This window comes from Cryptomeria japonica, chromosome 3, assembly GCF_030272615.1.
Source record: "Cryptomeria japonica chromosome 3, Sugi_1.0, whole genome shotgun sequence".
Taxonomy (NCBI): Eukaryota; Viridiplantae; Streptophyta; class Pinopsida; order Cupressales; family Cupressaceae; genus Cryptomeria; species Cryptomeria japonica.
In genome coordinates, this window is record NC_081407.1 from 625566366 (window position 1) to 625638454 (window position 72089).

The 72089-nt window shown below is 35.1% G+C and overlaps 1 protein-coding gene across 3 annotated transcripts; it reads right to left on the reverse strand.

The window, feature by feature from the left end:
* Positions 1–19489: 19489 nt before the first annotated feature.
* On the reverse strand, positions 19490–57192 carry LOC131044256 (dihydrofolate reductase). 3 transcript variants are annotated; one of them, XM_057977553.2, is made up of 8 exons: positions 57072–57192; positions 42974–43029; positions 20890–21052; positions 20710–20802; positions 20539–20637; positions 20377–20418; positions 19903–20134; positions 19490–19705 (listed from the first exon to the last, which is right to left on the reverse strand). In XM_057977553.2, the coding sequence occupies exons 3-8, from the start codon at positions 21007–21009 to the stop codon at positions 19557–19559; spliced, it is 735 nt and encodes a 244-aa protein (XP_057833536.2). In that variant the 5' UTR covers positions 21010–21052; positions 42974–43029; positions 57072–57192; the 3' UTR covers positions 19490–19556. The 3 variants fall into 3 exon arrangements, with proteins under 3 accessions (XP_057833536.2, XP_057833537.2, XP_057833535.2); XM_057977554.2 differs by lacking the exon at positions 42974–43029 and having other exon boundaries at positions 57072–57178; XM_057977552.2 differs by lacking the exon at positions 57072–57192 and having other exon boundaries at positions 42974–43071.
* Between the last annotated feature and the right edge of the window lie 14897 nt (positions 57193–72089).

Sequence of the window (72089 nt, forward strand, 5' to 3'; positions counted from 1 at the left end):
TTCCACAAAAGATAATATCATCAACAAATATGGCTGAGATCAGTATTCCATTTTCATCATTCTTCATGTACATATTGTTGTTTTCACTTGTCCTTATAAAACCAATCTTGATTAAATAAGAGTGCAATCTCTCATACCATGCTCTAGGTGCTTGTTTCAGACCATATAAAGCTTTGTTCAATTTACATACCCGATCTTTATTCTCTCCCTCAACAATTCCTTCAGGTTGTTCAATAAAAACTTCTTCTTCTAATATACCATTCAGAAATGCAGATTTGACATCCATTTGATATACCTTGAAATTTTTGAAAGCAACATATGCCAACAATGTTCTTACTCCTTCAAGTCTTGCCACAGGTGCAAAATTCTCACCATAATCAATTCCCTCTTCTTGAGCATAACCTTTGCAAACTAGTCTTGCTTTATTTTGAATGACCTCACCTTTTTCATTCATCTTGTTTCTGAAAATCCACTTTGTACCAATTACATTTTTGTCCTTTGGTCTTGGGACTACTGTCCATGTGTCATTCTTCTTGATTTGATCAATCTCTTCTGTCATAGCATTTATCCAATCTTCACTGTTAAATGACTCTTTCACCATTCTTGATTCAAATTCAAATATCAGACATGTGTTCTGTCTCAGTTTATTCCTTGTCATCACTGGATCATCCTTATCTCCTATAATCTGGCTTGATGCATGATTCCTTCTGACATACTTGGCTAATACAAGCTCAGCAGGTTCTGTATGGTCTTCTTCATCACTCAGTAACTGGACATTATCTTCATTTTCTTCAGCAGCTTTCTCAGTAGGACTTCTCGGTTGAACATATAAACAATCCTTCATAATCTTCTAGTTCTTTGGAGTTTCCTTCATCATTTCTTTCTGCAAATTCATCAATTTTCACATTTGCACTTTCTACTATTTTGTTAGATGATTTGATCAGACATTTAAATGCTTTACTTTTAGAAGAATAACCAAGAAATGTTCCTTCTTCACTTTTCTGATCAAACTTTTCATTTCTATCATCTTTGTGTACATAGCATCTACTTCCAAAGATTTTGAAGTAACTTACATTAGGTTTCTTGTCATACCAGATTTCATATGGTGTCTTCAAAGTTCCTTTCTTCAGTTGTACTCGATTCAGGGTGTAAACTGTTGTTCTTATTGCTTCTCTCCAAAATGTTTGTGGCACTTTCTTTTCAATCATCAGGGTTCTGGCACAATCCACAATATATCTGTTTCTTCTCTCAGCTATCCCATTTTGCTGTGGAGTTCTCGGTGCAGAGACTTGTCTTTTTATACCATGATCATTGCAAAATAAGTTAAATTCATCAGAAGTGAATTCTCCTCCTCTGTTAGATCTAAGACATTTCAGTTGTCTTCCTGTTTCATTTTCAACTCTTTCCTTGTACCATTTAAACATTTGAAAAGCTTCTAATTTTTCTTTTAAAAACATTACTGACATCATCCTTGAGTAATCATCCACAAATAATATAAAATATTTATCACCATAATAACTTTGAACTTTCGTAGGACCACAAAGATCAGTGTGCACAAGATCTAAAATTCCCTTAGAAGTGTAGGACTTACTTGTAAAGCTTGATCTTGTCATCTTACCCATCTGGCATCCTCGGCACATAGCATTCTCAGGTTTTTCCAAACTCGACAGACCTCTTACTCGGTGCTTCTTACTTATTTTGATCAGATTATCAAAATTTACATGACAAAACTTTTTATGCCATAACCAAGTATCATCTATCTTTGCATACAGACACTTGTTCCTAGTTGAGTCAAGATGAAATGTGTTACCTTTTGTTTGAGTCCCGGTAGCAAATAACTTTCCATGCTTGTCATGAACTTTGACAATTCCTTTCTAAAATTCTATTCGGTAACCTGTGTTGTTTAACTGTGCTACACTCAACAAATTATATTTCAAACCTTCAACCCAATAAACATCATTACATTTAGCATTGTCAAGAAGTGTTATGGATCATTTACCTTTTACTGGACATGGTGCATCATTACCAAATCTTACATAACCTCCATCATAATCTTCTAATTTAACAAACTTGATTTTATCACCTATCATGTGATGTGAGCATCCACTATCTATGATCCAAGAATCATTAGTATTTATGTGAGATATTAGGGCTTTTTCTTCATACCTTTCTTCATCTGATCCATCTTTGATAGCCACATAAACTACTTCCTCTGTATCAGTTTCATCTGATTTATCATCATTTGATTCCTCATCGACTATTAGGCATGACTTTCTATCTCTTCTTCTGAAGTCTCGGTATCCTCTGTAATTATTATTTTTCTGTTTGTCATCTCGGTAATCTCTCTTTTCAGTAGAATCTTTGTCAGGACAGTTAGAAGCCATATGTCCTATCTTATCACAATTGAAACATTTCAAAGGTAGTTTTCCTTTATACTTACCTTTGCCTCTCGGTAACCTTCTGGCTAATAGTGCTTCAAACTCTTCTTGCTTTTTGATTTCACTTGCTCCACTGTGATTCCCTTCAGAATACTTACTCATTCTATCATTGTAATCATTAAATTCACCAAGATGAAAAGAACTGAATGTAGATTCAACTTTATTTACCGAAGGCCCACTGTTATCAAAATTACTTAATTCAAATGCATGTAGCTTACCAATATTAGCATCCAAAGAAACTAGCATATTGGGTACAAACCTCAATTCATTGATTACAAAGACTCGAATTGCATAAGCAGGTAGAAGGGTTCTCAATAACTTACTTGTGACATCCTTTTCTTCAATGGTTCCTCCTGCTCCTTTAATTTGATTGACAATCTCCTTTAGTCTTGTACTGTATTGGGTTATGTTCTCACCTTCATTCATCCTCATAGATTCAAGTTGTCCTCTTAGACTATCCACTTTTGCTCTTTGAACATGTTCATCACCTCCATACACAGATATGAGCTTGTCCCACATTGCCTTGGCATCATTGCAGCCTTCTAGATCATTAAACTCTGAGTTGGTCAATGCAGATGTTATTTCAATCATTGCTTGAATATATTCTTGCTTTGCCTTTATCTCTTCCATTGTCAATGGATAGGTGCTAGGTGTAATGAAATCATTCTCCAAATAATATACAACATATTCTCCAACTCCTGATAGGTGCAGCTTCATCCTTTTCTGCCATGTAGGGAAACTAGACTTGTTCAGCTTCGGTGCATCCCTCTTATACATCTTTGGATCTTTTCCTCAAGTACCTTTAAACTTTTTCTTCTGGAGTCCAAAGTTCTGATACCAATTGATAGTTCTGATACTAATTGTTAAATACAGATGCCAAGCTAACAAGATGAGAGGGGGGGGGTGAATCATACAAACTTAATCTTCCATAAAAACAATAGATTCAACCTCGGTAACATATACTTCAGCAATATAACCAAAACTGCTAAACATGCAAACTCATAATCATATAAACATCATAACACTCATAACACTAGATTTAACGTGGAAACCCAAATAGGGAAAAACCACTGTGGGATTTTGGACCCACTAAGAAATATACTCTTCTAGAGTATGCTTGGTTAAAAGAAAATCCTGTTAAAGATTACAAACACATTGCTAGATGTGACCTGGTTAAGGGATTTCCCTCAGATCTGTTAGGATCTTCACCTTGTTAGAGGTGACCTTGTTAAAAGGTTTCAAACACTCAATCAGAATGTCATCTTGCTAGAGGGTTTTACAAATAAGACTATTAAGTCCACTCGGTTAAGAAATTTTTTGTCACTTTACAAAATAACAGTAATAAAATATATCTGCAACTTCACATAAAAAATGCTAAAGCAGATTCTTATTTGCTCAATACAATCTAGTCATAAGACTTATCTTGTCCCTCTGCTGGGCTCTATACTCTATTAATCAAACAGGTCTTCAAGCTTCTATGCTCGGTAATCACTATGTAGCATCCCTGTGCTTACACTTTCCCGCATGCATTGTTTATCAACAGTTCCTTATTTATAAACAATTTGCTAACCGCTTAATCTCCTTGATCACATATCCTATGATCAATCACAGCCATCAGATCTTTAAACTTGACCAGGTTCAATGTATCCTTTGATCTGAAAATGTTTTAGTTCACCTTGGAACTTGCATACATTTCTTGGAACTTGTGCTAAGGTATTGCGGTTCAATCTGAGCTGTAGATCTTCCTACTGATCTTCCTTTACCATAGATCCTTAACAAACTTCATGCACGACATACCAATCATTTAATCAATTCCATCTCATCAGCTTCCTTCATTAAATAATGCTTTTAATCATTTAATGCATTCTATTACAACTCGGTAAATACTAAACTTCACTCGGTAGACATTCTGCCTTCATTAACCGATAGCGATAACCTTAGGGTTTACCGACTAGGTTCCTTAGGGTTTACCGACTAGGTTCTTTGCTCGGTAACATAGTATAGTATTAACCTTGCAATCAACAACATATGTAGGATATCAAAACAATCTAAACATCATGATCTCATCATTGTCTAACTCGGTAATAGTTTCCCATTGAATAACTTATTTCTCCCCTTATTCATCACAATCTTTCTTTGTCTTTTACCGACATCTTTATACTCATCAAATCATACTTCTTAAGATATGGCAACATCATACTGAATTAGAAAATCAATTTCGTGACATCAATGACAAAATAATAATATTAAGACAGTAAACATCCTTAATTAGTTATATCCATAATCATCAACAACCTTCTCAATATTCTTATTGAAATGCCAACAATCTCTTATTGTCTGTTATAATGCCAACATCTACTCCATAATAAAGTCCCCTTCAGATGGGAAGATCAATGTGCGAAATCATTCCACCAACTCAAGAAATATCTTATGAATCCACCTATCTTGGTGCCACCAATAGTAGGCAGACCTCTTATTTTTACATATCATCTATAGAGGAATCACTAGGAGCATTTTTAGCACAAGAAGATTCAGCAGGCAAGGAAAGGGTAATATACTACATCAATAAGACATTGAATGGATACGAGCTCAACTACACATTCATTAAAAAATCTTGTTTGGCAATGGTGTTCGCTTCTCAAAAGTTTTTCCACTACATGCTAGCTCACATAATCAAGTTGGTAGCAAAGATCGATCCATTAAAATATCTACTTAGCAAAGCGGCCCTCACAGGAAGGTTAGCTAAATGGGTCATGCTTCTAAGTGAGTTTGATATTCACTACACAGATGGAAAGGCTATCAAACGTCAAGCTATTGTTGATCAACTAGTAAAGGCACCATTACAAGATAGTCATCCAATCCATGTGGAATTTTTAGATACAAATATTCTCACAATATCAACAAAACCATGGATCTTGTACTTTGACGGATCATACACACAACATGGATCATGTGTTAGTGTCCTATTTATCACTCTATAAGGAAACACTATCCCTAAATCTTACAGATTAATATTTCCTTGCACAAATTACATTGTTGAGTATGAAGCTTTAGTCACAGGCATCAAGATGGTCATAGAGTGGAAGATCATAGAATTGAAAGTCTTTGGAGACTCCCAATTGGTCATTAATCAAGTTAATGATAACTATCAAATGAAGGATGACAAGTTGATGCCCTATAAATGCATGGTGGATGACTTCAAGAAATATTTCAAATGTGGACATCAAATTTGAGCAGATTCCAAGGGTGAACAACAAAGCTACGAATGCCATGGAAACCATTGCCTCACTCCTGTAAATACTAGACAAACAAAATCATTATGAGTTCTTGGTGGAACAATTGTTTTCCCCTACCTACGACAATTTTGAATCCCAAGTCATATGCCACAGAGTTGGTTCTGACTCACCCCTCTATGGAAAGATCTACACCTACCTAAAAGACAATATCCTTCCACTAGACCTATCTCGAAATTAGAAATGCAGCTTTATTTGTCAAGCAACCCATTATATCCTAACCACTGACACACTTTACCGCCAAGGTCTTGATGGTACTCTTCTTCGGTGTATTGATCATAACAAATCTGAAATCGCCTTGTAGGAACTTCACGAAGGTATTTGTGGCACAAATTCAAGTGGTCCTACTCTCACCAAGAAACTTCTAAGGATGGGCTATTATTGGCCAACCATGGAAAACTAATCATATCAGTTTGCCAGAAAATGTCCAAAATGCCAAATTCAAGGCAATCTTATACATGCACCAGCCTAGGAGCTACAACCATTCACCACATCATGGCCTTTCTGCCAATGGGGACTTGAACTCGTAGGAAATATTCATCCTTCCTCATCAAATGGTCACAAATTTATCATCACAACCACTGAGTACTTCACAAAGTGGATTGAGGTAGTTTTGTTGACCATAGTTATCGACAAGCAAATATCTTCCTTTATTTTGAACTACCTCATATGTCGGTATGGCATTTGCTAGTTCTATTATCACAGATAATGGATACCTTTCAAGAATCAAGATGTACAAGAACTTTGTGAGTGATTCCATATCCAACATCACTTTTCAACACCATATTATCCACAAGGGAATGGCCAAGCAGAGGCCTCAAACAAAACGATCCTCAAGAACACAATGAATGATGTGGTAAAGATTGGCATGTCCATCTTAATCTTGCACTTTGGGCATACAAAACAAGTATATGCACACCCAAAGGAGCTACACCATACTCATTGGTGTATGGATCAGAGGGTATCCTACCTATTGAGGTAGAAATTCCATCACTCGGGGTATCATTGAAAGGCCTCATTCTAGATGAAGAGTATCAAGTCAATAGACTGCAAGAGCTAGAGTTGTTAGACGAACGACAACAATGTGCCTTTGATCATCTCAAGGCATATCAACAATGAATGTGTTGAAGCTAAAATCACAAGGTCATACCAAGGGCATTCAAAATTAGTGATTTGGTCCTAAAAGAAAATCCCTGAAATCAACAAGATCGGGAAAAGAAGGGAAATTTTAAACCTAATTGGTTGGGACCCTTTGTCATCATATCAGCTTATGGATCAGGGGCATATTAGTTATCAACTTCATAAGGGGACGTGCTTGATGAGCCAACAAACAACATCCATCTGAAGAAATTCTACACTTGAATTGTTCAATGCATGGATCAAGTGAAAAAGCAACAAAAAAAAATCAAAAAATTATCAAAAAATCATCACTAGGGTGAAAACCTGGTGAACAGGCGCCTTGTGGCATAAAAAAAAATCAAGAAAAATACAACAACAACAAAATGGAAAAACAAATCAAAAGTGCAATAAAAACAAGTGGTGAAACCTTGGCAACAGGCACTATTTGTGATAGAGCAACTCCTCTATCTATTAATACCTGTATCATATCTTTTTCTCCATCTAATCTAAGCCAATAGCCATCGTAGAACACTTATACACACAGAGTTATCCCGAGCATACTTAGCATAGTCACTGTCCTTGATTATCTGAATAAGTTATCTGGATCATATCCCACCATGGCTTGGTGATCAGTGTACATATCCATATCAAAGTAGTATCAACAGCAAGGGGAAAAATCTTGACCTTGCTGGGGGCATTTCGCCTTGTGGGTTTAGACACCAAACCAAACACGTAGTAAAACAACAAGGACCAGAATAACCAATAGCGAACATAGAAACATGAGAGCACAACCATCAAGGATAGACATCAAAGACTTGAACTGATTTCAATTGAACAAAAGATCTATTTGCAAGAAGTTTTATTTGACAAGAATACACTTTAGATAGCATACATACTTACTTATGGTTGTTGATTTTTGCTTATCATATCTCCTAAGCAACTCAAGGATGTCTCAAAGACTAGAGAAGCAAGGAAGGAATGTGATGTTTTTTTCTGTCTGTTGTTTGGGAGTGAAGCCTTCTACTATGCAAATTTGTCTTACGATGTGATCAAGCAACATATCACTAAGGACATTTTGGATTTGCATTGGACTAAGATTAACTCTTGTCTTTTTACGCAAGCAACACTCAAGTTGTCTTGGTTCAATTATACCTCAACACTTGTGTCATCTTGCAATTTCAACATCCATGTAAGTTATACTTAGGTCATTATGGTTCAATTATACCATGATGCTTGTATCAACTTTTAACAAATCAAGGCTCAATAATGAAATAAAAAAAGGGGGGAAGCACTAGCAATTTGATCAAAACAGATGGCAACATTAGTAACGAGAGTGCATTTCATGTAGTGGTTATATTAAGCTTTGCATTAGATTGCATTGTCATTGTCATTATCATTTCATGTTAAAGTTGCATTAGATTGCATTTTAATTGCATTATCATGGATCATTAGATTGCATTACCATAGCTCATTTCATATCATGTTCCAATCACATTTACATACATGTACATTTTTATATCATTTTATGAGTGCATTAGTTGCATTACCATATTAAGCATTGCATTAGTTGCATTTTCACATCATTATTATTTTCAAGATACATCTCACATAGTCTCATATCATTATCATTCTCATTTTACATCTCATTTTCAAGATACATTTCACATCATTATCATATCCTAATCAAATTGCATTAGATGCATCATCATTATCATCTCATATCAAAGTACATTCACATATATGAACATTACCATATCAAATCAAAAGCATACAAAAATAACAAAAACATGTTAAATGCATTCACATATTCATCCATGTACATTCATGCATTGCATTTAGTAGCACAATAAAAGGCATACATTCATCACATTTATAAATCATAAAACACATTCATTTTCATAATCATCAAAAAATCTTAAGCATATCACTTACAAAACATAAAGTTAAGCATAATCATCATCAAAACATCTTAAGCATATCACCTTCAAAACATATAGATCATAGCGTCATAAAATCACACCATCATACACATCACATAGGCAATCATCTGCATTATCAAAGCAAAATTCATATAGATCATGCATATCATATAGCTCATCAAAATAAAGGCATCCACAACATGTAAAAGCATATCTAGTATCATATCATCATGCACATGTGTGACCCATTCTGATCGAAAGGAAAATCAAAGATATAAGTCAGAGCGAATCATCAGTGAAACAATAAATGTCCAAAGTCCCTGGATATCACATCAATAACAAGGTACATGAATCAAGAGACATCAACATCAATAAATCGATCAATGTGTATCATATCAAATCAATCAAAATGCAACAATGTACATATCGAAGGAACTATCAAAAACAAGAATGTGTGTATATAATCAACATAGTGCATCAAGGGTACATCATCATCATCAAGGAGGAGGCTAAGAGTGGTTGCCTCCTGAATCTAACTCCCTGGCCCCAAAGACACCTGCACCTGCACCGCCACTAGAAGAATCTCTCCTAGGACCCATAACACCCTCACTACCTCCTCACCTCTAGGAACCACCATGTTGAGAGCTAGAAGCATAACTAGGAGCTCATTGCTCTGGGGGTACCACCTGGAAGTAAAAAGTCCTATAGTATGCAGACCGATCTGTATGATAGACGAGACTCCTAATAGACTCCCCTATGACACCCTATGTGGTCGCCTGTTGTAGTGTCTGCACCATCTCTTCTGCGCGGCCTCACTGCTCTATCTATGTATCTCTCTCGATTGTCAACTGTGCCACCTATGTTGCAGCCATGTGATCTGAGCCTGAGCCTGTGTGAGATGGGTCTGAACACCCTATAATTGGGCAATCCTACCCTGAGCCTATACTAGGTGGGTCTAAAGTATCTGAACCAAGGACTGTAACCCTACTATATGTGCCTATTCCTGGTGTGGTGGCACTAAAATGTGAACCTGTGTCAGCCTCGAAGGATGTGGATCCTATGGTACTCCGATTGGTGCACCACTAGTCTGTCCTAAGGAAGGAGGAGGCATCTCTGTCTTGTGTCATCTAGCGAGAGGCTGGGGGTCCTCCTCCTCCTCCTCAAATGCTATCTCTCTCAATCCAACCATCTCACCACCTACCTCCCCAGACTCAGTCTCCTCATCTGTGGACTCATCGGTCCCCTCCTCAGATCCCTCATCATTTGAGCCCTCCTCCTCCTCACCACCTCCAACTATTTCTACGGCCTCTGGCTATAAAGGTCCTCCTCAACCTAGCTATTGTCTCCATACCCCTTCTTGGCCTCTCATTCCCTGTCCACCTACTCCTCTCCCATCTCCTTCGTCGTCTCCCCCATCATTCCCTCCACCACCCTCACCTCTCACTCTTCTATCTCTACCACCCCTCCTGCCTCAGCCTCTCCCTCGACCCCATCTACCACCTTGTCAACCTCCTCCTTCACCCTAGTTGTCATCATCATCAACCTCATCAATAGAAGGGATCGACTCTCCCGACCTTGTCAATCATGGAAATATCTGAGTGGTAAAGTAGCGGGCGTACTCATCGACCTTGTCTGCATCTATCACGACCCCCATCATGTCCCATACCACATAAGGAAGAGAGAGGAACTCTACCCTAGTGGTTGCATAATCCAGTGTCGGCCCCCACTCTGCTCTCTCCTTGTACACTCTCGCGTACAAGGCCATACCCTGCGGCATCGGTTGTGGCCGACCAAACTGACGGTAAACCCTCAGAAGAATGAATCTCTCGATAACATAGGGTCTCCTCCCAAGTAAGAATCTTCTCTTAAATAAAAATAGAATCTTTATCCCATCCTCTTGCCATGGCTCACAATCTAAGTATGGTTGCCAAACCATTGAGTCCATATCATTTATCATGCACCTCCAATAATCCAACTTCCCAAGCATGGGTTGGGAAGCTACCTCTCTGTACATTAAAAGGTAGGGTGTCCCAACAGGTCGAGATCTATGTACTACTGGGAGAGAGATGGCTATGTGCTCCCAAGCCTAAATATGAAGTAATGTGCACCCTGCTGCTAGACTGGCCCCTCGATCATACACCACCTGATATAACTCGTGATATAGGTGGGCAAGTAGACAGATGCCCCATGCATATCGGATCCTCTATCAAACCATCCATCATAACACACAACCCCATCCAACTGATAACCCATGTGATCTCTTATCTGACAAAAAGAAACCACCTACCAATCCAACTACAACTGAGGGGAGTGGGACATATCTGTCCACCATATCCTGCCAAGGCACTGAATATCCTGCAATGTGGGGATCACCAAAAATCTCTCACAGCGCGTTGGTCCCGCCAACCTCCTCAACATCATATACTACTAGCTCTTCGGTGATTGGAATTCAAAGAATCTAATAAACATCCTCAAGAGTGATTGTGATCTCTCTTGTCAGCAAGTGAAAGGTGTTATGATCATTATGCCATCGCTCAACCAAATCCATCAAAAGTTCTCTATTCTTTCGGTAGGAAGGCATATGTAGCAGGTGTATCAATCTGCAAGCCTCGAACACCATTCAATCATCATCAGTCAATCGTCCTTGCATGGAGAGTGTCTCTGGGTATCTCTCCCAAAGTTGAAGAACACGTAAGGGTTCCTATTTCAACACATCACAACCATATCAGTTTACCTATCCTAAGGAATTACACATCTAGACTCAATCAAAGGGGCATCTATTAACTGATGACAGTCACGATATCACACAAAGGGTTTCCAAACATAAACTCTCAACAACTAGGTGGGTTTGCTTTAACCTATCATGTCGACATTACACATCATATAGAAATCAAAGAATCACATCGACATCAAAGAATCATATCGAAATCAAAGTCTCATATCAAAATCAAAGTATCATATCGAACTCATAGTATCATATCGCATCAAGTCTCATATCGAAATCAAACAACATATCGACATCAAGCATCATATCAAATCAAGTATCATATCACAATCAATTGAATCAATCAATCTAGGATGCATATCAAGCATCCTATCAACAATAAGTTTGACCCCTATCGACAAAGTTTGACTAGGTTGACCCATATCGAATCAATTTGACCCATATCGACACTTGACTCATATCAACAATTAGGATCCATACCAACTTGACCTATATCGAATTTGAACCATATTGAAACTTGACTCATATCGACAATCAGGATCCATACCAACGTGACCCATATCGAATTTGAATATTATCGATATTTGACTCATATCGAACAATGACTCATATCGACCCTAGACTGACTTTTTGACATCTCACATCTCAACAGATGCAATCAACACAGCGACAAGGTGCAAAACATCACAATGAACCCAAAAATCTAATTTGTACATGTTAAAATTTTTAGCATTTTTAAAAAATTCAACATTATTTCGTATGTGCTAATGCGAATGCGCTATCACAATAAACAAATGCGCTAAAATATCGAACATATGCGTTGTGCAACTTAACGTATGCGCTAACACAGTTAACATATGCGCTACAAAACTTAACATATGCGCTAGGGGAAAATTCATATACGCTAAAAGAAAATCAACAAAAAAACAAAAACCTAGCCGTACGACCACGAAAAACTAGGAAAATTCATCGAAAAACATTAAATAAATTGCGAAAAATCACATGAGAGTGTTAGAAATTCGAACTTACTAGTGGGCCATACTCTGTTGGTCGATTGTAGCACTGACCTTCTCGAATCAATGTTTGTGATAGGGGGGGGGGCATTTCTTCTCTCTTCTCCAAGCTCCACTCTCCAAATGCCAAGTGCACAAATGAGGTGGAAATGGGCCCTTGAGGGTTTATATAGCCCGTGCTGATGTAAGCGACTATGGTGCCTCGATAGACATGTGGGGCATGTACACGCTATGCCCACCTAGTCTCTTCATCATTTTAAGCTATTCTTTTTAATAACATTTATTGGCAGATAAATATCGAAAAATTCCTAAAAAAAAAAGAAATTCAAAAATTTAAAATCGTCCAAAAATTTCAAAAATCATTGTGCATCACAACACTACAGCAAAAATCATATTTTTTCTCAATTTATCTCTCGAGGGGGCATATCGACATAAATTTCATATCGACATCTATTCTATCATCGAATCTCATATCAAATCAATTATTCATATCCATGGGTTCATATCGACAATTTTGACAACATCACTATATCAAGAATTTTGGTGACATATGAGCATTTTTCTTTGAATCAACATGTGGTCACACGTCGCTTCAAAGAGGGGCAAAATGTAGACACCTAAAACTTTCACAACTAATTAAATGAATTTTATTCATTTAATCATCATTTATCTGCCTATTAATTAGATTAAGGTTTAATTAATATCCTTATTCTTCCAATTAGCCTATTAATCAAATTAAAGATTTGATTAAAATCATTTTCTTCTAGCCTAACCTAATAATTAAACTAAGTTTTGATTAAGTACCCTTTAGTCATTTAACTGAATAAATTTTATTTAATTAAAACCCCTTTTTTCCCTTTTAATTGAATTTACATTTGATTAAAAAAATCCCTTTGCATTTAAATAAATCATTATTTATTTGTGAATAGTCCCCCCACTTGCAAAATCCTACAAATGCAAGTTTCACTCATTTTGGCTAAAATAAATATTTTATTTTATCTAAAAATGCCTATTTCCCTCCACTTGCATTCTCATACATTTTCCATCAGCATGCTAATATTCTTCTAAATGCATTTAAGTCTTTATTTTCTTCAACAAGTTAACTTGTTGAGTCTTCCAAAGTTTGTAAGGCTCTTACATGAGACTTAAAGGTTATCTAACTTTCAACAAGTTAACCTCCAAAGTCTTCAAATGGCATTTAATGCCTCTTACAAGACATCATCCTAGCCCATGATGGTTGTCCCTTTGACCATCCTTCAACTTTGCACAAGAGTTTACCTCTTGGACAATAGCATGCTCCCTTGGATAATAACATTATCCAATGATGTCATCCCTTGAGGTTATCCATAATGCTTACTTCGCATCTAATGCTTGCTTAGCATCCTCTCAAGCCATATCAAGGTGACATTTGTCAACTTGGGATTGGATTGAATTCCCCTCATGGATTGATAACTTTCCATCCTAGCCCTTGTTGAGATTGCTCAATCTCAACTGGATCCATTTCTCTAATTTTCTTATAAATAGAGCCCATTCCTTCACTCTTGGGGATCCATCATCTTGTGCATCAAACTTATATTCTTTTTGCAGGTTATCAAGGAGCTCAATTTGTCATCTTCAAGCACTTAGATCATCTTAGTTAATTCATAGCCATTGTATATCAATTTCATAGCAATCTCCATGTTAGTTTAATTAGCACACCTAAGCTTTCAATTTGGAATCAATCTTAGTCTTATATCTTGTATTCCATCTTGCATTTCATATTTTCATATCATTTGATCATCTAGCTAAGATCTTAGTTGCATTCATTTTGATCTTGGCATATCCTTCAATCTCATTCTTTAGGTTGACATCTAAAAGATCAAGTGTTCTTCCAAGTGAGAGTCACCTTGAATCTTGAAGATCCTTGGAGATAGAGGAACATGAGGCGTGCTTGGGGTTCTTGATTTTGAAGCTAAATTAGTTTACTTTCTATTTCTATTTCTAGCTCTAACATAATGTTTCATGTGCATGTTTGATGTTGTTTGATTCTCTTTTGCAGTTTCCACACTTTTCAGCATACAGTATCTATAAACTTATATTCTACCTCGTGTATCATAGATTTAATTTTTTAATATAATGATGAAAGTGATATCAAATATATTCTTGTTGATAATTTATAGTTCAATTAATATGCATTCATATTTGTACTTTAATGGTAACGTGGGAAGTTAATGTAACATTTTATGTGATATGCATTTTAACAAAAAGGAATCATAGATCATATCAAGTGAAAGTTCTTATAAATAGGTATTAGACAATGTTGCAACAAAGTCTCTAATAATAGTTTACTATTGTGTAGAGATGTTAACAAGGTGAGTCATTTCTTTTTAAAGTTTTTATTTGGAATTATCTTATTTCTCTAGTTTGTTTATATGTATATGTATATGTATGTACTACATATTATTAATATATTTACTAATATATATTAATAATGTAATCAATATATATTATTAAGGTAAGTGCACAAATATGGTGAATAAAAAAGTGGTCACTCACCCAAAAAAATCAGAAACATAGGTAATGTGTTTAGGTTATTTGATTTTTTAATTAACCCAAATACATTACAATTTGGAAAATCAAAGCCTTAAAAAGTGTGCGGGGGAAAAAGTGACACTAAGCAAACATGCCCTAATCTCACTTTCAATCACACACTTGTGGAATACGAAAGAGCCTAGAGGTATCACACAATTGGCTACTTCTTTTTGTGGAAGAGAGAGCCACGGGCTACCTATTAGGATTTCTATTCCTTTGTTGCAAATGATAGATAAAATGATGCAAGTTCAACTACTAGCCCTAGAGTGTAAGTATGAACTAGTAACAAGATTGCAAGATTGAGATTAAGTGATGAAAAGCTGTAAACACAAGGATAAAAGGAGAATGTAGATGTGTACCTGGGGTTAAAATCTGAGTGGAAATGTTCGGGACGGGGGTGCGGGCGCCACTGTCTTGATTCTGCACCTGAAACTGTTGTTTTGCAACCTGAAAAGCTGTCAGAAAAATGCTGAAACTACTGTCGAATAGAAGGACCAGGGTGCCCAGCACCCCTGTCCCAGGGACCAGGGCGCCCAGCGCCCCTGTCCTGGTAGGACCAGGGCGCCCCACGCCCCTATCCTGGTCTTTTGCTCTGCAATTTGGTGTGAAGTTTAGTCTCCGTCTGCTTCCGTCGGATCTGCAACTTGTGGCGTCCTTCAAATTCAGAAATTTGCACTTATATCTGAAAAGGGTTGTAGGTGGCTATATAGGGTTTTGCCTTAGTCAAACCCCCGCTTTGGTGATTTCCACCTCCACGAATAGCCAAGTTGTATTGTAAAAGTAGTGTGTGTGCAGACCTTGTGTGTGTGCAAGATCCTAAAATGCAAGTAAGCAAACTAGAGCAACCTAGAAAGTAAACCCTAATTGCTTGCAAATGATACTGTAAATGCTCTAAATCAAGATGTAAAGAGATCTAAAGCATTAATACAAGTGATATAATGAGGCTTATGCAAAGACATGAAAACAACATGAAATCATACCCAACCCCAAGGGAGGGGTACAAGCCAATCATCAGTCGGTGATCCCCTATTGCTCTTCAATGTCTTCAAAGCCCTAAATGGATGAATGAAATTGATGAATGCTTGATGGATGGATGTTGAATGTTGTTGAAGTCTTCAAAGATTTGCTCTTTTGCTGTGTAGAAGGTCCCTGAAGACCAAAAATTCGGATCCTTTCAAATGAAGAAAGAGAGCTCTTATATATGAAACCCTAGGTCTTAATTTCAACTTTTGGCCGACCTAGAGATTGAATCTCCCGCCAATATCTTGGGGTTAAGCTTTATTTCATGATTGGATCATGCTCCTAAAATTTCAGGAAAAATGTTCGGGACCATGTGCACGCCGGGCGCTATGGTCCCGACAACTTTTCACCAAATTTTCAGGGTTGTCGGATATGATGATTTTAGAGAGAATCCCAAAGTGTGATTTCGAGATGTTTTGACCCCCGAAATCAAGCCCCTAAGTTCAAAATAGGACCTAATTAGGGTTTTAGATTAAATGATGTATTGGAAGAATAAAATGAAAGGGGCACACTTTAATGAAAAGGGCCCAACTTTATGATATGGAAGATGATGAAATAGAACCTTAGACCTAATTAATTTAATTAATTAAGTGCTAAAGGGGAAATGCAATGCAAAATGCAAAATGCGCCAAGGTGGGTGCTAAACTAGGTGTGAAATTGTACCACCCTAGCAAGTGCGTACAATTTACGACGCTACAAAAAGATATGTGATTTGTACAATCAATTATATAGTTACAATTATATCAATTATATTTCTCTTATATAAATATATTTACAATTCATCTAAATGTTAAAACTATATTTGACTACATCTCATTTATACCACATTGGATGCATATTTACACACCTTTCTCTTTTTATCACAAATAAAAACCATCCAATTTTATTGCAACCCATCTTTTAATATTTTATTGATCCTTTTTGTGCTTTTATTTAGGCCTTCTTGATCTCGAGATGACTATCTCCACAATTAAATCTTTTATTCTCGTTTAGGAGGTATTATTCATATAGGTGTAGTGATCTATAGGATAAATCAAGGACCTATTTTTATAGGGGTAGTTGTGTTCTTGGTACATTTTTTTAGGTATACCTTGGTCAAATCCCAAAACTAATTGAAAAAATTAAGGCATGCAACTCTAAGATGTGATTTATAGGTTTATGAGGGAGATAATGATTAGTTAGCCAATAAAGTTTTGAAATAGCTATAACAATAGAATTATAGGTTTAGTGTGGTCATGAAATCTCAACTGGTATGTGTAATTTCTAGTACAAGTGCTCATTTTCTGATTCCTTTATACTTCTTCATTTTCTTTTATTCATTCTCCTTCAAATATGTTTTCTATATTTTTTACTCATAAAAGCTAAAGTTGGGGTTTGGGTTCCATATGAAGTAGATTGTTTAAGTAACAAACATCAAATTTGAATATGAGGGATGTAACAAACTTCAAATCTAAATATGAGGGATACTATTGTAAGAATTTTCTAATAACATAATGTCACACATAGGGTAACCTTGATAATAAAATAGCATGGGAAGGTGTAGAAATTGTTTAAGTTTAGATTTAGTCTGATGGTATGAACAAAAAGCTTAATTAAAATCTTCAATAGTCAAAACAATCAAGATATTGTTTAAATGAACATGTCGAATCAAGTGCAAGATTATGTGCTTTTCATCTCTAGATAAAGTGTATCTTTTGTCTACTATAAGGCAACCTATTTTGTCCATGTCCATGCCAAGCAAAATAATCTTGCCACTTGAGTAAATTTTAATAGAATATTTTAAAATAGTACAAATTTCTTATATTATATGTGACATGTACATAGACTTGGCTTTCTAATTAATTTGCACCTTGCATGATTTGAGATTCATAACACTTTGCTAAATGTCAAATCTATTTATATATATATTGTAGTCACACAAATCTGTCCATTTTAATTAAATAAATATTTTGTATTTATTTGATTAAAAATCCACTAGCCGCTAGTTAATTAAATTAATATTTAATTAATTCATCCCCAAACATTCTTCTATTAATTAAATAAATTATTCAATTTATTTTAATTAATTTATTAAATCAAATTCCAATCAATTAAATAAATAAAATCTATTTATTTAATTAAAATCCCCTTTTCCTCTTTTAAATAAATTAAAATTAAACATTTATTTAAATCATTATCCCCACCCCACTTGCATTTTCCTACAAATGCAACTTGCACACATTTATTGGAATAAATGAATTTTTATTTTAATAAAATCCTATTTTCCCTCACCCACCAAATCCACTTGCAAAATTTAAATCCCCTTCTAGATTCTTCTAACCCCTTCCTAATTAGCCTAATCCATCCCCTAATTATTGTCACATTCCTAAGCAAAATGGAGTCACTTCTCAAAGACTCCAAAGTCTTTGAAAAGCATTTAATGCTTTGTGTGTTCAACAAATTAACCCCCAAAGTCTTCCAAGACCACTAATGGTTCTTACATGACCATTTATGGCTCTTACATAACCATTTATGGTTATTTCAAACTTGTCCCCCCAAACATTTATTGTTTTGACCATATTCATCCATTTCACATTTGCACAAGAGTTTATCCACTGGATAAAAGCTTTATTCTTTGAATAAAGAGTTTATTCATTCAACCAACTTTGACTCTAAATCCCAAGGTCATATCAAGCATTTAATGCTTATTCCCTCTCCTCTCAACCTATCTCACATTGACACTTGTCATCCTGGGATTGGGTTGAAAGCCCTCACATGGATTTGAAATCATTCAATCCTGACCCTTGTTGAGATTACTCAATCTCAACCATCCATTGCTCCATTTTTCCTATAAATAGAGCCCATTTCTTCATAATCCAGATCCTGAAAACTTGTATGCATTTGAGCTATAGGCATTTTAAAAGAGCATTTTAGTATAATTAACTAATATCTTATCTTTTTGGATAAAATTAATTATTTTAGCATCAATAGCATAATATTAGCTTTTCATTTCACATTTGGAGCACAATACTACAATCTCAATCCTCCATAAGCATCCATAGTGCAAAAAGCTGCTGAGAGCTACACTATTTTGGAACTTGGAGAGGAGAGGAACAAGGGAGAAGAAGCCAAGAGCATGTTAGGAGGCATTTGGAGATGCCTCATCCTATTTACCTTCTTAGTTAGACATTCTATCATGCTTTTGGTATCTCTTTTGATATGCTTGTGTAGGAAAGTATTTTGTTTATGATTTCTAACACTAACAACTTGGCTTTTCTTTTTGTTTGTGTTTTGTTATCATTGACTAACCTTCCCTTTTTGCAGAGCATCATATATATTTGTAAACATAAGCAGTTACATGTGAAAGTAAACCTAATATTTATAATTGTATTACAATAATGAGTGACATTTTGTGGTCCTATTACATCTAATAAATCAATTGTTCCTCGTATACATATTAATTTTTATTCAATGCACAACTAAAGTTTAGAATGCAATAGTCCATCTCCTTTTGACATTTTATTTGTTCTACCATATGCACCATGAAAAGAACCAATGTTGTGTTTCTTTTGATCTTGTTTCAATATAATGTCAATGAAATGTTGTAGTAGCTTGATTGCTTGGGTATCTGTCCATCACAAACCAATCATAAAATGGATTTTTGCAAGGAATAAAATCACAATAAAACTTTAATTGCTATAATTCTTAAAAGATTGGTTCTTGGCAGCAATCATATGAATGTGCTCATATTAAGAATAAATGGATTATAAAAAAAAATGATAATGATAGTAAAACATTAAAAAAAAAAAAAAATCACATTTATACCTAATTTTGGAACTATATGACCTTGCGGGTGTGTAATAACCAATGGGTTCTCAAAGGCCTGGATAAGATCTTTGCTGAATTCCTTGACATAATCTTTTGCACCTGTGATATGAACTGAAGGGCACTTGATGGGTGGAGAATATAAAAAAGAAGACATCTCTGGATCTCTAAACTTTATTCCAGAAATAGATATTATAAATCTTATAGGAGGATGATTTTGTAGCATTAGTCCCTGCAAATATTTTATTTATAATATAAGTATAGTTTGGAGAAAATATAGTTTTAAATTATAATAATTAAAAAAAAAAAGGTTAATTGTTAACATTGGTATGTTGTGATGGTTAAATTGTGTTATTGTTTTCATCATTGGAATTCAAATTCTCTTGGAATTATATTATTGAATGTTTAAATGGAAATAAGGTCTTCAATTTGTGACTTCAAAAAAACTGTGAATTGACATGAACATTTTCTTACCTGCGGCTGGTAACAAACAAGAACTGCGCATAACATGGCACCCTAAATTTTAAGAACAACCAAAGTGAATATAATAGATGAAAAAATATTTGAATTAGTTTTTTTTAAAGAAAAATTCCTTTTGTTATTCATTCTAGTCTTAAGGCTCATATATACACACACCTGAGAAAATCCAAGCAAGCCATCAAAAGGGCCATTCTGCTCCATGTAATCAACGATTAAAGGAAATGCCTTGTCCAGGTTCTTAAATTTGGTGAAATCCTACGTACAACATGTTAAATACCAGTTTGATACTGATTAAAGAGAAACAACAAACATATTTAATATACTAACTTCGTTGTACTGGAACCACTCATAATAGGGAGGAGGAAATATTCCCTCAACTTCAGACTTCCCTGTAGCAGGAAGTGGTCCATCCAAGAAGCACTGCACCCACCATAATAATGGATTCTTTGTATAAGTCACTAATGATTCTCAAAATATTCTTTGTCAAAACTCAAAAGAGATACCAACCATATCAAGTTTTTCAGTGATTGAAGAATCCCATCTACTTATTTGCTTCTGTAAAACGCTTCCACTTGTTCTGAATCCATGTATACACAATACTCTCAGTTTCTGTCTGGTGGCAGCCATGCTAACTAATCTTTCTTGCTTGCTCTTTCTGTGAGGAAGAACTCTGAACACAAATTCAGATCTCTTAACATCCAATTTTCATGATATTCTTAAATCTAGAGGAATCAGCCAAATATTTCTTTGTAAAATTAAACTAGATCACACTATGACTCTAAACACGAATGATTCATAACATATATAACTCTGAATCATAACTCTTAAATTTTAAACATATATAAGAAGGGTCTGGGTCTAATTATAGAACAGTCAGTAGATTTCTACAATCTATGAGACTTTATATTATTAATTTTGAATTTGATTGTCATCAGACTATTAGGCAGAAAAAAAAAACCAGTAGAATTTTTATTTTATTTTTTTCATTTATAAATAATTGTGAACGACTAACGTCATAGATATCAAAATTCGTTGTTACGATAATTGAACAGAAAGAGCGAGCTGCCCACAAACCAACCAGTCTATTTGTTGGAAGAGTCTTCCAGTAATACTAAATGGAATTCTTTACATAAAAGCACTATCTATATATATGAAAGCTCCCTGAATACTTTAATGGTCGATGAAGATCAGATTCAGGCCTGGAATTTGACAGGCAAAATGCCGTTGACATGCTATTTTTTTCTAAAACGGCATAGATGACACTTCAAATTATAAATAAACTGTAAAAAAATATAATAGGTAATATATATAGTAGTTTAGAATGTTTATTATAAAAATACAAATTTATTTAGAATATTTTGAAATGGAAGGATGTAGTTGTTTCTAATTTTATAATATTTTAATATGATTTTTTAGAATAGTTCTATTTTTTCATATGAATTTAGAAACTTGCCATAATTGAAATGATAGAATATAATTGATAAAATATTTTAATATGAATTTTTACAATATATTCTATTTTTTTATATATTAATTTAGAAACTTAGTCAATTTAATTTTTTAAATATATTTAATAAGATTGTTATAGAAACTTGTCATAATATATATAATTTTAAAATTTAAATGTTTATTATTACTAAATTAGTAATTATTAATTGATTATCAATTAATGTTAATATATAATATATATTAGTGTATTAATTTAGAAACTTATTTAGTAAATTTAAGATTTTTGCATATATTACTAATTTATCATTATTTTTTCATTAAGATAATGATTTTCATTTCTTCCCAAGAAAGATGTGCATTGATTTTCATATTTTTTGACAGTTAATATTTTTCTTAAAATGTCAAATGAAAGACATTGAAATGACTAAACCGTCATCCAAAATTCATATGAGTCAAATTCCAGGCCTGATCAGAATCCCATCCCGTTCTTTTTCAGAAGAGACGTATTTGATCTGCAATTATCTGGAAAACTACAAAAGGTGGTTTGTCATACAACATGTGAAATTAATTTTATTGCCAATCTTATAAAAAAATGGGTTTCATGAGATTCTAACCAAAACTCTTCCGAAAACTAAAAAATGCAAGTCACATGAGAATTTTTTATGACGGTTTAATAATTTAAATGCCTTTCGTTTTACGTTTTTTAAAAAATGTTAAGTGTCAATTTTTTTTTTAATTCATGAAGAATTGAAGTTCCAATAAAATTCAATTGAGGTGAAAAGAAATAATTCCATCAAATAAATGTAAAAATTTAAAAAACAATGACAAATTAGTAATGCACTAAAAAAATCTTAAATTTACTTGTAAGTTTCTAAATTCAACCCAAAAATCTTGTTTATTATAAAAATAGAAACCATTTTAGATTATTTTATTACAATATTTTAAAAAATTAGAAATGATTATATCTTATCATTTCAATTGTTAGAAGTTTCTATATTGATATTTAAGACAATCTTTAAAAAATATTAAAAAATAAATTGACAAAGTTTCTAAATTTATATAAGAAAAAATATACTAAACATTCATATAAAAATAATATAAAATTAGAAACAATTATATCTTAATCCTACCATTTTAAAATATTCTAAATAAATTCATATATTTATAATAAACATTGTAAAATAATATATATATCAATATATATTACCTATTATAATATTTTACGGCTTATTAATAATTTTAAGTGTCATATATACGGTTTGTGGAAAAAATAGCCCGTCGATACATACAGTCCACTAATTTTATTAGTTGTAAAATACGGTCTAAAAGTACAAAAATGACCATATAGCCTGTCAAATTCCAGGCTTGATTGTAAGCCGCTACATCCGATGTGGACATCCCATTGAAAAAGGATACCAGTGATTTAAAGCTTCTGAATCCGTATGAGATAATAGCATGGCCGAATTTTTCACAATTTAGAGCATGTGAAATGCGTGAATGAAAGGAAAAGATTAAAAACACTGGAACTTTAGATTCATTTTGGGATTGTTTTTTATTTAAAATTTTCCACATCTTAAAAGAATTTATGCATATGGAGTCAAAATCTTTCGAAGGGAGGTTTGTAGAATTTTCTTTTATAAAATTTGACTAGATAACAATGTAATTCTTAAATTAATATAGATATCTTAAATTCGTCTATTTAAAAGTTGTTGAAAGATATCATTTTCTAGATGTTGATTTATTTCAATAATAATTTTAATTTCTTGATATATTTAATATGCAAACCAATTCTTTAAACATAATATATAACTACTAGAGATCGACTCTGCAGTGCAACAATAGTTGCAAACCCATTGTTGATAATGGGTCATTGGTTCGAGTCTCCGCTTGGGCTATTGCATGTCGATGCATGTAGCACAATCATTGGCAAGAAAATGCACTACGCTAGCCCCATAGCAATTGTCCCTTGCACTGACGAGGGTGGAATATCAATGGCAGGAGGTGGCCAGAGGTAGGAGGGCGGCAGTGGATAAAAGGTGGAAGGAAGGTTGGAGGGTGGCAACAGATCGAGGTGAAAGGAGATAAGAGGGTAGTGGAAGGAGGTAGATGGAGGTCAAAGGTGATAGGAGGGCGGTGGATGGAGGAGGGAGGGTGGCAAGTGGAGGCAAATGGAGGGTGGAGGGAGGAGGAAGAGAGGGTAATGAAGAGAGGGAGAAAGTGTATAGAAAAAGAAGGATGAAGAGGTGTTAATACTTTGAAAAAGGATGAGATGTACTCGAGGATGGGGTCCCCCCACTTCCTCTCATACTAGCCAGATAGTATGGGAGCTTTAGTTGCCTTCTTTATAAATTAAAACTCTCCCCAACTTCATTGGTCCATATAAATTCCCTTCCCTTGGTACAATTTGTTATGGAGGCTACAATGTTGCTAAAATTTTGAATAAACTTTTTGATAAAATGTAGTGAGCCTATGAAAACTTCTTACCTATGTCATTCTTTTTGGACTTGGCCATTCTAATATTGCCTTGATCTTGTATGCATCCATCTTGACAACCTCTACAAAGATTACAAAACCCCAAAAAACTAAAATTTCTTGCATAAACATGCATTTCCTCAAGTTTGCGTAAAGTTTCTCTTCTCTTCACACTCGTAATATGACCCTTAAGTGTTGCAGGTGCTCTTTCTTACTTTTTCTAAAAACCAAAATTTCATCAAGATAAACTACTACGAGCTTACCAATGTAAGGTCATAGCACAATATTCATTGGTCTTATGAAGGTACTAGGTACATTGGATAATTTGAATGCCATCATCATCCACTCATATAATCAATCTCTAGTCTTGAAGGTTGCTTTCCATTTGTCTCCTTCTTAAATGCAAATTTGGTGGTAGCCACTTCGCAAATCAATTTGCTAAAATATTTAGCTCCTACAAGCATATCCATCATGTCATCCAAGCAAGGTATATATAACTTTTATTTGATGGTGATTTTATTGATGGTTTTGTTATCTATGCATATCATCTATGTGCCATCTTTTATTGGAGTTAACAATGCTAGTACAACACACAGAATCGTGCTTTCCCTTACGACACCTTTCTTTATAAGTTTTGTCACTTATTGAGCTTTGTATGTTGTATAGGACTCATCCTATAGGTTGTCAGGTTAGGTAGTGATTCCCTTAAAATTAGATCAATATGATGTTGAATATCTATTTTTGGTGGTAGACCATTAGGTAACTCATATGGCATAACATCAACAAACTCTTCTAGTACTTATGTTGCTTCTGTAGGTATTGATACTTCTTCATCTTCTCTTCTTTGGTCCATTAGTGCATAATAGAACCCTATTACCTTCATTTCTTTGATAATCTCTTTTACCGTCAACATACTCTTAGCCTTCCCTTCATCCTTGAGGGGTAGTAATATTACTTCAAAGTCATCCTTCCATAAAGTATATGTATTATTCTTCTTGGTCATGTATAACGTTTCTATCATATTGTCATGGTCTTCCCAGTAACACATGGCATGCATCCATTCAGATGTCATCACACCATATTTCATATTTATAAGCATTCCCTATTGAAAACTTGATTAAGAATCACTTATTGACAATGACTTCATGTCTCTTTTTCAACCATGCAATACAATAGGGATGGGGATGTTTTTCATAGTGTTAGTTCAACTTTTCTGCCATTTTCATAGAAATCATATTTTCACAATTGCCACAATCAACAATGACTTGGCACAAATTTCCTCGTAAGGTGCATCTGATTCAAAATATATTTGTTTGAAGTCATGAACCTTCACTATCACTTGTTTGAATTTGATCTCTTTCAAGAATCGCCATTGCTCTTCTCATCGTAAGATTCTCTTCAACATCTAGGGGAACTTGAGATTTAGCCCCTTCTTCTTCCTCAGCTTAGGCGAGGTTCACTATGGGTTGCTCTCCTCATCTCTACTCTTGCATGTTATATTTTGAGCATTCAAATGCTCTATGACCCTCTTCTCTACATCCAAAGCAAACAAAGGCCATTCGTTGCGTTTCTCATCCTCTATCACCATTGTATCATCTACCCCTCTAGAATTCTCTTCCTTTTTGTTGATTTGATTGATTTTGGTGGGTATCTTCTTGTCTCTTTGTTCCTTGGGATGATTCTCCTCGACTATAATTAGAACCATCACATGATGGGGATAATGTACCCTATCTCGCTCCTCTATTACTCTGAAAATACTATCGACTTTATTTTTCTTCTTCCTTTAAGGAAATTTTATATGCCTCTTCCATACTAATAAGCCTATGCATGCTCAATTAATCGTGGATAGAAGACTTTAGGCCATTAATGTTAGGGTTTCAAGCAGATCCAAAGCAAATATGAACTAACAATTATATGCAGATTTAAATACAAAAGATAAAGAAATAAAACAAGACACAAATAACACAGAGATTTAACGTGGTTCACCCAGAATGGGTTACGTCCACCATACACAGCCGTCCAATCTTTCTTATTATCCAGCAAAAACAATACATCAACCTTACAATGCCTTAAGCATCCCAGCCGCTTATAACATGCATTTTTAGGGCAACAAACAAAGTCGGCCTTTTTAGGGTTTTATTACAATGTCGGTTTTCATCAACGAAAAACGAGAAAAAAAATTTCTCAGGGGCTGCCGCCCCCAAACCCCTGCCCGGGGCCCAGCCCGGCCCCGGACCCCGACAAGGATACGTGTTGAGTGTACAGTACTTTGCTGATCAGTCGCCACATTTCAACAATCTCCCACTTGGAGACTGATCAGGCTCCACACCGAACAATCTCCCACTTGGAGACTGATACTACACGACACCACTGTACATGCAACATCCGCTGGATAAAACACTAGGACTTGACTGGTATAAATTCCACAATTATCAATCAAGAAGACCAACAGAAACTGATGAAGGAATCAGCTTCTTCTGTGGAACTGCCTTTGTGAACATATCGGCAGGATTCTCACTTGTGTGAATTTTCTCAGGCCGTAACTGACCCTCCTCCAAAATAGTCCGGATGAAGTGGTACCTGAGCTGAATGTGCTTTGTCCTTGAATGAAAAGCAGAGTTCTTTGCAAGATGAATGGCACTCTAGCTATCAGTATACAATGGGCTATCCTCTTGTGTTTGACCCAATTCCTTCAGAAAACATTGCAACCAAATCATCTCCTTGCTGGCTTCTGTAGCAGCAACATACTCAGCTTCAGTGGTTGAAAGTGCAACAACCTTTTGCAGCCTAGAAATCCAACTGACTGCAGTTCCCCCTATAGTAAAAACATACCCTGTAGTACTCCTCCATGAATCAATATCACCTGCTAGATCAGAGTCAACAAATCCACTCAGAGCAGCATTAGATCCTTTGAAACATAATGACTTCGTAGTAGTTCCTTTCAAATACCGAAGAATCCATTTCACAACATTCCAATGTTCCATACCCGGATTACTCATAAACCTGCTCACAACTACCACTGCATGTGCAATATCTGGCCTTGTGCATACCATTGCATACATCAGACTGTCAACAGCTGATGAATATGGGATGTTAGACATTTTATTAACCTCTTCTTGTGCCTTTGGGCACATCTCCTTAGTCAATTTGAAATGACTAGCCAAAGGTGTACTAACTGCTTTTGCATCCTGCATGTTAAATCTTTTCAACACCTTCTTTATATACTCACTTTGGGACAAATTCAAGGTTCTATTTTTCTTGTCCCGTGTAATCCTCATACCAAGAATTTGCTTAGCTGCACCCAAATCCTTCATAGCAAATGACCTGGCTAATTTTTGTTTAAGATCATTTATATGTTGCAGGTTAGACCCAGCAACAAGCATGTCATCAACATAAAGCAATAGGATAATATAACTGCCATTATCAAATCTCTTAAAATATACACAATGATCAGAATGACATCTATGATAACCGTGTTCAGCCATGAAACTATCAAATTTTAAATACCATTGTCGGGGTGCTTGCTTTAGGCCATACAGACTTTTCTTCAACCTGCACACCAAGTTCTCCTTACCTTTGACCTCATATCCCTGTGGTTGCAACATGTAAATTTCCTCCTCTAGATCTCCATGGAGAAATGCTATTTTGACATCTAATTGTTCAAGATGTAAATCATCTCCAGCCACAAGACTATGTATAGTTCTAATTGAAGTCATTTTTACAACTAGAGAAAATATTTCATCATAATCTATACCCTTTTTCTGTGCAAAACCTTTTACCACAAGTCTGGCCTTATATTTTTTCTGACCTCCTTCCTCCTCCTTCAGCCGATAAACCCATTTGTTAGGCAAGGCTTGTTTTTCTGCAAGTAAAGGGACTAAGTCCCAAGTCTTATTTTTCATCAAGGAATCCATCTCCTCTTTCATGCCTAGTTCCCACTGTTGTTTGGCATCTACCTGCATTGCTTCTTCATATTCTTCTGGTTCACCAGAATCCATTAATAAAATAGAATACAAAGAAGGAGAAAATCTTTCAGGGGGTCTACTTGTCCTCATAGAATGTATAACACTTGCAGGAGTTTGTGGGACAATCTGTTGTTGCTGAGCATCAGGTATCTGTGGCATTTCATTTTCAGGAATCTCATCCAACACCACATATTCTTGTTTGTCCTGTTCATGCTTCTTTTCTTGCATCTATTCTTTATACATAACCTTCTCATTGAATATGACATCTCTACTTCTAATTATTTTCTTATTTTCAAAATCCCATAACCAATAGCCATATTCATCTATCCCATATCCAATGAAGGTACATTTCTGAGATTTAGCATCAAGCTTGGTTCTGTTTTCTTTATCAACATGGACAAAAGCTTCGCAACCAAAAGTTTTTAGAAAAGAATAATTTACCTTTTTACCAATCTATGCCTCCTCTGGAATACCACCATCCAAAGGGGTTGAAGGTCCTCTATTTATCAAATAGACAGCAGTATGCACAACATCTGCCCAAAAATGTAAGGGCAATCCAGCATGCAATATCATGCTCCTCGCACATTCCATGATAGTCCTATTCATTCTCTCTGACACACCATTTTCCTGTGGAGTTCCTGGAACTGTCTTCTGCTTTCGAATCCCATTTAAGGAGCAGTAATCTTCAAATACTTTGCTGCAATACTCACCTCCATTATCTGATCTAAGACACTTCAACCTTTTTTTCTGTCTCATTCTCAACCAAAGCTTTCCATTTCTTAAAAGTTTCAAAAACATCTGATTTTTGCTTTAGGAAATATGCCCATGTTTTTCTGGTTGAGTCATCAATAAAAATAACATAATAACAAGAGCCACCAAGAGATGATACCTGAGCCAGTCCCCATACATCTAAATGTACAAGCTCTAACTTCTCACTCTTCTTCTCTTTCCCAACCTTGAGAAATCTGACTCTTTTCTGTTTACCATAAACACAGTTTTCACAGAACTCTAAATCAATCTTCTTTAGTCTTGGCAATAGATTTTTGGAGTGAAGGATTTTCATCCCTTTCTCACTCATGTGCCTAAGCCTATGGTGCCACATTATCGAATTTGTTCTTGCAACATTTATTGTTGTTGTCCCTGCAGTAACTTTATCTATAGCAGCTAAGGTAGAGTAAGTGTTACCAGTACACAGATATAATGTGCCTACCTTCGCACCTTTAGCTACTACTAATGATTCTTTAGTGACCTTCCACATACTATCTGAGAAGGTAACTATACAACCTTCACTACCTAGTTGCCCTGCAGAAATTAAATTTCTTCTTAAATTAGGAACATGTCTTACCTCCTGCAAAAACCAGTCATTACCATTCTGCAACTTGATCTTTATCTTTCCTTTTCCAACAATTCGACAGGGCTCATCATCACCCAAATATACCTGTCCAAAATCACCTTGAACATAATCTAGAAAATATTTTCTATGGGGTGTAGCATGAAATGAAGCCCCAAAATCTATTACCCAAGAATCATTAACATTATCCAAACATAAGATTAAAGCATCTTGTAAAGTATTACTTGCAATATTAGCTTCCTTACTGTCATTTTCATTTTTGTCTTCTTCTTTTTTTTTCCGAGACCAAGAGTCTTTCTTTAGATGACCAGGCTTTCCGCAGTACTAGCAATCTTTCTTTCCTCTAGATTGAGAGCGTCCTTTCTTTGACTTCCCTCGTGACTTCTCATTCCCAGGGCCTTTTCCTCTTTCCTTTGATCTTCCTCTGTTCTCCACATTCAAAACACTACCCGATGATGTTGAAGTCTCACCTATACTTTTCCTTCGCATTTCCTCGCTTAGGATAACACCAACAATATCATCAAATACCAAAGTATTTTTACCAGAGACAGAGTTACTTACAGCCATAACCAAGCTATTCCAGCTTTCTGGCAAAGAACATAAAATCAAGAGAGCCCTAACCTCTTCTGCAAAGGTAATTTTTACCAAAGACAATTGACTGGTAATTGTATTAAATTCATTTAAGTGCTTTGCTATAGATCCTCCCTCACTCATTTTCAAATTAAACAAACGCTTCATAAGAAATACCTTATTCGAAGCCGAGGGTTTCTCATACAACTTAGCCAATGTTGCCATCAAATCTACAGTTGTTTTTGCTTCTGTTATATTAAATCCACATGAATTGACTATTTCTAGAAATAACTTGTATAATCTTGTACAATAGACAAATTTTGCTTTAGGTTTTGAAATCTATAGGAAAAAACTTCTCTTTCAGTGTCTTCTCCATCTTGTCTCAAGTTCTTATCTTCTCCTTTCCTTTTCAGGTTCTTTCTTTCTACAAATGATCCTACCAGATCATTGCATGCCCCTTTGACTTGGTGCAAGCAAATTTTACTTTCTTTTCCTCTATCATATGTGTTGGGAAATAAGGTGTCTCAACCTTAGTGATTCCAAATTATGCATTTATTTATATTTTATGTTTTCCCATGGTTATTTGGCACTAATGTAATTAAATAATTATACTATAACATAAGGGGCGTCGGTTTTAATAGTTAGCACTTTTGCCACATGTCAGTGCTTTAAAAATCAAGTGTTTTGTTGTTAAAAGATGCCCATGAAGTGGTATAACACAAAAGGCCCGTTTTTAGAGATTCTATAATGGATTCTATGACAACTATAAGGGCTAAAAGTGGGATGAATCATTTTGGATGTGAGAATAGTTATTATGACATGCCTAAGAGAATCCTTACATTTGTTATTAATATTTATGACACATATAAGAGTATCTCCTATATTTGAGGTATTCTTATGACAAGTTGTAAGAAAGTGTAATGTCATGTAAGGGACTACGATTGGCATGTAGGGTGCATATGAATTTTTACCACGGTTTTTTGGAACCTTGTTTTGCCCCATGGTAATGTTTTATGGTGTTATTTTGAGCCCCCAAGGGTTTATATACTGAGAGGTCAAGTTCAAGATGAAATAAGTTATTTTATACATACATAGATGTTGAATTGAAGCAAGATTGAGTAAATGTTTTTCTATTGTAATCTCTTTGAAGAGTAATACAAATTTTCCCTCTTTTCTTGGTGGAGTTCTCTACCAAAAGGGTTTCTTCACATAATTATGGTATTATGTGTTTAGTTTTCTATGGTGTTATCCTGTTGTTGTTATAGCTGATTTTATTTCCATTAAATATACACTGTTAGATCTGATTTATAGTTTGATTTGAAGCTTCTATTATTGTTGTCTGCCTCTTATGTTCTAACAATTTGTTTCCATTCACAAAATTTCTCCATGTTGTTCAGCCAATCTACCAACTCCTCTAGTTTAAGACTATTAACATAATCTGATACTTAAATTATTATCCCATCATTTCTCCCTTCTAATTACTTGAGCATCCTTTCCTCAAATACTATTTCATTTAATTGCTATTCCACTTGTTTGGCTTTTGCATGTTTTCTTGCGCCTCTTCCTTGGCCTACTTCATCATTAGAATAATCTCCTCTTTGTCTTATTCTTTGATTTTACATCATTTTTGCAAGATCTACTACTCGCATATGGAGGTTTTGCATACTCTATGCATTTGTGCAAGACCTCCTCTTCCACTTCCTCTCCCAACCATCTTCCTACTCTTAATACCAAATAATACAGTCAATTCAAAACATAAATGACACCATTAATAAAAACATAAGGAGATACTAGAATGGATCGATTTTCCGTTCACTATTCTCCTAAAATCTGTTTGTACAATCCAAAGAAATTACCATATCAAGTAATCCGAAATTACCCTTTTTGGCGGTTTTTGACAACTTTTAGAATTTGCCATTTTTTTGGTGATTTTTAAAGTTATCTAGAAAATCATAAAAAATTCTAAATATCTAAAAATCATATCTTGGACACAATTTTCCAACTTTCTAAACTAATAACAATCATGAATTCAAAAACTACTAAAAAATCAACTTTCTAAAATCTAGGAAAAAAAGAAAATGCTCTATTCTAAATCCCTACATCAGCATGCTTCGCCAAATGAACCAAAAAATATTATCATAAGAAATAGTGATGCAAGAGCATCCCTGGTTCATGGCAATCTTGCATCAACCAAAAACATTTACTTTCAGTTTGTTTCCTATTTTGCAGTTTCAGCAGTTCTTTTTGCATTTCTTGGAATTTGCTCACCGAATCTTGCGAAGTTGGGATTTGTTTATGGACGTGTTCTTCTACCTTATCCTATGTCTGCAGGACGTTTGGATATTTTTATGACAAATTACCGCTTCCGAAATCTAAGATAGTTTTCTAGCTTATAACACCGGAACTGCTTGGACCTATGTGCCATTGGCGAATCTTGCAGATCATTTATGTAGCTCATGGAGGTTCAATTCGTTGTTTCCAACGTTCCTCGACTTGTGGTCGACCTTCTCTTGGGTCTGCACTTCATTATTTAGATTTTCTAGAGAGATCTCTTTGGAAGAGGTCGACCTTGTTGTTTTACACGTTTCATCTTGTTCATCGGGATTTGATTCATCTTGGGCCGACACAGATCATTCTTGATCATATAAATCAATGTAATCAAGCATGTAGAAGGGAGTTATGAGAATATAGGAGAATAATCCTGAGGTTAGGGGGTTTGGAGTTGGCTTGTATTCTTGCTTGAGCCCGAATGTTTCATTACACGCATGTTTTGTACTTAGGCCTGTGAGTCAAATCTTGTGATCCCACATGTTGTTGACAGCCTGTACCTAGTTTTCATGATATAATATAGTTTGTTTTTGCATTGTCTCCATCACATTGAGTTGTTTCTATTGTGTAACTCTTGTTGCACGATTCAAACTGTTCTCTTTGAGGACTCTCCACCATGATTGCACTGAGTGGTATCAAAGCGAGTTTTTGGTCCGGAGATTGCGGAATCCTGTTCGATTTTGTTGTAGGGTGGCAGATTGAGGATCCAACCTGTAGCTACGGAGGACTAGCGTAAAGACAACCCAGAGAAATGCTAATGGTGCTGGAGCGCGTGGAAATGCATATCCTACCATGATGGAAATGTTGAGAGGAATTATAGCCCGATTGGAAGTTGTTGAAATGACCTAAAGAAGAGGTTGACATGTTGAAGATGTAAGTGATGATGATGAAAAAGAAGTGGTTGGATTTCAAGGAGTGAGTCCACCGGCAAATGATCTAGATGAAGAAAGGTTTATAAGAGCATTGTTAAGAGCGAATACCAGACCACAATTTACCCCACTGGACTATAATGGTAAGTTGGATTCAAACGAATCACGAAGATGGAAAAGTATTTTGAGTTTGAAGGCACCAAGAAAGATAAGAAGGTAAGATTTGCTTGCACTAAGTTGAAAGGCCATGCATCTCTTTGATGGGAACATTTGCAGGTTGATAGACAGAGAAGAGGTAAAGAGAAGATCAAATCTTGGGAGCGGATGGTTAATAAGTTGAAATCAAAGTTTACGCCTATTGATTATCAAGTGAATCCATTTTGAAACTTGCAGATGCTGAAGCAGAAGGAATCTATTGTGAAGGAGTATACTGAAACATTCTGCAAATTGAATATCTAATTTGGACATACTGATGATGAGATTGAACAAGTTGCTAGGTATCTGAATGGGTTGTGGATGACAATACAAGATAAACCTAGTTTGATCAAGTTGTAGAGTGTTGAGGAAGCCTATCAATATGCCTTGGGTGAACCCAGAATAGTGGGTTACATTTTTTTGCCAACTTTGACACTGCAATATTCATTTTCAGAAAAACTTTAGATTCAAACACCTATTACTTCTAAACCGTAAAGAATTTGTAGATGATGTGAACTAGTGATTTGTGTCATTTTCTATGTAGATTCTAAAAAAAAAAAATTTGATAATTTTTGGAATCAATTTGCTTCCATTTTTCTATCTCCCTTGAAAACATTTTTTTTTCATAAAACAATATTTTTAAAGAGTGACACTCACTTTGTATAGCATAATTTTTTTTCTATAATAGATATGAATGTGATTCTTTCGAATTTAGTTTTGTAACATCCATATCTAGTGTTTTCAATTGGTTTTGTAACATTATCTTCAATATTTCTTATTTTATTAAGATTTGAAGTTGAATTATCAATAATTTTGACATATGTCCATTTGATATTACATAACGTGTATATGTAACGAAAATTAATTATTTTATTACCTACCGCGTAAATATTTTTCAGAATTTTTTGGGTGATGTTTACTATTTTTTGATAAGCATTGAACAAAGAAGTTCACGTTCGTTGAAAACCCTACATTCATAAGAAATAAAATAAAAATATATATTAATCAAATTAAATATATTAAAAATTATACTAATTGGAAAGCTTATAATAAGGGCTAAATACTTAAAAAAACAAAACTTATAGATGCAAAGGAGACTCTATTGCAAGTATGATTTATAAGTAGGGAGGTTCTATCCAAGAGCCTTTGATCTAATTCTCTTCAATTAATTACTTCAAATGGGATATCTTAAAGCTTAAATCATTATATTTTCTAAAAAATGTATCATTTTAGCAAAAATTAGGATGTACAAAAAAGTGGGAACCAACATTGTGAGTTCACCCTCCTAAAAGCAGAAGAAAAGTTGAACAAAATACATGAGCAAAAGAAAACAGGTAGAGGTGGAAGGTTTCCTAGAGGAAGAAGCTATTCCGGAGGAAGAGGACCCTGCACAGATCATAATAAAGACAAGGAAGTTAGCAGAGATGGTAGTTCCTACTGGAAGGATGATAGAAACTTTTACCAAAGAAGAGAACCTAATGGTTACCAGAATGTGGGTTATGGAAAAGATGACAAAAGACAAGATAAAAGAGTGTTTAGAGGAACCTTCTTTCAGTGCGGAGGAGAGGGACATTTTTCTTTTAAATCTAAGAAGGCAAAGAACACTGGAAGAGCGGCATTGGCAAAAGAAGACCATATCGAATCAACTAATAAATCAGAAGATAGAGAATTGTTGGTGATGAGAAGAGCTTTGTGTCATACCGGAGATGATGAAGAGCCCTTGCAGAGGAGAAATTTGTTCAAGACTAGATGTAAAGTATCCAGTAAGTGTTGTAAAGATATTATTGATAGTGGTTGTTCAAATAATCTTGTTTCAGAGGAGATGGTGAATAAGTTGAATTTGGAGAGATTGAAACACCCTAAGCCTTATCAGATAGCATGGGGATGATCATAAGATACTAGTAAGTGAGCAATATTTGGTGAAATTGAAAATTGGATCTTATCATGATGAGTTTTGTGTGATATTATCCTATGGATATTTATCATATTTTGTTGGGAAGACCTTGGCAGTTTGATAGACAGGCAATGCATGATGGGAGGAAGAACATATGCACTATTTTTGAAAATGGGATGAAACAAACCTTGTTACCCTTGGAGGAGCCTTTGAAAGTTGAAGTTTGTACGAGTGCTAGAATCTGTTTGGTGGATGGAAGGAAGTTCTTGGATGGGATGAGACATGATAATGCATGTTTTGCTATAGTCCCTAACAAGACTGAAGATCTGGAGCATGAAGAAGAAGAACCAGAGGAGATAAAGGAGTTGCTGACAGAATATTGAGATATCATTTTAGATAATGTGCCTGATGGAGTACCCCCTGTGAGAAGTATAAGTCATTGTATGGACCTGGTTCCCGAAGCTAGTTTGCCTAATAAAGCATCACGTTGAATGACATCAGCAGAGCATGAAAAGATAAATAGATAAGTGTGGGATTTGTTGAGGAAATATTTTATCAAAGAAAGTTCGAGTCCTTGTGTAGTGTCATCAATGTTAGCACCTAAGAAGGATGGACAATGGAGGATGTATACCAACTCTAGAGCAATAAACAAGATCATAGTGAAGTACACATTTCCCTTGCCTAGGATGGATGACATAATGGATTGTTTGAGTGGATCCAAATACTACACAAAGATATATTTGAAGAGTGGATATCCTTAGATAAAAATCAGAGAAGGAGATGAGTGGAAGACAACATTCAAGACAAATGAAAGATTGTATGAATGGTTGATGATACTTTTTGGATTGACTAATACCCCAAGTACTTTTATGAGGTTGATGAATGAGGTATTGAAGAAATTTTTGGATAAGTTTTTTTATTGTATATTTGGATGACATTTTGATATTCAGTAAGACCAAGGAAGAACATATGTTGCATTTGAGACAAGTTTTGCAGAGGTTGAGAGAAGGAAAGTTGTTGATAAACATTAAGAAGTGCAGTTTCATGAAAGAAGAGTTACTCTATTTGGGATTTGTATTATTTGTGGATGGATTGAAGATGGATCCTGAGAAGGTAAGAGCAATTGTTGAATGGACTACACCTATGAACATTGGAGAGGTGAGATCAATTCATGGATTGGCTAGTTTCTACCAAAATTTTATCGGAAATTTAAATTCAGTTTGTATCCCTATGACATAAGCAATAAGAGGAGATAAGAAGGATTTCAAGTGGACAACCAGAGTAAATAGGAACTTTGAATTGTTGAGGCAGAAGGTGATAGAGCAGCCTATGTTAGCTTTGCCAAATTTTAGCAAAGTATTTTAAGTGGACTATGATGCAAGTGGGAATGCAATTGGAGTAGTGTTATGTCAGGAAGGAAGACCAATAGCTTATTTCATTGAGAATTTGAATGATGCAAGGAGGAGATATTCTATGTATGATCAATAATTTTATGCCATAATTCAAGCATTGAAGAAATAGAGAGATTATTCATTGCCTAAGAAGTTGGTGTTGTATACTGATCACCAAGATTTGTAGTATTTGAACAGTCAGAGTAAGTTGAATAAAAGACATATGAGATGGGTGAAATTTTTGCAGAGTTATACCTTTGTGTTGAAGCATAGAAGTGGGAAATCAAATAGAGTTGTTGATTCTTTGAGTAGAAGGAGGAACTTGCTAACAGAGATGAGAGTGGAAGTATTAGATTTTGAAGAATGAAAGAAATTGTATGAGGATGACCCTGATTTTGTAAAATCTTGGGAGGCTTGTAAGGAACCGGTTAAGGTAGATAGAAGTAAGTGGTTGGACTATTTCATTCAAGATGAGATGGTGCTAAGAGGAGTTCAGTTGTGTATACCTAGGAGTTCAATGAGAGAGAATCTAGTAAAGGAGAAGCATAGTGGAGGATTAGCTGGACACTTTAGTGTTGATAAGGGAGTGGCATTGACTAGTGAGAATTAATTTTGGCCTCAGATTCATAAGGATGTCAAGAAATTTATGCAGAGTTGTAGGATTTGTCAACTTGCAAAAGGTAGTAGTCAGAATGTTGGTTTGTATAAGCCTTTGATACTTCCAGAGAGACCTTGGAAAGACATAAGCATGGATTTCATACTTGGATTTCCTAAGACACAGAAAGGAAATGATTCTATATTTGTGGTGGTAGATAGATTATCGAAGATGGCACATTTCATACCTTGTAAGAAGACAACAGATGCAATGCATGTTTCTAACCTATTTTTCAAGGAGGTGGTGAGATTACATGGATTACCTAAGAGCATAGTTTCAAACAGAGACACTGGGTTTGTTAGATATTTTTTTAGAAGACTTTGGAAGAAGATAAAGATAGACTTGAAATTCAGATCTACTTTCCACCCCCAGACTAATGGACAGACAAAAGTGGTAAATAGAAGTTTGGGAAATTTGTTGAGATGCTTAGTTGGAGACAAAACCGGAAGTTAGGACTTGATCCTTGTGCAATCTAAGAGTTTGCCTACAATAATTCAGTGAACAAGACTACCATTAGAACACCTTTTAAGATTGTTACTAGAGTACACCCTAGAGGTATATTAGAGTTGAGGGACATCACTAATGAAGGCAAGAGGAGTGTGGAAGTAGAAGAATTTATAAAATATATGAATGCAGTGGATAATCAAGTTAAATAACATTTGGAGGACATGAACAACAAGTATAAGGAGAAAGTAGATGAAAAGAGGAGACAATAAGAAATTTGAAGTTGGCGATGAAGTGATGGTATATCTGAGAAAAGAGAGATTCCCAGTTTGAACCTATGATAAGTTGCAGATGAGGAAGTTTGGACTTTGTAAGATCTTAAGGAAATTCAATTCTAGAAATGCATATGAAGTGGAGTTACTAGATAGTTTGGGTATTTCACCTATATTCAACATTGCAGATCTACATCAGTACCATGAGGCATAATTCAGTGAGTACAATGGAGCAGACTTGGAGAAGCAAATACTCTAGAGGGAACCAGATCAGATTGAAGACATTTTGGACAATAGGATTGGGCGTAGCACCCAAAGAAACCAATACAGAGAGTATATTGTGAAGTGGAAGGGCAAACCAATTGAAGATTCATCATGGATTTCTCAAGAAGAGGTAGACCGTCTTGGTTTTCCTCTGACCTCAACAAAGTGAGGGACTCACTTTTTCAACAACCTCGGATGTCTGATGCAGGAGCATCGATGGTTCATGGTAATCTTGCATCAACCAAAAACATTTTCTTTCAGTTTGTTTCCTATTTTGCAGTTTTAGAAGTTCTTTCTGCATTTCTTGGAATTTGCTCACCAGATATTGTGGAGTTGGATTTTTTTCATGGACATGTTATTCTACATTATCTTATGTTTGCGGGACATTTGGATCTTTTTTTGGCAAGTTATTGATTCTGGAATCTGAGACATTTTTTTGGCTCAGAACACCGGAACTGCTTGGACCTATGTGTCATTGGTGAATCTTGCGGATCATTTTCATAGCCTATGGAGGTTCAATTTGTTGTTTCCAACATTCCTTGGCATGTCGTCGACTTTCCCTTTGGTCTGCACTTCATTATTTGGATTTTCTAAAGGGATCACTTTGGCAGGAGTCGACCTTGTTGTTTTACATGTTTCATCTTGTTCATCGGTATTTGTTTCATCTTGGATCGACACGAATCATTCTTGATCGTATAAATCAATGTATTCAAGTATGTAGAAGGGAGTTATGAGAATATAGAAGAATAATCCTGAGGTTAGGGGGTCCGGAGTTGGGTCACATTCTTGCTTGAGCCTGAATGTTTCATAACACACATGTTTTGTACTCAAGCTTGTGAGCCGAATCTTGTGAGCCCACATGTTGGTTGTAGTTTCTAATTGATTTTCATGATATAATATAGTTTGTTTCTGCATTGCCTCCATCACATTGAGTTATTTATGTTGTGTAACTCTTGTTGCACAATCTGGTTTGTTCTCTTTGAGGACTCTCCCACTATGACACCACCAAATAGTTATTCTTCTAAAGTTCAATTATGGGACCATGGTTGAAATATCTACTTCATGACTTTTCTTCATCTTCCTATAGGAATCTCTAGAGGATGACAACCTTTTAAATGAATTCTTTGAAGATGCACTCCATCTTTACGTCATTGCATCCATGATTTTGAAAAGACGCCATATATTAATAAGGAGAACAACATAGTTATTTTGTGAATCAAGGATTATATAGAAACACAAGGAGGAATAACCATATACTAGAAGAAGAGAAGATCATAATTGTTTTACGAATTGAGGACTCTTATGAATTTTGTCCTTTGGAAGGAAAGATTCTAGAAAAGTTCACCCAAAGATTAATTAATGGTAAGGAAATTTAAGTGGATATGAAAAAATAGACACTCGTAATTATTTAAGAAAAATCCTAAGATTTATGAAAGAACTTGATAACCCAAGGTCTATCTATTAGCATCAACTAATCCTTAAGAAGATGATTAATGTAAAGAACGATTTGGAATAGGTTGAATGCTAATTACCAATTTATTAACATCTATTCACATGTCATCATCACTACAACACATTTCTTTTCAAACTGAACTCAATATAAGAAACATTTGGGTGACACAATAGCATTGAGTTATTAGTTAATAGTACTAAACTGGGTGACACAATAGCATTGAGTTATTAATGAATATTAATAAATTGGGTAATAATAGATTGACATAAAAAGTAAATGGTGGATGTGGTCAATTGATAACTTTTTTTAAGATTTGAATATATAATATATAGGTCTTAACAAAGATTAAACATCAATTCATTTATTATCACATTCATATCTCAAAATGATAAAGAGTTGTTTTATTTAAAAGAAATACAAAAACATCTATAATGAATAAATCAATCAAATATTAAGAAGGGTTGAATATGACATTGGATTGGGCTTCACAAACTATTGATGGGTGTTGTATTGACAATAGACATGACCAAGGAATGTAACTGTCTTTCTCACAAATGTTTTATTTATAAAGAGGCACCAAGTCTCTAGGATGACATGCAATGGTGGTACTCATTACATTTTTTTTTAAGTATAAATATCCGTCCTCATGAGTCTTCCATTTTACAATGGTATTCAGACCCAACAAGTGGACAATATCTAAGATGGAGTAGAAATAAGAACTTGCCTATTGTGTAATAATAGAATGGTGGCAATTTATGGAATGTTGGACTTATATTTATATCAAATACAAGGTCAATCTCATAGTAAATAGTCTAATTCCATATATAGTACGAATACAATATCAAAGTATCTACAATCTGATTTTATGTCAAGAATGAAGACAAGCTTGGTGTCGACAATCTAAATCCATATCAAGTATGCAAAGAATTGACAGTCTAAATACCTTGTTTAAAGAGGTGAGGCCGGACAAAGTGACACGATTTTGTCGATCTAGATTCACAATAGAAAATCTGAAACCAAACTGACTTAAAACTTCTTGAAACTTTTATGAAATAGGTTGAACAAAATGACAAGTTTTTTGATCGACATCCATATTTGAAAATCGATACTAAGAAAGACTTAAAACTTCTTAAAGCTTTCATGAAACCCTTAAATCTCCAAATTAAATTTATGCTACATTAAATTCTTGTTGCTATTTTTAATCTCATAGACTAATTATTCTTATGAAACATTATTAATATCTTTCATTTATACATATTAACAAATATGATGATCAACCAAAACATAACTTTTCAAAGGAAATAATAGATTTAATGTACAGACTATATTGTTGCTTTTTGGTTTTATTATTGACTAAAATAGAAATTACATCAGCGATGTATCTACACTACACTTTTTGATTTAATCTCTTGTATATCTGAATTTATATAAACACTTTTAAGCAGATGAAAACTGGAAAAGGGAAAAAAAATTAGATGATAAATGGCCTCTTTCACCTGTTGCTCTAATGACCTTAACAAAACTATAGAACATCTCTGGTTCAGGCCTGGAATTTGACAGGTAAAATGGCCGTTTTTTCACTTTTGAACTGTATTTGACAGCTTAAAAAATTAGTAGAACGTATGCATTGACATGCTATTTTTTTCTAAACCCATATAGATGACACTTCAAATTATAAATAAACCGTAAAAAAATATAATAGGTAATATATATATTAGTTTAGAATGTTTATTATAAAAATACAAATTTATTTAGAATATTTTGAAATGGAAGGATTTAGAATATGGAAGGATGTAGTTGTTTCTAATTTTATAATATTTTAATATGATTTTTTAGAATAGTTTTATTTTTGGATATGAATTTAGAAACTTGTCATAATTCAAATGATAGAATATAATTGATAAAATATTTTAATATGAATTTTTATAATATATTCTATTTTTTTATATATGAATTTACAAACTTATTCAATTTAATTTTTTAAATATATTTAATAAGATTGTTATAGAAACTTGTCTTAATATATATAATTTTAAAATTTAAATGCTTATTATTACTAAATTAGTAATTATTAATTGATTATCATTTAATGTTAATATATAATATATATTAGTGTATTAATTTATAAACTTATTTCGTAAATTTAAGATTTTTGCATATATTACTAATTTATCATTATTTTCTCATTAAGATAATTATTTTCATTTCTTCCCAAGAAAGATGTGCATTGATTTTCATTTCATTGCTTCAATCTTCTACTTTTATATTTTTTGACAGTTAAAATTTTTCTTAAAACGTCAAATGAAAGACATTGAAATGACTAAACCGTCATCAAAAATTCATATGACAGGTAGGGGTGACCATCAAATTCCAGACCTGCTCTGGTTTGTGGGAGTTAGACAAGACCCAACAAAAGCAGATACGTAAACTATCTGCGGGAGGGAAAATGAGGGACAACAAAAAGCTCTCATATTTTTCTTGTAGGACACTAATTTGGAAGACATAAAAGTTATTCTCGCCCAGTTTTTATAATATCTGTAGCCTGTTTATCACAAAATAAAAAGAACATGCCTGAAGATTTGAAAATTATTCATAACTGTTGCTTAAAATCTTAGCAGTTGTCAGTTTTTTAATTTGATCTTGTTTATCTTTTTCTCAGCAATATTTTAAATCATTTCTATGATAGTGAGTTAGATTTCTAGATTTGACTGTGTGTATCTTTTTCTCATCAACATTCTGAATCATCTCTATGATAATGAATTAAAAAAAAATGATTCAACGAAAATAAAAAAAAGATAAACAAAAAAAAAACCTAAAATTTCAAATCACAACATAATGAACTCTACAATCCTAACGATTGTCATACAAACAATAAAAAACAAATGTAATTCTTTTTCACTAATATTGGATTGTGAAAAACTAAAATGCAGATTTTTTTATAAATGGGCTGCCCACAGCCAAACTAATGTCGATTGGAAGAAAGTCTTCTTATTTAGGTAGTAGTGCACATTGTACATACCTGGACTTCAATCCATTTCTGCAGACCGCCTTGCACAAGTTCAACAAGCTTCTCCTCTGCAAACATGAAAACAGAGAAGAACTTCCTGTGAATATATGTTAAAGCTACAACACGTACTTTGTGCCATCAAAAGCAGAGTCACATACTTGAGCTATTTTGGTTCTAAGACAGATTTTTCGTATAGCGTGATAGCGATGTGTCAGTCAATCGCAGCCGTTTATTGCAAAATCAACGGTGTAAAACACGCGACTAACATAAATGTTAGTCAATCCGTACTGCCGTTTTGAAGCTAGAATACACAGTCCCACAAATCATTATATGTTTGCAGGTTTGAGTGACGGTCCCCACAAAGCCAACTATCATGTTTGTTCTTTTGTTATTTTAATTAGATGTGTTAGTCAATCCGTAGTTTTGAAACCAGAATAAACAGGTCCCACAAATCATTTCCCAAAATCACTTTACCAAAAGAGTGACCAGTCGTATACGTTTGCAGGTTTGAGTGACGGTCCCCACAAAGCCAACTATCATGTTTGTTTCTTTTGTTGTTTTAATTAGGTCTGGGGCTATATTTATTTAAAATGTACGACCGGCTTCAGACAATCAACGGTTAAAAACTGATCCGTTCATTTTCCGTTTGTTACTTAGTACTTAATTTTGCAGGCTACGCTAATTTTCTTTGTACTGGACATGTGTTATTTATGAAGTGTAACCTTATCGCAAGGAAGCAGAAACAGTAGGAATGGCTGCGGCTATTCTGGTTTTAAAACGGATCTTTTGTTAGTCAATCGTAGCTCTTCTCATCATAAGATTTTTCAATAGCCGGGGAACTTGAGATTCAACCCCTTCTTCCTCCTCAGCTTAGGCCAGGTTCAATATGGGTTTCTCTCCTCATCTCTAGCCTTGCATGTTATATTTTGAGCATTCAAATGCTCTATGACCCTCTTCTCCACATCTAAAGAAAACAAAGGGCATTTGTTGCATTTCCCATCTTCTACCACCATTGTATCATCTACCCCTTTGGAATTCTCTTCCTTTTTGTTGATTTTATTGATTTTGGTGGGTATCTTCTTGTTTCTTTGTTCCTTGGGATGATTCTCCTCGACTATAATTAGAACCATCACACGATGGGGATGATGTACTCTGTCTTGATCCTCTATTGCTTTGAAAATACTACTGACTTTATTTTTCTTCTTCCTTAAGGAAAGTTGATATGCCTCTTCCATACTACTAACCCTATGCATGCTCAATTAATCGTGTATAGAAAACTTTAGGCCCTTAACATGTACCTAGCAATCATCAATTCATCATTTTCTCGACGCTCCACATGAATGGACTATTTCTAGAACTCACCAGTATAATCTTGTACAATAGACAAATTTCGCTTTAGGTTCTGAAATCTATAGGTAAAAACTTCTCTTTTAGTGTCTTCTCCATCTTGTCTCAAGATCTTATCTTCTCCTTTCCTTTTCAGGTTCTTTCTTTCTGCAAATGATCCCACCAGATCATTGCATGCCCCTTTGACTTGGTGCATGCAAATTTTCCTTTCTTTTCCTCTATCATATGTGTTGGGAATTAAGGTGTCTCAACCTTAGCGATTCCAAATTATGTATTTATTATTATTTTACATTTTCCCATGGTTATTTGGCACTAATGTAATTAAATAATTGTACTCTAAGATAAGGGGCATCGGTTTTAATAGTTAGCACTTTTGCCACATGTCGGTGCCTTAAAAATCAAGTGTTTTGTTGTTAAAAGATGCCCATGAAGTGGTATAACATGGAAGACCTAATTTTAGGGATGCTATAATGGATTCTATGACAACTGTAAGGGCTAAAAGTGGGATGAATCATTTTGGACGCAAGAATAGTTATTATGACATGCCTAAGAGAATCCTTACATTTGTTTTTAATAGTTTATGGCACGTACAAGAGTATCTCCTATATTTGGGGTATTCTTATGACAAGTTGTAAGAAAGTATTGTTGGCCATTTGGTGGAATTGATTATGTGTTGCATTGATGTTTTGTCATTGATACCAACACTAGTTGTTTGGATGCTTTACCGGTGTTGCCCCCTTTTTATTTTTCGTTTATAGCCTATCAAAAAAAGGGTAATTATTTTCATAGGACTTAAGTCTTCATCAAACGAGTTTCGTACTCATTCGTTGAACCTTTAATAAAGTTCACAATTCGAGTTCAAGCGAAATGCGATCCATAAAGTTTTACGTCGTCATTAGCATAGTCGTTGAACTTGAACTTTGAACCTTTTCGGTTCAAGGTTCAAGGTTCAATCGGTCTTTTGTTTTGTGTTTTGCGGCTGTCTCTTTAGTACTAGTCTTGTGGTCGCTTTGAACTTGAACCATTGAACTTTTGTTTTGAATTGGTTCAAAGTTCAAGGTTCATTCCCGTGTTATTGAACGTTCCTTTTGTCTCTTTCTGCTTGTTCGCAAATGTGACTTGTTGTCATTGAACTTTGAACCAATGAACTTCTTTTAAAATGAGTTCAAGGTTCAAAGCAGTGTTTTCAAATCAGCCCGATGGTGTCTTGGAAGAAAAGGCGACGCAATCAAAACATAATTTTCCTTGGTTTTCATGTTTTCAAATTGTAATTATGGAAACAATCATGAGAAGGCATGTCGACTCTGTGGAGTTGATTTCTAATTAATAAGCATGTCAGAATTATATCAAATCACAAGTGACTTTACACAGATGAATGAGCTGGGCCGAAGCGTGTGTTGGTTCATTTCAATCTTTTCCATCTTTAAATATGGGGCATCTCGGGTAAGATAATTATTGTTGCCGTTGGTGAAGAGTGGAGACGCAGAAGGTAATTTAGCTCAGTTCTTCCGAGGGTTTCACAGTTTGATGTTGAAGACGGGTGAGTTCAATTGCTTATTTTCCCCTGCTCTGTTTTAGTTCTAAAAATTGGAAAGTGTAATTCTTTGCTTCGGAGTTGAATGTTGTCTGATTGACGCAATTGAGACCGACTCTATCTAAATTGGATCGAACATCATGCTTGGTTAGTACCCTTCAAAGTTAGATGATACGGCCTTCATTCAGGATGAGTTAGATAATTTTCTAGAGAGGGCCAAGAACCCAACAGCCAATTCCATGATGGAAAGGATAGTACACAGTGGTCTTGTTGAGGCCGCTGCATTCCCAATTGCTGCTCCTTGCCCAGAATTAGTATATGCATGCATGAACCGATATGATGCTAGTAATAGGTGTATTAGAGCCAATAATAGAGACATGCTAGTGCAGATTGATAGAGAAACTGTAATGGCTGCAATTGGAATTCCTCACAAAGAGCCGTATGAAGATTGGTCCATAGGAACCTCATACACATTTTTCTCTGAGAAGAGAAGCGTTTATCGGAGCGTCATTGCTAGAAACTGGCTCCTTAAAATACAGAAGGGAGGTTCTAGGTTGCCCAAACCCTTAACAAGAGAGCATTTCATCACAGAAGTTAGGGACATCGTGATCCTTTTGAACAGGCTTAAGGGGAATTCACATGCCTTCTATTGGGAGGACTGGATGTATTTTTACATTCAGGTATTATTAGCTGGTGAAAAATACCTAGACTGGGCGCAAGTAATTGCTGAGAGATTGCATGAAGGGTTGAGTAATTTTGTTGGAACAGCTAATTTTCACATGACTTCATACTTGTTCTATATTTTAGCCTGTATCAGAGAATGGCCAGGATTACATCAAGAACCTTGGGTTAATGGAATGAAGGTCTACGAGTGCTATCCACATTTACAAATACAAAGGTACACAAAAAACTTCTTGAGATGGAATGATGTCTTTGTAGGAAGATTAACTTTTGAACTACAAGGAGATTTGAATAATAGAATGTCACCTGAGGCATTAAAGTTGGTCACCACATATGGGAGTTGTTTTATTCAATTTCCTAGATTTACTTATATCAGAATTGGAGGCTTTGAAGATTAACCTTTCAGATTACCCAGATATGCTCTTGATAGTTATGTACTTTTAGAAGTTAGCAGAGAACTAGCTCATGTGGATAAGAGATTTGGGATGAAAAGTGAATCTGAAGCAATTTTCCCAGTTGAACTCGGACATTATAGTTGCCAAACTGTTTCTGATGCATTGAACTTAGAATTGGAACTCAAGAAGATGAATTTGCCGCCATATGTTACTCGGCAGGGGTTCGACAACAAAGAATATGCAGTGAAGCACCTGAATGTTGATGTGAACTTTTCACATATACCCCAATTAGAAGACTATTGAGAGGATTGTTGTGATGAATTTGAAGTCCGGAGAAGATTATGGTTGAGGTTCACTTTATGGAAAATCATTACTTTGAAATTGCCAATGAACATTGCAGGAATACAGGAAGCAGAAGGTGAAGATGTATTGGACCCGGAGTTCAATAAAAGAGTTCATGACCAACCTATTCCTGAAATTGATTGGGATAAGAGAGAAGAAGAAAATATTTAGTCTAGGACCTTTAATGTAATAAGGAGAACGAAGAAATGGTTAAGAGATCATAGGCCTGGAATAAGACTGACAGCTACCTCACTCGAGAAATCAGTTGAGCAATCTCATGCTGCTGTACCAATTTTTTCTTCTAACATTATTGTTGATATTGTAGGTGTCACCGGTACTCAAGGTGAGAAGGTTCAAACCAGAAGACTTAAAGAACCACTGTTTGGCCCCTCAACGGTTCGAGTCACCTATTCCAAAAGTAAAAGGAAAGGTGCAGACATTACAAGAAAAGAAACTATCATAGTTCTTGATACTGAGGAGGCGCAAGTGATTATGGGTGAACCAGAAGCAAACATCCATGCAGCTCAAGATGCAGGTAAAGAAAAGGAGCAGCCTGGGCCAATCAAGTAACTACTTTGGCTACCATGGATTCATCTGAATATCAAACACCACCAGCAAAGATATCCTCAAACGTTTCAAGGTGGTTGGGAGCATCAATAAATAAGAAACGCAACGTAGTCCCTATTAGTGTACCCATGGAGGATATGGTGAGTAAATGCCTCGGGAAAACACCTAAATCTAAAAAGCTAAAAGAAAAAGCTATGCTGGAGGTGGATGAGAATACAGGGCACTAGGTAGCTGAAGTGGCTAGGCCGATTTCAGACAAAGATCCACAGAATGCAACTGAGCAGGATTTTGTTGTTGAAAAGCTTGATTTAGGAACTGCTTCAAGGGCTACTGATGCAAAACACCTAGAGTCCTTTGCTAAAAAAATGTTGTCCAGAACATGGAAGGATGAGAAAGACAAACAGGAGTTGAAACAGACCGTGAAGCAGATGGCGGAGTACATTAATGCCATTCATCATCCCAGCCCGCAGCTCCTCTCACAGGTTCCTCAGAATTTTGATCCTAAATCTCCCATGAACCAGAATTTGTTAGATAAGGTTCAGAGAAATCATGTGCTAGCAGAAACTTTCGAGGAGTGGCTTGAGTTTATAATTCAGCAAGGAATAGAGTATATTACTAATTTGGTCAAGGTGTATGAGGATGCTATGACTATAATTCGGGAGCTTGAAATAGAGGTGTTGGCATGGGAAAAGGAAAGGAAAAAATGGGCTGCAGTGCTGGTTCAAATTAAAGATGTACAGAAGTATGGTGTCATGAACTTCCTTACAGAAAAGGTAGTAAATGATTTGGATGACAAGGTACTGCATGTGGCCAAGGAAAACATTGAATGGAGAAATTCAATCATAAAACAAGGTCATGAAGAGTCCATTAAGTTGTTAAAAGAATTGAAAGAACTCATTGCCGTGATGCAGAAAGACTTGAAGTGCATCGATGTACAACTTCTGAAGGAAGACAGATAGACTATTGAACAGGTAGTAGATATGGTGTAGAGTTTCAAAGGGAAAATAAATTCTGTTAAAGAATCAAAATCTTTCACCCGAGATGACTTCACCAGAGTAGCTCGCATTGAATCCATGTTGGTTGTCTGTTCGGATCACTTAGAAGTGCATAAAACTAAAGTCACATAAGTGAGTATGGATAAAGAAGTTTGGAAACAACGCATCCTACACATTGGGCTCCCACATTACCAAGTTGTTCATAACTTCTCCGCGGCTCATATGGAGTGGCGAAATATACGTGGCACCACGCACACCCCAGAGACAATTTAGGTCATTTTCTGTTCTTTTCGTTATGGCTCTATTTACAGCTTGTAGCCGTTTAGTTAATTTCAGTTATAGACGGTTGTCTCTTGAATTTCATATTTGCATTTTGTTTAAAAAAGACAATTAAGCCTGGTGGCTATATATATTAGTAAGGATGTTTTTGTGCGATATAGAATTTTTGTGTAAATTTTTTTGGAGGAACAGACTAATCTCACTTGTAATTTCAGTGGAATACCCATCTTTGAGTGGAATGAAATATATGATACAGCTTGAGAAACCTATGTGTTTTGAATGCGTAAAATTTATGTTGGAATGATTATGTGTTCGTGTATCAGTTTCTTTTCTCTGATTTTTTTCATTTGAAGTCTGTGAATCAATTTGGTAAATGAAACTAGCTGAAAGCTTTTGAATTTTCTGATTCCCCTTATCCTGTGAGACATGAGCGAGTGTCAATCAGAGTTCAAATATTCTTTTTATCATCCTATGAGTTAATTTCCATTTGAGATCAAATGTCTTGTTATGAATTTCATTATCCATCATTAAGCATTCATATTGTGTTGACTAGTGAATGTTGAAGCCTTTTGTTTACTTTCTAGTTAAAAGTAAATCACATAAAAAAATATATATTATTCAAAATTCATTGAATATCATATAGGGAGTTGTACCTTAATGCAAAGGGTAAAAACAATAATTATTTACCCAACTGCTGGTTATCATTGGTTTTCTATTTGGGCAACAAGAGTATTTATTTGTAAATTTTGAGAAATCCAATCCGTTAAGCAACAACCGGCACCCTTCTGGTCCCGGTAGGTTGAGTGGATTCTCATTGTTTTGGATCTAGAATGATCTGGTAGGCTCCGGTATAGTTTGGTAATGGAATTGGCTTGTTCATGATACTCATGCTCATATTCGATCAGTTGGTTTTGGTCTAGTGATTGGATGCTATCCCGCTTGCTTAGAAGCTTAGTTTCTAGAACTCCAATGAGGGTTTCATTAGCAGAGCTTTTGATGAAGATCGTTGATGAATTGCATAAGTGGTGTTGGTGCAGCTTTTGGTGAAGTTTCAGGATGTTGTTGGTGATCATGTTTGAGACTTGGTGGATGGAGATCATTGTTGTAGTGTGTGGACCTATACTGGGTCCCGATTGATCTAGGTTATGGTTGACAGTGGTAATTCAAATAATCTTGTTTAAGAGGAGATGGTGAATAAGTTGAATTTGGAGATATTGAAGCACCCTAAGCCTTAATAGATAGCATGGATTCAGGATGATCATAAGATACTATTAAGTGAACAATATTTGGTGAAATTAAAAATTGGATCTTATCATGATGAAGTTTTGTGTGATATTGTCCTATGGATATTTGTCATATTTTGTTGGGAAGACCTTGGCAGTTTGATAGACAGGCAATGCATGATGGGAGGAAGAACATATACACTATTATTAAAAATGGAAAGAAACAGACCTTGTTATCCTTGAAGGAGCCTTTGAAAACTGAAGTTTGTACGAGTGCTAGAATTTGTTTGGTGGATGGAAGGAAATTCTTGAATGGGATGAGACATGAGAATGTATGTTTTGCTATAGTCCCTAAGAAGATTGAAGATCTGGAGCATGAAGAAGAACAATCAAAGGAGATAAAGGAGTTGCTGACATAATATGGAGATATCATTTCAGATAATGTGCCTGATGGATTACCCCCTGTGAGAAATATGATTCATTGTATGGACCTGATTCCCAAAGCTAGTTTGCCTAATAAAGCAACACGTTGAATGACACTGATAGAGAATGAGGAGTTGAATAGATAAGTATGAGATTTGTTGAGGAAAGGTTTGATTAGAGAAAGTTTGAGTCCTTGTGTAGTGCCAGCAGTGTTAGCACCTAAGAAGGATGGACAATGGAGGATGTGTACTGATTCTAAAGAAATAAATAAGATCACAGTGAAGTACAGATTTCCCTTGCCTAGGATGGATGGCATAATGGATTGTTTGAGTGGATCCAAGTACTACACAAAGATAGATTTGAAGAGTGGATATTATTATATTAGAATCAGAGAAGGAGATGAGTGGAAGACAACATTCAAGACACATGAAGGATTGTATGAATGATTGGTGATACCTTTTAGATTGACTAATGCCCCAAGTACTTTTATGAGGTTGATGAATGAGGTATTGAAAAAAAATTTGGGTAAGTTTTTTATTGTATATTTGGATGACATTTTGATATTCAGTAAGACCAAGGAAGAACATGTGTTGCATTTGAGACAAGTTTTGCAGAGGTTGAGAGAAGAAAAGTTATTGATAAACATTAAGAAGTGCAGTTTCATGAAAGAAGAATTACTCTATTTGAGATTTGTGATATCTGCGAATGGATTGAAGATGGATCTTGAGAAGGTAAGAGCAATTGTTGAATGGCCTACACCGAAGAACATTGGAGAGGTAAGATCAATTCATGGATTGGCTTGTTTCTACCAGAAGTTTATCAGAAATTTCAGTTCAGTTTGTAGCCCTATGACAGAAGCAATAAGAGGAGATAAGAAGGATTTCAAGTGGACAACCAGAGAAAATAGTTGAATTATTGAAGCAGGTGACAGAGCATCATGTGTTAGCTTTACCGAATTTTAGCAAAGTATTTCAAGTGGACTATGATGCAAGTGGGAATGCAATTAGAGCAGTGTTAAGTCAGGAAGGAAGACCAATAGCTTATTTCAGTGAGAAGTTGAATGATTCAAGGAGGAGATATTCTGTGTATGATCAATAATTTTATGCCATAATTCAAGCATTGAAGAAATAGAGACATTATTTGTTTCCTAAGGAGTTTGTGTTGTATACTGATCACCAAGCTTTGTAGTATTTGAAAAGTCAGAGTAAGTTGAATCAAAGACATATGAGATGGGTGGAATTCTTGCAAAGTTATACCTTTGTGTTGAAGCATAGAAGTGGGAAATCAAATAGAGTTGTTGATGCTTTGAGTAAAAGGAGGAACTTGTTGACAGAGATGAGATTGGAGGTATTAGGTTTTGAAGAATTGAAGAACTTTTATGAGGATGACCCAGATTTTGTAGAATCTTGGTTGGCTTGTAAGGAACCGGTTAAGGAGGACAGAAGTAAGTGGTTGGACTATTTCATTCAAGGTGAGATGTTGTTAAGAGGAGTTTAGTTGTGTATACCTAGGGGTTCAATGACAGAGAATCTAATAAAGAAGAAGCATAGTGGAGGATTAGTCAGACACTTTGGTGTTGATAAGACAATGGCATTGACTAGTGAGAATTACTTTTCACCTCAGATTCATAAGGATGTCAAAAAATTTGTGCAGAGTTGTAGGATTTGTCAACTTGCAAAAGGTAGTAGTCAGAATGTTGGATTGTATAAGCCTTTGACAGTTCCGGAGAGACCTTGGAAAGACATAAGCATGGATTTCATACTTGGATTGCCTAAGACACAAAAAGGAAATGGTTCTATATTTGTGGTGGTAGATATATTCTCAAAGATGACACGTTTTGAATACCTTGTAAGAAGACAACGGATGTAGTGCATGTTGCTAACCTATTTTTCAAGGAGGTGGTGAGATTACATGGATTACCTAAGAGCATAGTTTCAAACAGAGACACTAAGATTGTTGGATATTTTTTTAGAACACTTTGGAAGAAGATGAAGATAGACTTAAAATTCAATTCTACTTTCCACCCACAGACTGATGGACAGACAAAAGTGGTAAATAGAAGTTTGGGAAATTTGTTGAGATGCTTAGTTGGAGACAAAACCGGAAGTTGGGACTTGATCCTTGCACAAGAAGAGTTTGCCTAAAATAATTCAGTAAACAGTTTTACCAGAAGAACATGTTTTGAGATTGTTATCGGAGCACACCCTAGAGGTATATTAGAGTTGAGGGACATCAGTAATGAAGACAAGAGGAGTGCAGAAGCAGAAGAATTTGCAAAACATATGAAGGCAATGCATACTCAAGTCAAATAACATTTGGAGGACATGAACAACAAGTATAAGGAGAAAGCAGATGAAAAGAGGAGACATAAGGAATTTGAAGTTGGCGATGAAGTGATGGTATATCTGAGAAAAGAGAGATTCCCAGTTGGAACCTATAAAAAGTTGCACATGAGGAAGTTTGGACCTTGTAAGATCTTGAGGAAATTCAATTCCGGAAATGCATATGAAGTGGAGTTACCAGATAGTTTGGGTATTTCACCTATATTCAACAATGCAGATCTACATTAGTACCATGAGGCAGAATTCAGTGAGGACAATGGAGTAGACTTGGAGAAGAAAATACCCCAGAGGGAACCGGATCAGATTGAAGACATTTTGGACAATAGGACTGGATGTAGCACCCGGAGCAACCAATACAGAGAGTATCTTGTGAAGTGGAAGGGCAGACCTATTGAATATTCATCATGGATTTCTCAGGAAGAGGTAGACCGTCTTGGTTTTCCTCCAACCCCAGCAAAGTGAGGGACTCACCTTTTCAACAATCCCAGATGTCTGAAGTAGGAGCATCCTTGGTTCATGGTAATCTTGCATCAACCAAAAACATTTTCTTTCAGTTTGTTTCCTATTTTGCAGTTTCAACAGTTCTTTCTGCATTTCTTGGAATTTGCTTACCGGATCTTGTAGAGATGGAATTATTTCATGGACATGTTCTTCTACTTTATCCTATGTCCACAGGACGTTTGGATATTTTTTTGGCAAGTTCTCGCTTCTGGAATCTGAGACAATTTTTTGGCTTAGAACACCAAAACCGCTTGGACCTATGTGCCATTGGTGAATCTTGCGGATCATTTGCATAGCTTGTGGAGGTTCAATTCGTTGTTTCCAACATTCCTTGGCATGTGGTCGACTTTCCCTTGGGTCTGCACTTCATTATTTGGATTCTCTCAAGGGATCTCTTTGGCAGGAGCGGACCTTGGTGTTTTACATGTTTCATCTTATTCATTGACATTCGTTTCATCTTGGGCCGACATTCTTGATCATATAAATCAATGTAATCAAGTATGTAGAAGGGAGTTATGAGAATATAGAAGAATAATCCTGAAGTAAGGGGGTCCAGAGTTGGCTCACATTCTTGCTTGAGCCCGAATGTTGCATAACACACATGTTTTGTACTCAGGCCTGTGAGCCGAATCTTGTGAGCCCACATGTTGGTGGCAGTTTGTAATTGATTTTCATGATATAATATAGTTTGTTTTTGCATTGCCTCCATCACATTGAGTTGTTTCTGTTGTGTAACTCTTGTTGCACGGTCCAGACTATTCTCTTTGAGGACTCTCCCACCGTGACTGCACCAAATAGTTAATCTTCTAAAGTTCAATTATGCCCGACCATGGTTGAAATATCTACTTCATGACTTTTCTTCATCTTCCTATAGGAAGCTCTAGAGGAGGACAACCTTTTAAATGAATTCTTTGAAGATGCACTCCATCTTTACGTTATTGCATCCATGATTTTGAAAAGATGTCTTTTATTAATAAGAAGAGAACAGCATAGTGATTTTGCAAATCAAGGATTATATAGAAACACAAGGAGGAATAACCATATACTAAGAAGAAGAGAAGATCATAATTGTTTTACAAATTGAGGACTCTTATGAAACTTGTCCTTTGGAAGGAAAGATTCTAGAAAACTTTCACCCAGAAATTAATTAATGGTAAGGAAATTTAGGTGGATTGAAAAAATAGACACTCATAATTATTTAAGAAAAATCCTAAGATTTATGAAAGAACTTGATAACCCAAGGTCTATATCTATTAGCATCAACTAATCCTTGAGAAGATGATTAATGTGAAGAATGATTTGGAATAGGTTGAATGCTAATTATCAATTTATTAACATCTATTCCTATGTCATCATCACTACAACACATTTCTTTTCAAACTGGGCTCAATATAATAAAACATTTGGGTGACACAATGGCATTGAGTTATTAGTGAATAGTAATAAATTGGGTGACACAATAGCATTGAGTTATTGGTGAATAGTAAAAAATTCGCTGACAATAGATTGACATAAAAAGTAAATGGTGGATGTGATCAATTGATAACTTTTTTTAAGATTTGAATATATTATATATAGTTCTTAACAAAGATTAAGTCTCAATTCATTTATTATCACATTCATGTCTCAAAATGATAAAGAGTTGTTTTATTTAAAAGAAATAAAAAAACATCTATAATGAATAAATCAATCAAATATTAAGAAGGGTTGAATATGACATTGGATTGAGCTTCACAAACTATTGATGGGTGTTGTATTGACAATAGACATGACCAAGGAATGTAACTATCTTTCTCACACACGATTTATTTGTAAAGAGGCACCAAGTCTCTAGGATGACATGCAATGGTGGTACTCATTAATTTTTTTTTAAGTATAAATATCCGTCCTCATGAGTCTTCCATTTTACGATGGTATTGAGAACCATCAAGTGGACAATATCTAAGATGGAGTGGAAATAAGAACTTGCCTATTGTGTAATAATAGAATGGTGGCAATTTATGGAATGTTGGACTTATATTTTTATCAAATACAAGGACAATCTCATAGTAAACAATCTAATTCCATATAAAGTACGAATGCAATATTAAAGTAGACAATCTGATTTTATGTCAAGAATGAAGACAAGCTTGGTGTAGACAATCTAAATCCATATCAAATATGCAAAGAATTGACATTCTAAATACCTTGTTTAAAGAGGTGAGGCTGGACAAAGTGACAAGCTTTTGTCGATCTAGATTTACAACAGAAAATCTGAAACCAAATTGACTTAAAAACTTCTTGAAACGTTTATGAAATGGGTTAAACAAAATGACAAGTTTTTTGATCTACATCCATATTAGAAAATCGATATTAAGAAAGACTTAAAACTTCTTAGAGCTTTCATGAAACCCTTAAATTTCCAAATTAAATTTAACCTACATTAAGTTCTTGTTGCTATTTTTAATCTTAAAGACTAATTATTCTTATGAAACATTATTAATACATTTCATTTATACATATTAACAAATATGATGATCAACCAAAACATAACTTTTCAAAGGAAATAATAGATTTAATGTACAGACTATATTGTTGCTTTTTGGTTTTATTATTGACTAAAATAGAAATTACATCAGCTATGTATCCACACTACACACTTTGATTTAATCTCTTGTATATCTAAATTTATATAAACACTTTTAAGCAGATGAAAACTGGAAAAGGGAAACAAAAAAAAAATTAGATGACAAATGGCCTCTTTCACCTGTTGCTCTAACGACCTTAACAAAACTATAGAACATCTCTGGTTTGTGGGAGTTAGACGAGACCCAACAAAAGCAGATACGTAAACTATAGAACATCTCTGGTTTGTGGGAGTTAGACGAGACCCAACAAAAGCAGATACGTAAACTATCTGCGGGAGGGAAAATGAGGGACAACAAAAAGCTCTCATATTTTCTTTGTAGGACACTAATTTGGAAGACAAAAAAGTTATTCTCGCTCAGTTTTTATAATATCTGTAGCCTGTTTATCACAAAATAGAAAGAACATGCCTGAAGATTTGAAAATTATTCATAACTGTTGCTTAAAATCTTAGCAGTTGTCAGTTTTTTAATTTGATTTTGTGTATCTTTTTCTCATCAATATTTTGAATCATCTCTATGATAGTGAGTTAGATTTCTAGATTTGTCTGTGTGTATCTTTTTTTCATCAACATTCTGAATCATCTCTATGATTATGAGTTTAAAAAAATGATTCAACGAAAATAAAAAAAAGATAAACAGAAAAAAACCTAAAATTTCAAATCACAACATAATGAACTCTACAATCCTAACGATTGTCATACAAACAATAAAGAACAAATGTAATTCTTTTTCACTAATAATGGATTGTGAAAAACTAAAATGTAGATTTTTTTATAAACGGACTGCCCACAGCCAAACTAATGTCGATTGGAAGAAAGTCTTCTTATTTAGGTAGTAGTGCACATTGTACATACCTGGACTTCAATCTATTTATGCAGACCGCCTTGCACAAGTTCAACAAGCTTCTCCTCTGCAAACATGAAAACAGAGAAGAACTTCCTGTGAATATATGTTAAAGCTACAGCACCTACTTTGTGCCATCAAAAGCAGAGTCACATACTTAAGCTATTGTGGTTCTAAAACAGATTTTTCGTAGAGTGATAGCGACGTGTCAGTCAATGGCAATCGTTTATTACAAAATCAACGATGTAAAACAAGCGACTAACGTAAGTGTTAGTCAATCTGTACTGCCATTTTGAAGCTAGAATAGACACGTCCCTCAAATCATTATATGTTTGCAGGTTTGAGTGACGATCCCCACAAAGCCAACTATCATGTTTGTTTCTTTTGTTGTTTTAATTAGGTCTGAGGCTATATTTATTTAAAATGTACGACCGGCTTCAGACAATCAACGGTTAAAAACTGATCCGTTCATTTTCCTGTTCGATAGTATATCTACCTGACTCCTTAATCTTAAGAAATTTTATCTTACTACTTTCAAATGTCTCGTTGCCATCCACTACTGTTCAATCAGTCTGCAACAAAGCTACGGACACATGAAATTTACTAGTGCTATTGTTTGAATGTACCATATTACCTAGTTGTTTGTCTAGTTTTTGTTTGATAAAATGTTGGGAAAAAAATTGAGGTTTCTTTGAATTTAATATTTAGGAAAATGTTCAATGGTTCGTTCATTTTACATTTCCACCATACATTGATTGCAACAGTACTTCCCGTCTCCTTTCTTCACAGAAAAGCTTTTAGGTACATCCCATGTTCTGCTTCACAGAAAAGCTTTTTTCATTCACTGTACGAAGAAAACGTTATAATGCAACTTAAAAAATAAAAGATGGAGAGCGATCATTTCGTTTGTTACTTAGTACTTAATTTTGCAGGCTACGCTAATTTTCTTTGTACTGGACATGTGTTATTTATGAAGTGTAACCTTATCGTAAGGACGGCTGCAGCTATTCTGGTTTTAAAACGGATTTTTTGTTAGTCAATCGTAGCGGTTTATTGCAAAATTGACCATGTAAAACGTTCCGTACTGTCGTTTTGGAACCAGAATAGATGCGTCTGAAACAGTAGCCCCAAAGACAAAGCAATGATCAATCACCATTTTCCGAAAAGTTGATGCAAAAAAACATGTACACAATCAAATCCAAAAACAGCTTACTGATTTAGAAACATATTAGTTATTAATTATAATAAATTTAATTATAAAATATAATATATGATAATAATAATATTATTCAATTTATATTATATAAAATGTATATTATATATTAATTATACATTGTATTATATTTATATGTTTATTTATTATGTTCAATATAAAAATATATTAAATATTAACTATAATAATTTAATTTATATAATAATTAATAATTATATATCGTATTGTACTTATATTTAATAATTTTAAATATAAAAAAAAAAATAGAATCAAAATATGTAAGAATAACACTCAAATATGAATGAGAACTTAGGACAAGATTCTAACCAATATAACTAGGTAACATATTTTAAAATGAAAAGCCATCAAAATATAGGTCATATACCTCATCAAAATCTAGCTTACTTGTATATTATAAATGACATGCAGAGAGATAATACATGATACTTTGCCTATTATTTTGTATATTTATCTTGAGTTGCTACTATATCGTCTTTGCAATATTACTATGTAGACTTTAAATGTGAAGAATGGCATTTTGCTTCCTACAAGCACGATACATGCATTAACATCATTTGATAAGATGCACCCAGTTCATGTTAGAATTTAATGTCGATGAAAATTAGTTGTTGCAATTGTTACTTGTCTATGTCACCTTCTTTCTCTCTCGTGCATGCCCTCTATATCTGTATCTCCCTATCTCTCCCCCCCGCTATGTCTCTCTATCTCTCCCTCTCTCCCCCTCCTTTATCTAGATCTATCTTCTATCCCCCTCTTTTCTGTCCCCCTCTACCTATATATCTCCCTCCCTCTCTCTATCTCCCCCTCTCTTCTCCTCATATATCCCTACTTCACTCCCTCCATATATCCTATCTATCATTCTATCTCTACCTCTCTCTCCTCTTCTCTTCCTATTTATCTCTTATCTTTTTCTATTTCTCTCTCTTTCTCTTCTCATTTATGTCTATCTCACCCTATTTATTTACCTCTATCTCCCCCTATAAATCTCTCTCTCTCTCTCTCTCTCTCTCTCTCTCTCTCTCTCTCTCTCTCTCTCTCTCTCTCTCTCTCTCTCTCTCTCTCTCTCTAATTCTCTTTATTTGTCTATCTCTCTATTTTGTGTCCTTATCCCCCAGGTCTTTATATCTTCTTGTATCTCTATCTCACCATCTATATCTATCCTTCTCCCTATCCCTATACATCTCTATCTCTTCCTCTCTATCTCTCCCCCTCTATCTCCATATCTTTCTCTATGTTTATCTCTCTCTCTCTCTCTCCCTATATCTACCTATTTATTTGTCTCCCTCTTCCTCACTTTCTCTATCTTCATCTTTACCTCTATCTCCATATCTTTCTCTATGTTTATCTCTCTCTCTCTCTCCCTATATCTACCTATTTATTTGTCTCCCTCTTCCTCACTTTCTCTATCTTCATCTTTACCTCTATTTTCCTATAGATCCCTATCTATCTTTAGACATGTCTCCCTCCCTCTATCCATACATATCTCTCTATATCCATATTCCTATATCTCTTTTTATATATATCTCTTTGCCTCTATATCTCAATCTCTTCATATTTCTTATTGCATCTTTACTTCTAGCTAGCTATCTTGTTATTTCTCAATCTCTCTACCCCTATATCTCTCTCTTTACCTTTTTTCATATATCACTTCCTATCTCTATCTTTATATTTTAGCCAATGAATGTGACTAATATCTCTATGGTATGTTTTCCTCTTTAAATTGAATAAAAAATCAAATCTACTATTCACTCATTTCAACATGTGTGATAAACACAAAATTCATTAGAAGGGTTCAAATTTGTATTGATGTTAGCAAGAATTTATCTCGGAGAGTATAAATACTCAAGATCCTATATAATCAAAATAGTATCTACACAATTATAGACTTGTATGTGAAAAATAAAGTAAAACGGGTACATGGATAAAATTAAAACTATGGCATAATGTAATTGAATACCTCCATTGACAAGAAACAAGTGCACCCTATATCCCTTATCTCTCTCCCCATCTTTCTATCTCGTTTTATTCCTCTCCATCTCTATATCGTCCTCTATCTACATATCCCCCTCTCGCTCTCCCTCTCTATATATTGAGATATCTCACCTTGTCTTCCTCTCTAACTATCTCTCTCACTCTCTCCCCATTCTTTCTCTCTCTCCTCTCTCCCCTCTCTCTCCTCTACCTCTCTCTCTATCGCCCTCTTCCATCTCCCTCCTCTCCCGATCTCCTCTCTTTATCACATTGTGAAGAATGAGCTATTGAAATGCCTTTTTATCCACCGAAAACCTGATTTTAAGTTGAAATAAATGCACAACCCTTATGACTTTTGGATACTCTGTTTTTCATGAATTCATTCATCGGATTATCAAACCCCCATGAAATCTTCCAGATAACATCTAGACAACTAATCTCCATCTTCTACAACCATTCTTGACCTATTACAGATCGCCGAAAGGGGTTTTTAAAGATCTGCATAATAATCTCCTCCTAAGGCCAAAATGCCTTAGTTACCGAATGAGGTTCCTACACCGGAATGAGGTGTGAAGCCATTTTGAGTAGTAGAATCTTCTTTCTTTGCCCACATCTTCTTATGTTGATCTTTGATATCTTCTACTTTAGCTTTTCTCTTTTCATCTGATTTATTATTGCCTACTAGAGCATACCGCTTCTACAATATCTTGCAATATGACCAAGTTTGTTGCATGCATGACAAACAACACTTCTTTGCATAAACCTAAAGTTCATTTGATTTGGTCTCATCTTGCATTGGTTATAAATGTGCCCAAACATTCCACAAGAATAACATCTCTTATTCTGAAAGTTATTTATCACTGTTCTGCACATGTTTGACTTGTGACCAAAATTGTTGCATATGAAACATTGACTGGTAAAGGTAAGACCATTATTCATCCTACTTTTGCATTGACTTTCCATGTGACCTAATTTACTACAAACAAAATATTTACCATTGAACTTATAGGCATTAGGTTGTCTTACCAGAGGTTTCTTGTTCTTATGTTGATGATTGCTCTGACCAGAACCGGAGGATTCTCCTTTCTCAAATCCAAGTCCTCTCATGTCTTTTCCATGTCTTTGAATATCAAGCATCTCATCCAACTAGGTTGAACTAGGTTTGAATTTTTCTTTGTACTCATTAGCAGTAGTCAGCTCATCCCTCAGAATTATATGATATGCCTTTCAAGTTATTGTCCATTATTCTTTGTTTGCACCAATTCAAGCTTCAACTGATCATTCTCATATGTCAATCTGTAATATTCATTAGATATATCCTTTAGTGATTGAATCAGGGTTTGTTCATTCTTCTTCCAATCTTTAATCTCCTTTGTCAGCTTCATGACAATAGATTGTATCTCATTCTTCAAGACTCCATTCTCTCTAGCCATCTTTTCACATTCATCTATCTTGTCTTGTAGGGCTTGATTATCAATACTTTGTTCTTATTTCTCCTTCATCTTATCCATCAACTCCTTTCTCTTCTCTCTTGATGTGCTCATTTGATCTTTCAATGTTCAATGAAATCTTCGGTTGCATTCAAGTTTCTTTTCAGGGAACTTCTTTTCTTGCTGCATCAAGATCTTCAAGTGCCACACTAAGTTGTCTCTACAAACCAAAGTCCATTGATTTAATCTTTTGGATCTTCCTCAAGTTGTTAGGCTTCTTCTGAGGCACAAGGCTTTGATACCAATTGTGGGAATTAATGAACACTGAGAGGGGGGGTGAATCAGTGTTTTATAATTTGCAAACTTATCAAGTTGATTCTTAAGCCATCGGATGCATGAGAAAGTAATCAAAATGCAGAAACATAAAGTAAACAACCACATAATTATAACACCAAAATTTTTAAGTGGAAACCCAGAAAGGGAAAAACCATGGTGGGATTGGGTACCCACAATATTATTATACTATGGCCAGTAGTAGAACAATATTAGAAAAGGGGAATGCACTTGTATTCAGGCACACTTCCTAGAGCTCATTGCTCAATTACAAAAGGGCTACAACCCAGAGGAAGGCTCACTGCCTTATAGGCTATTAAAAAATGATTACAATGATAATTGAATTGAAGTGTAGCATCTAACTATGCCAAAATATAGTTCCAGTTAAGCTCTGATTGTCTCCTGCAACTAATCTATCATTATGCTCTTTAAAACTACTTTGTCACATACCCGAGCAGCAAACTTACAAACTCGCTCACACATACTTCCTTCACTCATCACATACATCAAAATGATCAACCAAATAAATCTTATATATCCACATTAACAAAAATAATCAATTACTAAGTCGGCTACCAAAAACTACATAACACCCAACATGACATGTGTTCTACCAAGTCGGCTCAATCCGATCACAAATCCAAATGCAGACCAAAAAAAGATGCTAAAATGTTTTCCATAAGTCGACCCAATCACCTCAAACAAAAAACTAATCATCGAAATTATCCCAACAAATCTGCAACACACATTACTCCAAAATAGCTCTGCCCTAACTAAATTATCGGATACCAAAGCTCTAAACTTGTACACAATTCAACACTAGATATTAGGATCACGAAGTAATTCGTCTCAAACCTTGAACTAACTGACTTGATCACCGCAACCAAAAATACATAACCGAAATGAAGATGTGCACCATGATCTCATTCTCTACCGGTTACTATGTTCCACCTTCCAGACTTATGCCTTATTAAGAATATGATTTCTGGTAAAACAATTCTATGTACACCGGATGTGATCTGCGGACTGAGTTGCCATCAATGACAACCCTTAAAAAAATATCATACACCAATCTTCATCGGAACAGTATCTCTTGCCAACACCTTGTAGATCAAATAGAACCTCCTAATGATTGATGCATTACATTTGATCCTAGTGAGACTATCGAAGCACCTGATGGCTCACTTTACATCATTGTGAAAATCAAAGGCATACCCTCTCGAGGAATGCTCATTTATCTAGATTGCATGGTTAATGTGATAATTGAATAATTTCTTTATACTTTGCAATTGCATCAAGTGACATATGATGAAACTGATATGATAGTTAGAGTTTTTGATGGCTTCACTTGTTCTACTATTGGCTCTGTCACACTTCCTATTGATATTGGCACTAAATGATTAGATGTTGTCTTTGCTATTATTCTCACATCTGATCAATTTCATGTGAATTTGGGACATCCTTGGCTCTCTTCCATGAAAGCAGTCGCTTCTACTGTTAATAAGTGGTTAAAATTTCTTCATGATGATAGAATCATAACTGTTAATCATAGCATATATTAGCCTATGGTGAGGCATGGAGATATTTGTCTTGACTATTTTTGGTCTGAACAATTCCAACCTCTTCAACCTAGAAGTGATGCTCTCTTTAAATCATATCAAAAATGAAAAAATGAGATGATTTTATCCTCAAGTAAACCTAGAAAAGTAAACCTAGAAATCCAACACTTAATCTTCCTCCAACTAATGATAACATGCCTCTTCTTATAGATAACTCTATTCTTCCTCCTAATAGAGGTATTCTTTTTCCTAAGGAATAATCCATTCCTTCTCCTAAGGATGAGTCTATTCTTCCTCCCAAAGGTAGAAAATCTCTTCCTCCTAATCATCAACCTAAGGATAAACATATCATTCCTCTTAAGGATAGACCTATTCCTCCTCCTCATGATGGACCCAGTCTCCTTCCTACACCTCATATACCTCCTCTATATGGTACAATTTTTCCTCCTACATCTTACAAAGGGAAGCGATCGACCTCTCCTATTGTTCAACCTAAAAGACCTCCTAAGAATCCTTCCTTTAAAAAAGAAAATAAGCATATACTTGATGAACCTAAAACTTCACAACCTTTAGCTTAAACTAAACAAAATTATTTTGCGTGAGAACGTCGATGAAGACGACGTGCGAGAGCTCTTGAAATCGCTTTTCAAACCACTTCTTCTCCAAAGACATCAACTATTGAAATAATTCCATTTACTCAACCTTCTCCTAACAAAGAGGTTTGACCTAAATCTCCACGACGCAAAATGCTTAAGACAAATGATGGTTCAAGTTCTATTCCTATTAGAGCTCCTATTTTTGTTAATATTGATGAATAAATGGGTGAGAATGTTGTTAATAATGAAAATGTTGATCCTTATATTTCTGATGATGAATATGAATATGTTGATGTTGACAATGATTTATCTAAACAATTTTCAAAAGCATTAATCCTAGCTCCTAGTAACAGACAAAGTGACTCATCATTAGAGAATGGTCCTTGTTTTGAAATTGTGATAGCTCCATCTACCATGCTCAATGTCGCTCCTCTTGCATATTGTCCACCTTCCCGAAATAATGATGAGAAAGATCGGGGGCATATGACGTGCTTAATTAGCTTCATTAAGACCCTAGATTCTCTCTCTCCTCTCTTGCTTGTTTGTGACTTTGTTCTATTTGTCTCTTCATTCTTCTATTTGTTGTCCCTAGTGTTTTCTACTTGAGGATGATGCAAAGCATTGAGATCTCTTATCTCTCCTATGTTAACTCAAAAGGAACATGTATCCCCTTATTCCATGGTGGTTTTCTTTCTTTGGAGGATGAGGGAAATTGTATGCATAGTGGTATGGTGTCGTAAGGGGTCATATGGCATTGTAACACATGCATGGCACCATTAGGACCCCATATGACCCCTAACTACACCATATGACCCCTTAGCACATTACATGACCCCTTAGGACCATATGATGTCCTAAGGGGTCCTATGTTATCCTAAGGTTTCATACGATGTTCTAACACATGTATGGCCCCATTAGGACCCCACATGACCCTTATCGACACCATATGACCCATTAGCACACCATATGACCCCTTAGCACACCATATGACCCCTTAGGAGAATATGATGTCCTAAGGGGTCATATGGTGTCCTAAGGGGTTGATAAGGTGTTCTAACATATATATGTCCCCTTAAGGCCCCACATGACTCCTAGCGACACCATATGGCCCCTTAGCACACCATATGTCCCCTTAGCACACCATATGTCCCCTTAGGAGCATATGATGTCTTAAGGGGTCATATGGTGTGCTAAGGGATCATATTGTGTTTTAACACATGTGTGGCACCATTAGGACCCCCACATGACCCCTAATGACACCATACGACACCTTAGCACACCATATGACACCTTAGGACCATATTATGTCCTAAGCCTGAGTCATATGATGTCTTAATGGGTCATATGGGGTTGTAACACATGTGTGGCACCTTTAGGACTCCACATGACCCCTAACGACACCATATAACCCCTTAGCACAACATATAACCACTTAGGAGGATATGGTGTGCTCCCAGGTCATATGGTGTCCTAATGGGTCATATGGTGTGGTAACAACATCATATGACCCCTTAGCATAGCATATGACCACTTAGGAGAATATGATGTGGGTATGTGCAGGACCATGGGGGTCCAAAACGTGGTGATATGAAAAAAATAGCCTTCTCCACTTGCCTAAAAATGTGGAAAATCCATGTTGACTTTTTGGTTGGCTTGGATACTAGTGCATCTTGCCATGACAAAAACCCAAGCCAATAGGATATCCGATATTAATGGGATATTATATTAAAAATATATATTATAATATATAATATATAATATATAATATTATATAATATAGAATATAATATAGAATATTATATATTATATCATATATAATATATAGTATATTTAATATATTATATATATTATATAGTATATAGTATATATTACATATTACATATAATATATTATATTATATATTATTTTATATATACTATATGTATTATAGTATATATAATATATTATATATTATATAATATATAATATATATTAGATTATATATTATATATTATATACATATAATATTTAAAACACCAAAACCCTATAAAAATCCGATATACGATTTATGTGGGTATTTTTATACCCACGGGCTGAGCTATAGGAGAGAAATTTGATATTGGATAATAGCGGTTGTTGGATTTCGGGCATAAAAAATTGTGATTTTCTCATCTTAGGTACGATTTCATGCCATTTTGTTGGTTTTTATCAATTTTTTCGCATTTTTATTTGGTGCTTTGGCTTTTTTATTGAAACTAGGTTTTTTTAGTTGAGATACAATTTTCTTTCAAAATTCAAAATTGTTAATTAAATTAAAATTTTCAAATTCAATTAGGTTAAATGGGGGATAACAATGAAAATTGTGAACAACCACAACCACCAAACCCTCCTATAGAAAACCCTCTATTGTCGAACCCCCCCTCAATTCAGGATTTAATTGATTAAAATTTAAACCAGTTCAGGGGCATTGCAAATGTTTATAGTAGAATCCCTCATCTAGCCCCAATGTTAGATCCCCTCAAAGCTATAATAAACAATGTACAAATCGTCATTGAGGAGCACAATGTCTCTCTTTTGTAGTGAGATTCCATGAGGGCTAGATATGTGAATGGCTTGACCTATGATCAAGTCAAGGAGCTTGAGATTTTAAAAGCTGATATTGTCGCATTGTTTGTCAATCCATGAACTAGACAACCCGTAGATGTGAAAAAAAAACTTTCTATAAAATGGTGTACAAATGATGATATGATGAATAACTTTTAGGATTGTTGGTGGATGGTTTTTGATAAACCACCCAACTTGACAATCTTGATCTCCCCTTTTATTTCATTAAAAAAATGAATGATGAGTTTTTTGGGGCAAGCATGTCAACTACTTTGACATCAAGCATTTATAGGGTGTGTGTTTAGGTATGCCTCAAGCTAGACCAGGGGCAGTTCGAGTAGTACAGGGCCCATATGTTCCCCCTCCTCCTATTGATCCCCCACCTCTAGTGCAGTATCCAGATATCATTGTTGAGGCAGTGTCACAGACTATATCAGTTATTCACTCTTTGAGTAGCCTTTTGGTTTCTTAGGCTAGGGCACTAGCTCAGCCTTTTAGTGATGGTAGTGGTGGATCTGGTGGCGCTGACATGTCCTCTTCGACTCCACATATTTGTGTGTCGCATAGTTGTGCTATGTGTGAGCATCTATGCTTAGGTCTAGTTAGAGAGCCTATTGATTCTCCCACTAACACTACAGATCATGAGGTACATGAAATGCACGATGCACCAAATATGACGATGGGGACTACAGGATACCCTAGAGAGTCCTCGCATGCTAGAGGCGAGGAGGTACCTTCATCATACACTTAAGATGTAGTGGTAAGAGTTGTATTTTCATAGTGCATTTTATTTTAAATAAATATTTATAATCTAGAGACTATTAAGTACTAATGTTTATATACATGATCTATTTAACAGTTGATGACAGAGGAGGAGTTAACACAGGTCCATGATGGCACCTTGACAGCTATTTCATTTGGTCTTGACAACTATACGGTACATATATTATTTCACCTAATCGTTTATATTTTAATTGTACATACATGATCATCATTTATATTAACATTAATTAAATTATATAGTAACTTGTATGTTTATCTTATTTTACTCTTGTAGGACACAAGTAGCGTGAGTGCGAGTGTTGTGCCATGCGATTCAGGCTTTTCTAGTGCAGTTGGAGACAAGAGAAAGGTAATTGAATGATTATACACGTCTACATAGATTAATAGTTTCACATACTTGTCAGCTTTATGTATGGAAAATTATTGGTTTCACATCCTTGTTGATTACATCCATTATACCTGAAGAAGAAGAAGAAGAAGAAGAGATGCATTAGGTACATGTGTCTATTTTATTTTGTGTTTAGTAGATATAATTTGTTCCTATCAACGATAATTATATGCTAACTTGTATCAATGTTATGTTTGTGAACATATGTAGGTTGTGTTTGAAAATATTGATGACAGACCTCCTATAGAAAAGACATGTGTCAAGACTCCTCCAAAGATGAAGAGGAAACATGGAGATAAGGTAAACAAGAATTAAATTTTAGAGTTCAATTATAGTTCAATGTATATTGATTTTTATGTTATCTTTTCGAATGCGAATTATATAATATAACTGATCTTAGTTGTGGTTTGATTTTTCTTGTGCAAAATCCTTCAGAGAGGAGCAGTGCGGTGAAGATGATCTATTTTGATGATCCATCAATAGTTTAGGATGTTATAGACCATTTTGGGATACTCACATGTCTAGCTAGCATGTATATTTTGTATATGGACATACATTTACATATATTGACATATATTTTATTTGAGTTGGCGTTTATGCCATTTTTGTATATGGACATACACTTGTAATTATTCGACATTTTGATATATATAGAAGTTGAGATTTGATATAACTTGTTCCTCATGTGCATGGCATCATAAATTTTAAACTTTAATATTTAATCCAATAATTAACAATGGTTAATTAATGAATAATACAATGTTGTTTGTATAACCTTGAGATTGTATATAATTTGTTTCATCTAAATCATAAGTGTTAAATTTGGTTGCCTTTGGCAACTTCACCAAATTTAATGACCATATTGGTATTTGCAATAATGATAACATGGATGTACTTAGTAATGACAAATAAAAAGTAGCAAAGCATCTTCTATAGAAGAATGCAATTTTTTCATTATCAATTGGTTACATTTATCAACAATCTTCCATCATTAAAGTTGTCTCAATGGGGAGATACTGTAAAGAGGTCCATTTCCACACATTGCCCACTAAATTTAAGATCAGAATATATGAACTCTAAAAATAAACTTGTTTTGATTGTCATTTAGCTACTGAAAGATACACTATCTCCTATTTTACCGCCCTACTCATTTGAATGCTTGGGGCCATACCCTACCAACGTTGTCCCTTGAGTGTCCTAAGTGCAAACAATTATCAAACTTTGACAAGTTGTATATCAAAATCCATGACACCTTTGAATGATAAGTTTGAACCTATAGGATCATGTGAGAGCTGCCTACAAAAGCGTCTTTCGAATTTTCAAGATTCAAAGTGATCTTCTTAGGGCAGCATTTTTTTAGTTGGCAAAAAAAATGCCAGTTTCATTCAATGAAAAGTTGCTACGAGGCTAATTTCTCATTATGCTCATTATGGCCACAAATTCTTAGTTCCAATATGTCTAATTAGGCATTCTTACCCTAGGCATTCTCCTATCTTACCCCCGCACTCGGTTGAACGCTCAAGGCCATACCCTACCAGTGTCATCCCTTGAGTGCCCTAAGTGCAAAAAAATATCAAAATTTGATAGGTCGTATCTTGGCAACTATGATGATTGTGAATGATCCATTTGAACCTATAGGGTCGCATGAGGGCTGCCTACAAAATCTTGTCTCGGATTTACAATATTAAGAGCGATCTTTTTAAGACAACGATTTTTCAGTTGGCGAAAAAATTGTCAGTTTCATTCAATGAAATGTTGCCACAGAGTGAATTTCTTATTCTTCTCATCGTGGGTGTGAGTCGTCGGTCCCAACACGTCTGGTTGGGAATTCTTACCGGCGTCATCCCTTGAATGTCGTAAGTGCAAAAAAATGTCAAAATTTGACAGGTCATATCTCAAAAACCATGGCATCTGCGAATGATATGTTTGAACCTATAGGATCATGTGAGGGGTGCCTATAAAATCCTATTGCAAATTTACAAGATTCAAAGTGGTCATTTTAGGACAGTGATTTTTCAGTTGGTGAAAAAATTGCAAGTTTCATTCAATGAAAAGTTGCCATGGAGCGAATTTCTCATTCTACTTGTCGTGGGTGCGAACCGTCGGTCTCATGACGTCTACTTAGGAATTATTACCCTAGGCATGCTCTTGTTTTACTCCCCCACTTAGTCAAACACTCAGGGCCATACCCTATCGACGTCGTCCCTTGAGTGCCCTAAGTGTGAAAAATTATCAAAATTTGATAGGTCGTATCTCAGAAATCGTGGCACTTGTGAATGATCAGTTTGAACCTATAGGGTTGTGTGAGGGATAGCTACAAAAGAAAGGCCTAGATTTACAAGATTCAGAGCAGTCTTTTTAGGACAACGATTTTTCAATTGGCAAAAAAATCATCAGTTTCATTCAACGAAATGTTGCCATGGGGAAAATTTCTTGTTTTACTCATTGTGGGTGCAAACCATCAATCCCAGCATGTCCAGTTAGGCATTCTTACCCTAGGAATGCTCCTATTTTACCCCCCCACTTGGTTGAAAGCTTAGGGCCATACCCTACTGACACCGTCCCTTGAGTGCCCTAAGTGTGAAAAATTGTCAAAATTTGATAGCTCGTATCTCAAAAACCATGGTACCTCTAAATGATCCATTTGAACCAATAGGGTCACATGAGGGCTACTTACAAAATCCTATCCTATATTTACTAGATTCGGAGCAGTATTTTTAGGATGGCGATTTTTCAATTGGCAAAAAAATCGTCAATTTCATTTAATGAAATGTTGCCATGGGGAGAATTTATTGTTATGCTCGTCATGGGTGCAAACTATTGGTCCCAGCCTATCTAGTTAGGTATTCTTACCCTAGGCATTCTCTTGTTTTACCCCTCCCCCCCCCCCACTCAGTCGAATGCTCAGGGCCTTACCCTACTGGCACCATCTCTTGAGCACCCTAAGTGCGAAAAATTGGCAAAATTTGACAAGCCATATCTCGGAAACTGTGGCACCTGTGAATAATCAGTTTGAACCTACACGGTCATGTGAGGACTGCCTACAAAAGCCTATCTCGGATTTACAAGATTTGGAGCAATCTTTATAGGACAGTGATTTTTCAGTTGACAAAAAATCATCAATTTCATTCAATGAAATGTTGCCACATAGCGAATTTCTCATTCTGCTCATTGTGGGTGTGAATCATCAGTCCCAACATGTCTGGTTAGGCATTCTTACCCTAGGCATGCTCCTATTTCACCCCCCCCACTTGATTGAAAGCTCAAGGTCATACCCTATAGGTAGCCATGTTTGTCTAATCTCAGAGGATGTTAGTTACACCTGCCTCGTGAGTTCATTTAGAATTTTGTTTTTATCTATATGATGTTACCGAGGCGGGTGATTGTATGAAGCGAACACACTTCTAAGAGCTCAGCTACCCATATGGCTAAAGAATATTTTCACTAGCTTGAACCCAATTATTGTCTCGTCCAAGGCATGTCAGGCTCAACAGGTGTCTCATCCAAGAGTGTAAACCCTAATTTTGAAATCTTTGGCAGAGACGAAGGGTTCCAAGTGCCCACTTTGTCGATTCTTTTCTCTTGTTCATACATTGGAACTTCAACCCCATATTATTTAAGCAGCAGACGAAACACAATCTGTCACATTGAATTAAGCATGATGAGGATATATAGAGAAGAGGAATGCAAAGAGCGGGTTGAATTGGGGTTTAAGTGAGACGTGAAAAACAATCCCATTCTCAAAATAAATAAAGAATTTTTAGATTCAAGGAATTTATTTTCTCAATTGATAATTAATAGCCCTCAAAATTGAGGTGAACAAAATAATACAACTACAACAATGTACTCATGTTCAAATACATTGTATATCATCAATACAACTAAACCTATTTACTCATGTACAAACATTGTATATCATCATAACAAAGTTACATCAATATACTCATTTACAAATACAACATCCCACTTCATGTGTATTAAACATCCTCATGTCCTGAGAGAAAATCTTACATAGAGCAATGCATGCATATAAATAAAGACCAACATAAGAAACATTAACATCAAAAAGACCTACATTTTTAAGATTTGTTAATCAACAGATAAAAAACTTGATGATAAATGGAGAGATGGGATTATATCGAGTGTACCCAC

Coding starts and splice junctions, on each gene's coding strand:
- LOC131044256 (XM_057977553.2), bottom strand. CDS start 21,009: ATGGCTGCCACCAGACAGAAACTGAGAGTATTGTGTATACATGGATTC. Junction 20,419..20,538: donor GCTTGCTTGGATTTTCTCAG/GTGTGTGTATAT, acceptor CTTAAAATTTAG/GGTGCCATGTTATGCGCAGT. Junction 20,135..20,376: donor TTGTTTGTTACCAGCCGCAG/GTAAGAAAATGT, acceptor AAATATTTGCAG/GGACTAATGCTACAAAATCA.